The 53,236-nt window shown below is 40.4% G+C and overlaps 2 protein-coding genes across 2 annotated transcripts; both read right to left on the reverse strand.

Moving 5' to 3' along the window:
• Positions 1 to 347: 347 nt before the first annotated feature.
• On the reverse strand, positions 348 to 2,431 carry kcne4 (potassium voltage-gated channel, Isk-related family, member 4). Its single transcript, XM_085244663.1, has 2 exons — positions 2,371 to 2,431; positions 348 to 1,807 (listed from the first exon to the last, which is right to left on the reverse strand). Exons 1-2 carry the CDS (start codon positions 2,391 to 2,393, stop codon positions 1,243 to 1,245), a joined length of 588 nt encoding a protein of 195 aa, XP_085100789.1. The 5' UTR covers positions 2,394 to 2,431; the 3' UTR covers positions 348 to 1,242.
• Positions 2,432 to 5,326: 2,895 nt separating this feature from the next.
• Positions 5,327 to 46,967, reverse strand: acsl3a (acyl-CoA synthetase long chain family member 3a). Its single transcript, XM_085245016.1, has 15 exons — positions 46,765 to 46,967; positions 37,911 to 38,427; positions 35,000 to 35,177; positions 26,735 to 26,844; positions 26,089 to 26,227; positions 22,226 to 22,376; positions 20,837 to 20,960; positions 19,165 to 19,236; positions 13,853 to 13,992; positions 13,574 to 13,746; positions 11,413 to 11,487; positions 10,775 to 10,966; positions 10,213 to 10,327; positions 7,953 to 8,110; positions 5,327 to 7,861 (listed from the first exon to the last, which is right to left on the reverse strand). Exons 2-15 carry the CDS (start codon positions 38,283 to 38,285, stop codon positions 7,704 to 7,706), a joined length of 2,160 nt encoding a protein of 719 aa, XP_085101142.1. The 5' UTR covers positions 38,286 to 38,427; positions 46,765 to 46,967; the 3' UTR covers positions 5,327 to 7,703.
• Positions 46,968 to 53,236: the final 6,269 nt, after the last annotated feature.

Genomic DNA, 53,236 nt, shown 5'->3' on the forward strand with positions numbered 1-53,236 from the left:
AAACAAATGGATTAAGGCTTGTTAGTTAGCTGACGGTAAAGGTTTGGGCATGGTCTGTGTTTAAACTAAGAAGCAGAATTGTGTTTACTGTGATAACCCCTGCTGTGTTTTTTTCAGAACTGTGGAGGTTTAACTAAGGATATGTGCAAAGGAGATGAGCTTCAGAGGCAACAATACACTTATTATCAGCCCTATTTTGCATTATTCTAATATTAATCAAGGCTTTCTAAAAATAGTGAGTATTTCTCCTCATTTCATCTCCATCATCCTTATTTGTTAGGAGCAACAACTACAACACTGCCCTCCATTGGTGAATCATTACAGTGCAAGAAAAAAAGACCTGAAGCTTGTGTTGGGTTCAAAAGCATTTATTCTTTCTGTACCACTACAAAGATTCAATTTTAAATTAAGCCTTACAGTGTGACAAATGCAAACCATATGTACAGTGCAGTGGTGTCATCAAGTAAACCTAACTCAAAGATTGTGTACAAAGCTACAATTACATCAGAGCTTTCACTATTTTTCAAGTGGGTTCCAGGTATACTTAAAAAACAAAACACCCCCCCCCCCCCCCCCCAAACTTAGGGTTGGGTGGGCCAGAAAGAAGCCAGGTTCAGTTTCAGACAAAATATTTTCCCCACAAGAAAAGTCATCTGTCTTCCACTCATCCCCCTGCAGCAGGGTGAGTCATCAGCCCAAACCAGTGCAGTGGAGCTCAGTGTGGCGTCAGAAGAGAGGGTGGGGAGCTCCAGCAGGGAGGCGTCACCACAAAGTGAAGAAAAAAAAATCATGAATATACAGTAAAATCATAGAATATATGAGCAAATACTCTGATTTACTTGTATTGAGGATATCTGAGTTTGACATGAACAGAATTCACCACTTGGAAGTTCTTCCAACATATAACATGTAAAATGACATCTGAATCTCAGCTTGTAGTTTTAAATAAAAGCAGATATACATTTAAATATGTGGCCTAATGTGGTGTCTGTGTGTGGGTTCATGCTGCCGCTGGGCACTCACTCATAGCCGTGACACCCTCTAAGTGGTCTGAGAGCAAAATCTAAAACATTTCACACTCAGACTTCTTTGACAGTTCCCAGTCCCTTACTCATATCATGAATAATGGTGGCTTGGGTAGTTGATGTTGGGCTGTTTAAGGCTCCTCTGATAGTAAGACGTCAGAGGACATCCTGATCTTCTCTCATGGTGATGTTTCTTCTCTTTTGGAATGGGGGAGGTTCAGCCTGAATCATCCCCGCTGTTCTCGGTTCCTGGCTTCGCGCTCTCCTCCGGTCCCTCCGCCGGTCCCTCCGCCGTGCCGCTGTCGGACTCCTCTTCTATGGTGAGGCGCGTGTCCGCGGAGGAGCACAGGGAACTGATGCTGCTCTGCTCCGTGCACAGCACGCACGCCAGCGCGCTTTCATAATGAAGATTCCCAAAGTGGCCGCCGTGGTTGTTGTAGAAAGGCAGGGACACCTGCATCGAGCGCAGTCCCGAGGCCGCAGCGGGGCAGCTCAGGCTGTGCTTCTTTGGCAGTGCACCCCACTCCCGCTGTTCCTCCTCGTGCACCAGGCGCGTGAATATGTTCACCCTTCTTTTCTCCCTCCTCTTGGAGCGGAAGTAGCCTAGCATTATAGCACAGAGGAAGACTCCGTAGAAAGACATGACTATCAGTATGTAGAGGTACGCGTTCCCGTCGCTTTTGTCTTCTCCGGTGCTCTGCGCGTGCAGGACGAGGCGTTTTGGTGAAGCTGTGGAGTTTTCCGAGTGCTCCATTTTTAAGTGCAACTTTTGTATAGGGGACCTAAAAAAAAAAAAGATTTCCATCCATAAATATAAGACTTTCTGTACACTTGACGCACGCCATACGCGCGTGTTTTACGCACAAGACAAAGTTTCTAAAGAGTGCCCCCCCCCCCCCCCCCCCATAAATAGTTTTTAAAATTTTACAATTAAAATATCTTTCACGAGTTTATCTCCATCTTTAACATATGTAACTGTTAAAAAAAATTCTATCCTTTTCTCTCTTTTATTTTTTTTAACTCCAGTGTCCTGGGGCAAGAGGCGAGGTACCGATACAGGTCGCCAGTCTGAACCGGGGCCAACACTGAGAGACTGATAATCAATCACAGCTATAGGCGATTTAGAAAACGCTAATTGCTACCCTCTTCTATTCATGCACTGATTGCTTAAAAATATAGTTTTAAGGGTTTTTTGTTTGTTTGCTTTCAACATTTTGCTCATTTACTATATTTTAATTAAGGTTTTTGTGCATTTCCCTAAAGTTGAGCAAAAGTTACCAGCAGTCAAAAACAGATTTAGTCTCAAACTAAACATTAAGAAAAGTGTCAGGATTTGTAAACTCACCAAACTGAAGAGCGGTGTCTCATGTGGACCTTTTTACCACTTGTGTCTTCTTGCAGCTCTTCTGGAGTTTGGCAGAACTACTAAAAGTTAGAAGTTATTTATACCCTTTCCCTGGAGCGTCATCGTGAGTCACATGACGGGGACTGATTGTAAGATGAGCCCTCTGTATATGGAACCCTTGAGGGAGAATCTTGTGTTTAAAAAAAATGAAGTAAAGTACATCTCTGAATATTCTTCACACCTCTGGAGGATTCTTATGAAACTACCACATGCTCATGAGTACTTTAGATCTTATGAAGAATTACATCACATCTCCAGAGTCCAGGAGAAAGTGGCCCCTGGGAGGGCGTAATGGAAAAATACTTATAGACTGCAACTGTTTAGAAGCAGCTGATGAAAAGTGAATTAATCCTGGAGTCACTGCTCACACTCTCTGCTGTCAAAGTCTATTAGAGTCTATATCTTATCGGACCACTCTATTTTTCCATCAATCTTCTGGACCATTCCGAGGCAAAAACTGTTTTCCATTTCCTTGCAAATGAGCCTGAGGTCTATGGATAAAATTTTAAAGATGTGTTTGAATAATGTAGGGACTTCATTTCCAACACATCTGTGCTGACAAATATTCTGAGAACTCTAGTCTGACAGTGGTCTTTTGAATCTCCAGCAGAAGTATCAGTGTAACAATAAAATAATCAAAAAATCCATCCCAAATAAAAGTTTATCAGTGCTGTTAGCATGACAGTCTTACAATCAGAAGTATTTTAGTGTCCTAGCTGTTAAAGGAGCCACTAACTGATTTCAATCTAGTGGTTCACCTCATGGAACTCATGGAAGTTCTGCTGCAGACTTTGTTCTGTTCTTCTGTTGTTGTTCTAGCATAATTTCCACCTGTTGGACCTGGTTTAAAATGAGATAATCAGAGAGGCTGAGAAGGAAAACCATTTTAGCCGATGATAGAGGGTTGAAATGTAAATGCACTTCAGAAGACCAACACATTTTCTGTCTGTTGTTTTAGATATCAAATGTTCTCTTCAAAATCCAGGAGTAACCTTAAACATATATGTAAATAAATAAATAAAAAGTTAATACTCAAGTGCAGTAACAGTTTTTATGTAGCAGAAGAAGACTATAAGTATAAAATATCAGTGTATTAGCAAAGCACTATTTTTACACCTTCAGCAGTTATTGCAGTATGCAGCAATAGAGCTGTTAGTTTGGAGTTTTGTATCTGATCATTTTGATAGTGTAACTCTAATACTGACTGGCTCTTTGGTCTCTTCTTTGGTCTCCACCAGCCACTTAAAGGAAATAGCTCTACTTTATGTATCATGTATGAAAGAGAGCCAAGAGCATTAGGTTATTATGAGTTGTTATAAGGCAGAGAAGCGCTGCAGATTCATGTGAGATTCCCAAGATATTTAAAAGCTGGGGTTGAAAATTAAAGGTTTTGATAAAATGCCAAAAATTGCAGTTTTTCAAGTGGTCACTTGAGGCCAGCTCTAAAAGCACGTTAATCTGCACAGAACGTGATGTTCAAATGGGCAACTTTATACGAGAAATAACCATGATTATGGCATGGAGCAAAGACTAGTTTTGAGTTCTACAGATATTTTAGCCATTTCATAACAACTGCTGGTAAAACACAGAACAATGGTACAGTTGAAAAACACCTTAGTTCTTCAACACAGCCTGAACTAACTTCAGCTTTCTGTAATTTATTTGAGTAATCAGCAGGAATAGTGTCAAGGCTTCTTGACAGACATCTTGATCCCAAGAGGATCCCACACTGGTTCAGTGATGCTGAGGTCCGGGCTCTGAGGAGGGCTGTACCGGCTGATAGTGTTCCACTCTGGGCTTTGGTATGCTTTTATTGCATTGGCAGTTTGGGATCATTCCCATGCTGAAGCCGTTGCCAGTCACTGAGTCACTCTTCCACTGACATCATTTCTAAAAAGATTTCAGCGCAGATTTATCACACTAAAGAGGCAGGTGCTCTCAGGCCCATTGTTAGATACTTGATGGATTTTTTCTATTGATAACATAACTTTCAGATACTTTTAACATCTTTTTTTAGACCTGTCACTTCATTTGTCCTCACTTTAACGGTTTTCTCAAACTTTTTCAGGACACACTGCACACCATGTAGCAATGTGTCAGATTTTTTTTTAGCTAACAGCTCTGGAAATTACCTTATTGGTGCAAGGTACAAGGACTGAACTGAAAATGATTGAAAAGCAGCCAATGTCCAACGAAAAAAGTTGAAAGGCCCTCAGAAAGCTGGAGAACTTTTGCTCAAGACCTTTTTTTTTTTTTTTAATAAATTCTAAGCACATCTGGCAAAACATGAAGAAATGGAGGGAGACTCTTTCGCATAGTAGAGTTCATTCTGCTTAACTCCCTTTCTGTAAAATTCTATTAAAATTACTATGTTCAAAGTAACAAAAATAAATAGGGCTCAGATAAAAGGCCTGACCCTCCAGAAAGCAAAGCTAACATAGATGTTAAAGATCATGAAGGTCCCCTTGCAGTTTTATCTTCCATGTGATGTGACTGACCTGCTGACTGTTTGTGTCATTTAATTTCAAGGGCGCCTTCATTTGTTTTAAAAACGTGGCATCCAAAGGAGATTTCACCAGACACAGCCAAGGATCAGTTTGCAAACACTCCAAAGTGACTCCTCAAAAATCCAATGACTGCTGAGCATTAATGGTTGAATTGAATTTAGTTCCAATTAATCATTAGCATTATTGAATCAGTGGAGGCTGATTTCACTCTGTAGCTGACGTTCAGGCAAAAATAAATGTCATCATTTCTCTGTTGTCTGGTGACACAGGCATCACCCCCACACCCAGTAAGGCCAATGTGCTCATTACAAAAGAATGATAGTGCTTAATACTTTCAATTTAATTAGTCAGACTTGGTGACCATAGCGGAAATAAAACGCACTTACAAGGAGACTAAAATAAATCTTTATTTACTTCATTGGAGAAGGCAAATTATGAATAAATAATTTTCATCACTAGGCTGGGCGATGTGTTACAGTGTTCAAACAGGCAAGCCAGTGAATCACAAATATTCATGTAGGTGGGCGTACAGCACATGTGCCCTTTTCACCAAATGCAATCATGGAAGACTTTGTTATATAATAATAAAAGAAGGAATAATAAAAATGACATATTCTTACACTTGCAACCTCGGTATAGAAAGACAACAACAGACAACAAAGCCCTACATAAAAGGTTTGGTCTAGTTCTCTAACGTGATTTTGGAATAAAGGTGGGAAGACACATGATGCCTCAACTAGTTCCCGTTCTAGCACACACTTTAAATTGCACCTGACAGGTTGATTATTTGGCAGGCTACTCAAGGTCCAGTGGCCCTGAGCTGCAAAATACACACAAAAACAAACACTTCACTTTAGGGAAAAGGTAGGCACAGTCTTTTAAGATTTTGAATGCTGGGTCCAAAGTCTCTCGCTAAATGTTGGTACTGTTCTTGTGTAAAATATAAACTGAGGGAATGAAAGAGGAGCCCTGAGGAGCCTAAGGGAATACTTTAACAAAGATATTCAAATGATGTACACGATATAGGCAAAGTAGAGGACCACATACACACCATGAAGCTCACAGTTTTTGTTCTGATGTTAATGCCACAGAAGGCTTAGGTTCCTGTCCTGCCTAAGTGCTTCCACTCTGTAGTAATACCACTTACAGCTGATTCTGGAATATCTCGGCTGAACTCTTCAGAATGGCCCATTTTCCCACAGATGCTTGTAAAAGCAGACTGCGTGGCTAGGTGCTTGATTTTATCCAACTGTGCCAATGGGACAGAAAACATGTGAATTAAAACATGTAGAGGTGTTGCCCAAAATTATACAAGGCAACTATTCTAAGAGTAGAATAGAAAATAACCTAAAACAGCCCTACACTATCACTTCTGTTTCCATAAAGGGAAATATTGTGTTTGCACAACAGAGCCATCGCATCATCAGATTAGCTCACGTGTATCTGGCGCATTCATCCAGTTGTGTCATTCACCAAGGCAGGTTCTCACTGCAGCAAAGGAGTGCAGCGAGTTACAAACCTGGTTTTTGATCATATAACTTCAGTTTAAACACAGCCGACACATTTGCTTCAGTGATGGAAATGTGTGAATAAGGAGGAACATCCGATCAGCCAAGATTGACAAAAAAGGCAAAAGGCTGTGAGGGTTGTGTACGCGAAGCTACACACTTGGCCATTCAAAAGACAACACGTATGACACAACTTTAAAGAGAATGACTGCAAGGTAGACAAAGTCAGACTTCCATAAATGTGCTTGTTCTCCAGCCCACACACACACACACACACACACTGATAAAGTTTTATTTAGATCCTCTCTGTAATCAACTGCCTTACTGGAGCAGATGCAATCTATTTTCATATTGCATTATGATTTATCAATACTACAATGATTACACAGTCATTTCATCTGTAATACAAGGAGTACCCACTGAAAAGTGTACTGTATCACTGTAGTGAATGTCTAAACATGCACTTTTGTTTCTTTTTCTTCAGTGTTTTAAAAGACCTATTAGTCACAATTTGGTAATTTTCTGAAACTAAAATCATTGTCGAAACATAAAAATCATCAGATCACATAACAGGATTTATCTTTGATTACCAACCTGTTTCATTGCACTCAAATGACTTTGTGCTTTTAGTTTCATAGTGTGCTGATGGGAGAGACGCCCCACGAGCGTGGGAGTCACAGTCTGACTGTGGGAGGGAGGCAAAATAAACCACTGACAGAACACTAAACAAGTTAAAGACAAGAAAAGAAAATTAACCATCTCCTGACCTGCAGGAAATTAGAAATTTGAAGTTAAAGTTTTAGAAGAAGATCAAAATGAACTGATTTTGACACATAATTCGAGACAGGTGAGTAAAAGGCACCGAGGCTACAAGCGACCTGAGCTTCTGCTGTGGCAACTCAGACAAGAGTTCAACAGACAACACCAGCTTACACATGCTCTGTTTCATAACTCACATCTGGAACAATAAAGTCCTCTGGAATAGGGTCACACACCTGGATGGAAAAAAAGGGCACAAGGGATGTTTTCTTACAAAGACCTTCTCAGCCCGTCTTTTGCAACAAATTCAAGTAAAATCTGCTTCCTCTGTAAAACTGGTTTATCTGTGTTTCTGTGAGGTCCTTGAAACCACAAGATTTAGCACAGATTTATGTTGCTGTGGCTCTTTCACTGCAGACTAAAGGATGGGAGTTGGGGGTGTGGGAGTGTTTCAGAGTTAAGTATTGTTCTGGTCTCAGGTCTGTGCTGGTCCTGGCTGTCATTTTCCACCATACATTCTCTCTATGTCATCCTGGTAATGTGTTTTCAGCTCCTTGCGTTTGAGCTTGAACGCATCAGTCACTAATCCTGTCTCAGGTGTCCACGGTTCTGGGCTCAGCCGGATCTTGCGGGGGATCTCAAAGCGTTCTAGCTGGGCTACAAAGGAAGAAGAAACATGAACTTGGTAAAACCTAGCTTGTGTCTGCAGCTCTGAGATGAAGCTTAACCCCTTCTCTGACTTTCTCACCTGCCAGTGCGGCCTCAGTAATGACCCTGAGGACGAGCTCCTCCACGGCTTTGCTGTTGCACAGCTCCTCCCATGACCCTCGGATACCGTACTGGTCAACCAGAGCCAACAGGTGCTTCTGATTGGGCACCACAAAGCCAATCACGTACGTCTCGTCACTGCAGAGCAGGAAGACGAGTCAAAGAGAAAGAAAAACAGAACAATTATTAGCTTAAACTGGTCTTCAGGATGTGGACGCTGGGCCGAATAAGGTAATGGAGCACCAGAGTGAGCAATCTTTGCAATCTTTTCGTCAGTGAGTGGCATATTTAGCCTTGTAAGGAGATGGAAAAACTACATGCTTGAGAGAGTGTGAACAGATTGCATGCTTCAAATCGCTTGACAAACAGCTGCACTGTGACCCAGAACTGAATAAATATTTCAGGCTGCAGAAACAGATCCAGGTTCTGAATCAGAAAAACAAAATGTTTTCGTGAATCTGTGGAAACACACAGAGCAGGAGGGCCTGCCACTTTTAGGGTACAAAATGAAGGTTTTTATTCCTACCGAATAATGAAAAACAGATTTGTTGTTATCTGAGCTTAATTCACTCTGCCTGTTTGTTATCTCGTGCAGGGCAGATACATGGAGCTTAATCAGAAAAATATTGCACCGCAGATCACCAGACAACCAAAACTTTAATAAATGGTCCATTCATCTTCTTCTGCTTGTCATTTGCTAGTTATTCGTCCATCACATAGCTAACACAGATATTCATGCTCACCCTTATACCTTACAACCAATTTAGAGCCTTTAGGCCACAGATGTGGGCCTGTGGGTGTCCTGTGGACTGCAGCTTCAGCAGAATGGATTTTTTTTTTTGGTACATCTGCTGTTAATGAATAAGACTGAGACATGGTAACAACTTTGGCTATTTTTTGTGTTCCCTCAAGCCATTCCTGAGCAAATTGCATCCTGCTGGGTGGGACTGCTGTCATTGGGGAGTGCCTTTGGCATGAAGGGTTTGCTTTGACAGCCTCAGTTTGTTAAGGTGGGTCGATATGTCAAAGTAACATTCATACAGATGAGGACACAATTATTACCCACCAATTAAATTTAAAGTTTTTGTCAGAATTTAGTGTTGTTGTTGTTTTTTAAACAGAGCAAAACATTTTTAATGTAACATTTCTTAGCATACCAGTTTTCTTTATAACATGTCAATTATTTCTGTTTGCACACAATAACAGACTCATTTAAGAAAAAACAAAAATGACCAATTATTATTAAATTAGTATCAATAAAGTTGTTATTATTATTATTATTAGTGCCCTGAACCCTTTTTTGAACCACAGAACAAACTAGTGCTGTGCAATGATGTGCTTAAACTTTTAATGCTAAAAGAAAAAACTTCTGCAGAAAGACAGACTGAAATATGCTAAGGAAACCTGCATACTAGAAGCACGTCCTTTGGTCAGATGAAGTGAAAGTAAAGCTCTTTGGCCACAGAGATGCTGCTTATATTTAGAGAAAGAAGGGAGAGGCGTACGAATCTGGAGGGGCTTGAGAGATTCTCCAAAGAAGAATGGGCTGGGATTGTTCAGGACACGAGTTTGACTTACTGAAAACTACAACAAAAGACTGCAGGCTATTATATAGCATAAAGAACACATAATTAACTATTAGCATCAATAATTTTGACCTTGGTAGTTTTTGTAAAATAATTTTGCTTGTAAGCACACAAAATAAAACCAGGATGTTTGGAAAGGCTGCGTAAGAAATTCCTTGTTCTTCTAACTGGAACTTGGGAAATACTCTTTTAAAAAAAGAAACTTTCATAGAGGAACTAATAATTCTGTCCTCATCTGTATCTGTGCCAGAGGGTCCTGAGAGTGGTTGTTCTTGATGATGTGAGTCGGGCTGTGAGCTGGAAAGCTGCGGCTGACTGAGGGTGTTTATAGCAGCAACTGGAGTTAATGAAAAGATGCTGTTGTTGTTAGTGTGTAGCTGGGAGTTGCAAAGCTTCAGCCAAGCAGTGTGTAAACAGCAACCGTGCGAGTTAATAAAAAGTTAATGCTGAAAAGCATGAAAATGTCATTAGGTCTGCCGTGGTATGTTCACAATTATAGATTATGGAAAGAAGCTAATGCGAGAGGTCTATTTTATAATTAAAAGTCAAACCAATACGACGATCTAAAAGAACAGGATCCACAGAGATAATAAAGGTTTCAGTGGATCTGTAAACTACTCTTATGAATATTTCACTGCCCCACTCCTCACACACCTGTTGGCATAGGCACAGATGTTATCGATCAGAGGGCAGTTCTTCAGCATGGCCTCCACCTTTCCCAGGGAAACGTACTCTCCTGCCTGCAGCTTCACCAAGTCTTTCTTACGATCTGGAAACACAGCAAAGGGAGCAGCCTGTAAAAAGTGTGTATGTCCATGCATATATGTGGATATATCTTAAAAAGAAAGGAGGAAGTGAGATAGAAGGATGCATTTTCTACTCAGCTGTGTGCATCTGAACAAAATGAACATCTTGCATCTGAACATCTTGATAAAAGAGGAAAGTAGGGGGCTGGGGCTGGCTCACTGAAGTAAACAGAAACGTGAAATCATACTAGGATGCGAAGTAAAATGTGATTTGTTAAAAGCTTTTCTGACACACTAAAAAATGGCAAGTGGAGATGAAAGGTTGTCTGGAACAAGACCAAGCATGAGAGTCACAACATGGGCAACAGCATGAGAATGTGAGCTTCAGACTTAGTGACGATAAAAACCAGGATAAGACCTTCTCGTTCTACACACTCCACCCACACACACACCTCCTCATGCCTCCTCACCAATGATCTTGAGACAGCCGTCTTCCTGAAACTCTCCAATGTCGCCTGTACTGAACCAACGCTGGCCGTTCTCGTCTACAAAGAAGTCCTCTTGGTTTTTCGCATCCTTCTTGTAGTATCCCATCGTTACGTTGGGCCCACCAATGAGAATCTCTCCCCTGGGATAAGGCTTGTCAGTGCTACGGTACCCACCTAAAAGCATCAGCAGATTAGAAATGAAAAAACATTTATTGGACTGAATCTGCTACATCATAACACTGCTGAGAAACAAAAAACCCCCAAAAATCAGATGGTATGTTTACTTAAAATTCTATTTTTACTCTGCAAGGAATAAACTCAACTCGATAAGTATCAAAACTTCAACAGAGTGCAATGAAAGTGAGTTATGATTCCTTACGTAAAAAGTGGAGAGACCAGTGCTGTCCTTACAAGGTTACAGAGCAATGCTCAAAGTCCCACCAGGCAGGGAAATGTGAAAGAAAGTGTTGGATCAAGTGCGTATGTGTGTAAAAGATGACCCATAAAGAAACAAAACATGCAGACTGATGTTTTTTTGAATATGAATGCAAATGACTGTGTTTATACCATCATAAAATGTGTGTGTATATGTGCGTAGTGCCTCTCCCAGTCTCACTCACCCTCCACCCAGTCTTTAAGCTTGATCTCACAGCACACCAGTGGTCCTCCCACTCTCCCAGTGCTGTAATCCCACACTAGAACAGACAACACACATAGACACACGCACATATCAGGGAGCACACTAGCATCAAGGCACAACATTTATTGCCATAGCAACACGACCTGACTTGCTCCCTCGCCATGGAAACCCCATCCCTAAGGAGTGTTCGCAACTCAGTGTTTTCCTGACTCAGATGACCACAGTGGATTTGATGGGTCTGTTGGTCTGGTCTGCCTGGGAAAGGCTGATAGGGTTTCTTACATTTCGCAAATGCTTTGGCAGTGGAACAGATAGATTAATTCATATCTGATTATTGGGACAGACATTGGCACCGTAGTTATGTGAAACATTCTTGGTCTTCATGTTTATGAGGGAATGGAGACTATCACTCTTTCTTCTGTTTTCTTTTACAAAACTCATAAAATTTCATATTCATTTCTTTTTCTCTTTCCTTTTTTTTTTTTAAAAACTTGATAGGGTCTCAGTGTAGCGTGACTTATTGCTAATGTTGATTTTTCCACACCACTCTGCTGAAAACAGATAATATACTCCCTTTTTTTGTTTACTGCAACCCACGCACTGTATATCTACTAATTATTTTCCTCTTATCCATTTTCCCATCCTGGCTATAAGGCCTCTGTCCCTCTTTGTGTTCTCCCCCTGTTTTTATCTCTGCTTTCAGGCTGTCGAAGTTGACGGGAATTTCATGGGGAAAAACCACAAAATAGGAGGGTGCCAGGATTTGATTGGAAAAATATGGGAAAATTGAGAAAAAACTGGTAGTAAGTATATTTTTATGTTACGTGCCTGGGCTCTATAGATGTAAATTAGCAGCTTTACTAAAGCCCAGCATGTTTACATCTTATATATTCACATTGATATCCAGTAATATGGAATGTCCCTGTTAAATAAACAAATAAACACAACAAGCTAGCAATTTTGCCTGAAAAAATGTGATTTGTGAAATTCTAAGGATGCCTAAAATATTGGCAATATCCCATTTTTATTCTTACATATCATGATAAAATCAGCAATAAAGTGTAATACTGTACATAAACAGTGTCTGTCCCTCTGTTTGTCTGTCTTCCACTGCACACAGACTAAGCATAACATAACAGTGGTTTGGAGTGTCGCTTCCAGCTGTTTATGAAGCGGGGGTCCTGTCTGTGACTTTATTAAATGCCCTGCAGATTTACAGGGTAACCTGCAGTAGCGCTGCCCATTTCGGTATCCATAAAGCACAATAGTAAAATGTGACCTTAAAATTATTTCTCCCTCTATGTTCACTAAAGGAGGTCTGTAGCTTTAGCTTTGCTGAGATTTTTAGGTACACCTAGCAGTAGCTACTACAGTCTACTACCATTGTAGTGAGGCATTTCCCTTGTTTAGTCTAGCCTCGTTTATAAAAATAGGGTCAGCAGAATAATAGGCACAACTGTGAGTGTGTCACAATGATACCAATACACTTGGTGATCATACAGCTGAATCAAAGCATGTGTAAAACAGTTAAAAAAAACAGGACTGTACTGGACTGAATTAGTTAAACTGGTTGAAGCTAATAAACTCACAAGTGAGTGTATTTTTTTCATTTGCACAAGACAGATGGGAACTGTGATCTGACTGATTGTTGCCAAATAGGATACAGGAATTTTACACTGAATGTGTTCAGCTCACATTAAAAATACTGATGACCGGCAGTGCTAACACTCAGACTCTGAGTAGCTACACCTGTGGTATGAATATTAAAGTCCTTGGTTATTTTCAGAAAACTTGACCTCTGACCTTGACATGGGTTGAGGTCACAGAGATTTGAACTCATCTGAGATTTTTAACAGATGCACCTTTGGTATAAGCTAGAAAAATTACATCCGCTCACTCTCGATTGATCAATTTTCATATTCATCAACTTGGGTGTCCATCCCATCCGCTCACTAGGTGGGGTGATGACAATACATCATCAGCCTTTTAGGGCTGAGGGGTAAAAATTAATGACATAAAATGTTTTCGTTTTTCTAATTTGTGAGTGGTTTGAAATTTTACACATTTCAAACTAAAATAATTTCACACATTACAAATCTGACAGTAGGCATGCCTACTGTAAGATTTCCATTCATGCTCACACTCGCTAATGGTTCCAGCTCCACAGGTCTCCGTCAGGCCGTATCCTTGACCCACTGGGCAGCAGAAACACACATTCATGAAACGCTGCGTGGCTGCTGAGAGTGGCGCTCCACCTGAAAGCAACACCCGTGTCCGTCCTCCTAGCAGAGAGCGGACTTTCCTGAACACCAGTCTGGATGAACAAAGGAGGAAATACATGAAGAAATTATGACTTTTAAATATTCCTTGAGAGTCCAAGCTGCAAATGCAACAGTAATTGGTGATATAAGTCTCCATACCTGTCACACAGTGGTGTGCTGTATCCTTTGGCGAGCTGCTCCAGTTTGTAGTTGTATGCCAGAATGAAGAGTGTTCGCTGAACACAGTTCATCTCCTCGACCTTTGTCATCACGTTCTTATAGATACGGTCCATGATCTCCTGAAGTCAGGAGGCGGGACAGGGTGAAAAGAAAAAGAGCATTATTATGTAAAAGGTAACAATAAGAGCAACAGTTAAGACTGATACAGATACAGAGAAAAGACTAAAATGATGGTTAAGAAATGTAAATTTTATAGTTAATCTATAAGTGAACTTACAGCTGTGGTGATTATTAAAGGTGATTATACTGGAGTCAGAGCAATGAAGAGTAGTATGTATCTGAACTCTGGCACGAAGCAGAACTTGAGCAATGCTGGATTTTAGAGACCAGTGCAAGTTTATATGGTGCAAAAAGATCGCAATATAAATATCTAAGCCAATATTTTTTTTTCTTAGAAACATTTGGTAAATAAATCAATGAGAGTTTATTAAAGTTTTTTTGAAAGCACGGAAAAGAATCCAGCCATTGTAAGTTGGAGCACACTCTGCTGGACAGACTATGCGATGACACCGGTTCTAATGTTACCCTAAGCATGTTTTTTCAGCATCAATGTGCAGAAATGTTTGACATCTAAACCAACATATACACTGATAGCAATATCCCTGTCACAGGACGACAATAGGAGTTAACCTTCATGTTGGGTGGGCTTAGACATATGGTCCCTGCTTTGGAGGTTTTTAAAAAAGACTAAACACTAATGTGTTCAAAACCCCCAAATCTCATATTTAAGAAACTTTATAAAACAAAAGAAAAGATCAACACAAGCACACATGCACGTGTGCTCTTCAATTCTGGTTTCATAACTATAAGGCTCCCCAATGGATATCTAATGTGTTTCTAATTTCTATGTGACCTACAAAACTAAAAAAACAAACAAAACAAAAGCAAACCAGAAGAAGGAATCTCTCTTTGGAATAAACAAAACCATGTGGTAAACCCACTACTAACTGTGGCCCTAAACATTAGATTGTTTTTTTTATATTTATTTTTTGACATTTAGCCTTTGTTGGATAGGAAGGTAGGGGGACGACACACAGGATTGGAGCAGACTCAAACCCAGGCCCCTGCAGTGGCAGCAGCTCAACCAGGTGAGCTAAAGCAGCTCCTTCTGAGCTCCTTTGTTTAAAGTATAACAATATGCCAGATAAGCGACAAAGCAAAACATTTAGGACTTCCTTGGAACAGCTTTCACTGATACATTACAGGAGAATAATCACCAGAATGAGCATCTGTATTCATCTCTATTCTGATTAACACTAAGTTTCAGCTGAAGTACTTTCTGAGCACCAAACAACAGACAGACTTAGAAATGAGCTGGTGAACATTAAGCAGCAGAGGATGCAGATATTTTTCCACAGGAGTCCAAGAACAGACTAAAAAAAAGGAAGTATCACATTTCAATCTGCCTGGTGGCCAGAAACTTGGAGGTCCTAGTGAATGCACATGTTTCTCTGTTAATACTGGGTAACTAAGCCACTGTCAGTCATATCAGCTCAAACTATCTTCTTTCCAATGCCCAAAATGCCTTAGCCCAACATTCACAACAAATATCTTCTTTGCTAAAAATGGGCTGAAGTGGTACTAGGAACATGACGGTACAAGGAAGAGCAATGTCAATCATGGGAAGTGGTATCAATTTGTATTACCAAAGGGACTGTGGTGCAGAGAACAGAAACCCACAGATCAAGAGCACTTCATCATCTACATCAGTGTCGACAAAAGGCTGGACATGGTGAAATGGGGAAAGGGCACAAACAAACCCCCCTCCCACCAAAAAAACAATAAAAACCAGCTGGTCCTGTTGGGTTTGTGCATGTGTGTGTACGTGTGTGCATGAAGCAGTGAGAGAGGAAGTCGACACAGGATCCATGCAGCCGCCTGCTGTCATATCACAGCAAACAATTTGTATGTGTGTGCGTGTCGTGGGGATAACCACATGGGGCTTTCTCACGTTCTGTTTACAGCTGTGAATGGTTCCAGAAACTGGGGCCCTCTGGCCTTTACACTACGACCACTGGGAGATGGGGGTGGGGGGGGGGGGGGGGGGTGTCTCCATGTGAGTGAGAGGGAGAGAAGAGTGCATCCTGTATTGAATACAACTAGCTTGTTAGATGACATTCATTTTCAGGCGTCTTCAGTATTGGCAATGGTCACAGTCAAACAACAAGATATGGGAAAACAAAATCCTGAATGGAGGAAAAGTACCGAGACTATCACTTTATCAATTTGTCTGCAGTCTGTTGACTTTTGAACAACAGGTAGGTTAGCAAATGTAACTTTTCATCCTAATAATACAGTTAAAACAATTTACATGTAAATACAGTGTGAACTTGGGCATCAAACTGGTAAAGTTTTTAAAAAAAGGATAAGAACTTTGAGGCCACAATGTACACAGATTTGCTCATTATGGAATGTCATATTAATTTGGAGCTTTTAATGCTTTCTTTTTTTTCTGTTCTTTTTCCAGACATCTTTAATGAGGCAAAGAAAAGAAAAAAGGAATTGGCTGCATAAGTTTGAATTTCTCTTGGTTTTTCTCAAATTCTCTACACGGAATCAAAAGATTGCATAGATTGCTGTCCATGTATGATTGTAACAGGCAGTTTCTCTTTGCCAGCATAAAATTAATTTATTTCACAACACTCTTTCACTCACGCATTTCCGTCTGGGATTAATAAAGTTCTGATTCTGATTAGATGCCTTCTGGAGAGACGTTTTATGGTGAGACAAGATAAAGACTTGGCTATGTGGCCACAATGATAAGAGATATGTGGAGGGGTAAAGGGTTTTCAGTGAGAAGCTCAACTTCTGAAAAACAACCCCACACCATAATCGCCCTTCCACCAAACTTGTACACTTTACCGTTCTCCTGGCAACCACCAAAACCAGACTCGTTCATTGGATTGAGAGACCGAGAGGCGTAATTCGTCACTCCAGACAACAGTGGTGGCGTGCTTTACACCACTGCATCCAACGCTTTGCATTGTAATTGGTGATATAAGACTTGCAGGCAGCAGCTCAGACATTAAAACCCATTCCATGAAGCTCTCTACACACCGTTCTTGAGGTAATTAGGAAACCACATGAAGTTTGAAGGTTTGTTGCTAACATCGCTCTGTGATTTTACTTGGCCTACCACTTCATGGCTGAGTGATTCTTGATACCAGTTGCTTCCACTTTGTTATTAACCCACTGCACAAAGTGATGTTGGAGTGACATCTTTTATAAGTCATTTTTGGACCTCCAATTTTGGCCCACTGAAGGGGCTGTTTTGTAACACCAGGCATTCACAATGAAACAGGATACTTGATACTTAATGCAAATGCTCTTTTAAACTTATAAAACACACTGTTTCATAAGTTTAAGAGCAAAAGGAATTTAAACATTTTCTAAATACTCTAACCATTACTATTTTACATAGATTTCAACATATTTAATATTTCAACACATTTCAATAAATGACAGTTTTAACCTGGTTACAAACAAATGAGTTGATTAACTAAAATACTATCTATATTGGGACCGACAGACCCAATATAGACATGATCACACATCCACCAATCAGTGTTTAGCGGGAACACCTACAGCTGACTGTCGAACATTTAGTAGCAAGAAAATGTCACAACTGGACTTGTTACACAGGTGGTATCCTATCACTGTACCACGCTGGACTTGACTGAGCTCCTGAGAGCGAGCTGTTCTTTCACAAATGTTTGTAGAAGCAGTCTGCATGTAGAAGTGCTTGATTTTATTTACCTGTGACTAGAATATCTGAATTCAATGATTTGGATGTGTGAGTGAAGACATTTGGCAACATGTTGTACAAGTTTCCATCCTAGAAAAAGAGCAATGAAGAAATAATTAAAAGCCCCCAAATTACCACGACCTTTATGCCCATGTTGAGTGGATGTAAACCTCTGACCACAACTGTATGTGTCCACTTCTATTGACTACTTGAAGAAATAACATTTATCATACTATGGCTGTAGATATAGCTGTTATAGCTTTCTGAATTGAAGCATGGATTGGACTTTAAAGTATTCCAAAAATACTACAGCCTCCAAAACACAATTTCAGTATATGAATTTTGTAGAATGTCCCGGGAAGAGACACGTATCCTTTTGGAGTTGTGTCAGGATGAGCATCAAGCATAAAACTCTTCCAAATCAAGCATGTGGCGCTACCCGCTGTGACAACTTGTGAATAAGGACGTGGTTGTAGAATGGGGGAAAATTAAGATACTGCAAGCTGGAAAATGCAAACTAAAAGACACTTTAACAGTAAAATATAATATAATTAAGACTTCTTTTGGACCTGTAGACACCCTGTTTCTCCAACACGACTGAACAGAGTGCTAAATTTTGTTGAGTATTTGTATGAATATCTCTCTGCAGCAAAGCACAATAAAACTACAACCAGAAGAACCTTCAAAAGCGTGAACACTTGGATTCGTTTGAAGTCATGTTTCAGGCCACAGTCTGAATTTTAGTCCATCATATACCATCATTTTTTCCCCCTTTTAATAATAATCACTTCATACACATCATACATCTACCAAGTAGCTACTAAATGTGGTTTTTGGTTTAGAGCAAATGGGGGTGGGGGGTAGGTTTTTGGACTCTTTCACTTAAAACAGCCATCTGCAGCATTTCTACCAAACCAAAAGTTGAGTGTTGTAAAAGGAAAGTGAAAAGACTGAAACAAACAACTTGTAGCTACAAATGACCTAATTTCACATTAAAGTTTTTTTGCATTAACTGTGTAAAATGTTAAAAATGTCCACGTGATTAGAGCAGCTTAAATTCTGACATATTCTGACTACCTTGGGGTGTTCTTTAATAAACAAACTGTAAAAAAAATTTAAGCAAAGCCCATCTCGGAGTCCTTACTGCTGAAATGGATTAATTAGTCAAATTTACTTCAAAGACAAGCTGCACTAGGTAACCACAAATATTCAACTTAGACCCCTGGGAATCAAACATTGTCTGGTGATTAAATGCAGCATTGACCATTGGTAGGATGTATTTACGTCAGACCAAGATCCAGCAGATCCAAGACTGCTGGACTCTATCACTGCTATTCCATGAGTAAACCTTGTGCACAGGCCTCAAACGCAAGCCAGCAGCATTGTTTGACATACAGACTCAAGTCGAGTGAGTCAGTGAGTGATACTGTTATTGTTAATGGTAATGGTTCTCTAACACTATGCTGGACAGTGCATTAAGCCATACCGGGACCGCTGCCATCAGAGTGGGCTGGAGCATACTGGTGTCTCCTTTGCTTCCTTTCTTGATCTTTGTTGACTTAGGGTGGGAGAAAGAAACATCAATTGATAATTTAAATTATTACATTTGTAATTAGCTGTTACCTCATTTTTGGGGTTTGTTTTGCACATATTCGGACTGAAATGATGTCTAAAAATCTACTAGATCCAGCTATATACTGTCATGAAAAAGTAAAAGTATCCCCTCTGTCCACTTTAAGGTTGTTTTTGTATCAGTACATAACAGAAAAATAATCTGATGCTTAGCGGGATCTAAAATTATTTAAATACAACCTCAGATGAATATGTTATATTGGTTCATTATTTATTTAACAAAAAGTATGCCCCTGCTGTTTCCACAGGAATTCAGAGGGTAAATAGCAAGCATGTCCTGCAAATCAAACACATGCTTAGAACTGATCATCTGCAAGTGTGAGCACCTCTATAAAACCAGAAGTTTTGGTAGTTTGCTGGTCTCGAGTATCCACATGAGTGTTGACAGATGCAGTGGAGGAAAGACATCAGAAATGATCTTAGAAGAGTAATTGTTGGTGCTCATCAGTCTGAGAAGGGTTATCAGGTCATCTCCAAACTATTTGAAGTCCATCATTCTGCAGCGAGAAAGATTATTCACAAGTGGAAAACATTCAAGACAGCTGTCCATCTTCCCAGGAGTGGACGTCCCAGCAAATTCACCCCAAGGTCAGACAGAGCAATCCTCAGAGAAACTGCAAAAAACCCAAGAGCTAAATCTCAGACTCTACAGGCCTTTAACCCTTAAACTTCAGGTCAGTATAATTAGAAAGAGAAGTATTTTTTATTTGGAAGGGTTGTCAGGAGAAAGCCTCGCAACTAAACTTCCGCAACAATGTCCTTTGGACAGATGAGACCAAAGTGGAGATGTCTGGCCATACACAGCACAATCACCTTATATTAACTTTATACCAACTGTATAAGGCTTCATGATTTGGGCTTGTTTTTAAGCCACATGACCTGGGCACTCCTTGGATACCAAAGTATTCTACAGCCCTGTGTGAGGCCATCTGTTCTACAATTAAAGCATGGCTGAAATTGGATCATGCAAAAGGATAATGATCCTAATTTCAGCAGCAAATCTACAAAAAATGGCTGAAAAGAGAAAGAAATCAAGGTGCTGCATTGGTCCAGTCAAAGTCCAGACCTCAGCCTGACTGAAATGCTATGGCTAAGAGACCGGCGCATAAAGGTATCACAAACCTCAATGAACTGAAGCACGACTGTAAAGAAGAGTGGGCCGAAATTCCTCCACAATGATGTGAGAGACTGATAAAGTCATACAGGATGTTACTGTTTCTAAACGAGGTTCTACAAGCTGCTGAATCATGATGTATCCTTAGTTTTTCACACAATGCTTCTACATGTTGGCTTAGTTTTTTTTTGTTGAATGAATAATGAGACAGTGTAATATGTCGTGTGTTCTTATTCATCTGATGTGGTGTTTAAATAGTTTCAGAACATGGTAAAGATGTCCTGATATATAAAATCATAGAACAAACAAAGGGTGTACTTTCTTTTTCACCACAATATATTGAATATAAGATACATGAAAGTCAACCCTAAAACCAGAATGCACTTCAGATGATACAGATGAGAGGTTTTACCTGGTCAGCAAGAGTCTGAGGCGATGAATAGCCAATCCTACAGCCATGAGACACACATACGAGCTCTGCACTGAGCTCCAGTACATGGGCAAGAGGCAGGTAGCCGATGTAGGTGTCTTCTTCACTAAAAACACACGCAGACTTCAAAACCCCCGATTTGATGTGGGCTATTAAATGTTTGAGACTACCGCGGACATGAAGGTCTTAGGGTCATCCCATCTCCAGTCAGACAATTTCTAGAAGGCTTCCTGCTTCACCTTTCCCAATTTGCGTAAAAACTTTACCTTTATATATAAAACACTTTTTAAGATATATATGCATATATTTTTTATTTTTTGTATTGTTCAAACATTGCCACAGATTTCAATGTGCAAGGCAAACTGCATGAAAGTGGGTCAATGGTGTTTGGAAAAAATAATTATTTGAAAAGGTATTTGCTAAAAAAAACTGAAATTAACAGCAATCATTACAGTCTGTATATTCAATTCGAATTTGGTTGGTTGATTTGAGACAGAATGACCCTTTAGTGAAATTAATCAGTCGTTTATTTCATCAAGCTGAATCAGTACTAAGACAAACTATTGCAAGTTATACATTAGTCATATTTTCAAGATATATACTGTTTATGAGCTACATTTCCTTTGAGTTCACCTACTGAAAACATATTCATCTCAACTCAAGTAACAACCAAATTTTGGGGAAATTTCCATTTTAGTGAACATGTTGTACATTCAAGCCATGAATGAGGGGGAGATTTACATAGCCGTGTTACTTAATCCACAAAGGAAATCCAACATTTTCATAAGATCGACTGAGACTGTCACAACTAAACCCCTTTAACCTCCATCCATCTCACCCTGACTCCTTTTCTCCCACATTGTTCCTCTACTCATACTAAACTCCCTCCCTTTTCTGTTTCCTCTCACTCCCATCTTAATCCCCGGAGACGGGTCAGTTTCTCTTTTAATATAAGCAATTGAGCTGCATGATGATACCAGCTGAACAAGCATATTTCCCATAATGTTAGTTAAAATATTCCTTTGAAACATGCAGAAGAGAGAAATTTGAACATTGACCTCAGCTTAGTTTTGATTACAGTGTTTTGATTACAGTTTTGATTATATTTCTTCTGCTTCCAGTAATCCAGTGCATCACACTCTTCTGTTAATGAACAAACCTAAATGGCATGTTCTAATCTGTATGTTTGCTGGCTGGTGATTCTGCTTGGACGTGTAGCAGAGGAGATAAGCTGCTTTGGAAAGTGAATTTCCCTGCAAAACTGCCTCCATATTTTACAAACAGATGAGTCAAAAATCATTACATTTAAAACCCAAAACTATTAGACCATATCCCGGGGTGTGGTATAATAAGCACGTTTGAGGTCTTTACCACAGGTTGGGAATCCTCTCGGCCATTCCTGTAATCCCAGCGATGATGTTGCTGTGGGAGATCATAACGCCCTTTGGAATGCCTGTGGATCCGCTGGTGTACATGATGACTGCAATGTCCGAGGGCAGCGGGGTCTTGCGCTCACGTGTTGCTGGAATGTCAACAGAGAAAGGTGGTGGCAGAACTGGATTAATGGTTTATAGCACAAAAATGAACCAATTTTTAAACAATCCCCAGAAACACGGTTCATTTGTTGTGTGTGTGCTGGCTAAAAAAAAGTCTTTTTGTATGTAGGAAAAACCCCATGACTTAAGGGTCAAACACACAGAAATGTTAAATGGTTATCTCAGAAATTAAATAACCTAATTTCAACTAATCAGGTAACACATCTGGCACAATGCAGAGTTTAAATAAGTGCGTTCGCCAAAAACACCATTTGCACGTGTTGATCTTTTCTCTTTCTCATGTCGTTTGCTGCTGTCTGTCCTTTCTTATCTATTCTCTTCTCCCTCCTTACACTCTTCCTTATGCTCGGTTGTTCCTCTTTAATCATGGTTGCCCCTTTTTTTTTTAAACTATTTGAGCTGTGCCCATTTGATGACAAGTATGTTAACAGTATGGTGTGTGCAGACTTTAAAAACTGTGTGTAGGTCCAAATCTTCTTTCAGGCCAACATATTTGCGTGAGAATGATTCTCTAGCTGTCACGTGGCGTGCACAAGGCTGAGGGTGAATGTAGGCATAAATTTTAGATTTTCGAGTATCGGTCCTCAAAAAAACGTCGCTGAGTAACAGATGTTACACATCAGCTAGTCAAGTATTTATGATCATCTTGATGATTTGACACCAGATGCGATTAGCACTGGCTAAGACAAACACTGTACGGTTATATATTATAGTGACCTGTCAATCACAGTGCTGACCTGCCCAAAGAAACCAGGCTTCTTCTTTTTTTTTAATCATTTTTTGAATACAGAAACATCATTCTGTATTCAATATGATTTAAAACTAGTGATTGAATCTGTGAAATGATTAGGAAATGATTTGATGAGGACATAAAGGAATTAAGAAGTAGGATAATTTTCCATAAACTATAGAACTTCCTGGTTTCCAACTTTTACCAAGAACTGTACAACTGCATGTGTTTTACTGGCTACTGCAAAGAGTTGGTATATTCCTTGACATTGCACTGTAGCAAAAGTTGTGCATGACTTTTTTTATGCATTCAGCACAGTCAGGCTGAATGCAGCCTAACACAGCTTCCCTTTCCACCCATGATTTCAGTTGCAGTCTGTTTTCATCACTGCCTCCCAGCAGGTAAGGTTAACAATCAAAACATGTGATCAAGTACAAGAAAAGCTGCTGTGAATGTTTCTTTACATCAAAGAACACAGCAGATAAAGGCAGTGAAAAGGACATTCGCATGTCTAGACAGCAGAGCACAATATGATGAATCTCTTGCCTTCTGATCCCTCTCTTGGACTCCTACGGTCTGAATAAATAAGTAAAGAGCAAGTCAGTTTCCAGCGGGAACAGAACCAGTTGGGAAACAAGAGATTGGTTTTTGTTTTTCGCTTTCTGCCGAGAACAAAAACAGATCTAAGAGGCTCAAGCTCAGCAGGCACTGACAAACCAAAGGATGAAGTAAAGTGCATCATAGTCACAAGGGCAGACATCGCTTCTCTCCCTCCAGAGATGTGGATATGAGGCGTGTGCACTCCGAAAGCTGATGTCATGTGAAGTTAATAGCGCCATGTGTAAACATGACCCTCGCCTATATCCCAGCGCTCTATCCTCCCTTCCTACTTCCTTCTCCCTTTATCTGCACATGACTCTACCAGCTAGACATGTTTTGGGTCAGTCAGTTCAAGGGGCCTCAATAAAAAGTGAAGATGGGTGATGGCCTCTTCCTTATCTGTGTGCTAACTGAGCATGCACGGTATCAACCTTAATCTGACACAGATGTTAGCACTTCCTTCTTCACATGACCTAATGGGCCAGATACCAATCTGCCCCCACTCCATGCCCCCAAGAAACAAGCCCTGACTATTTCATTTACTTGAGAGGAAGAGATGGCTACGTCAAAAAGCCTGGCAGATTAAAACACGTGCTGTGAACGGTAGTGTTTTAGGACCTCTTAGTTGGAAAGGTGCTTCTCTTCAAGGCACTCTGCTGTTTGTTTGTTTTTTTGTCTTTTATAAGTTATAACAGCACTGCCTGATAATAGATTTGTTTAACTTGCTTTTATTCACTTTAAGCTTGTAACAAGTGTGTTGTAGGTTGCTTCTGCTGCCCCCAAGTGGCCAACTGTCATTTTATTAGTTGATGATGTTGATGAATACACTTTTAAAAGAAAAATAATTCAATGTGTATATATAACTGAATAAACGAAATAGACATTCGGTTTTGAAAATCTGTATCCATGGGAAAACAGAAGCACTGCAAGCTGCTGTCTGTGTCCCAAGTGGCACAGGGAGGAATGTAAAGTTTGGTTTCCACCAGAAATGCTGCCAGATCCATTAACAGAGCGCTGCTTAGTCACAGAAACCACACTAGCAAAGTTAGGACAGCTGTGTGGTGTAGGTGTAGCTCTCTTTTGACTTGAGCTTGACTGTAACCTCAGAGGAAAACAAAAATGAAGCGGCAGTTCTGCAGTTCTTCTAGTCAGGCTGCATCCAAAAGAGAGTCAGTCCCTGTATGCCCGCGTGTTAAAAAACTAACTGTAATAAAAAGTATGTTTAGAGCCTGATACTGAAGTGTAAGGATAGTTTCCTCTTCAAAACAGCCACATGAGTGGTGGATGCTTGGACTGTCAGGTGTGGACAGTGGCAGCTACACCTGACTGATCTCCGCTAGGCCTCATGAACACTGATTGAAGTCACTGAACTGGACCCTTCAGCTGTGTTTGTGCTGCTGGAGCCTTTTGGAGCTTTTACAGTGGAATTATCTGACAAATAATATGGTGTGTTGTGTGCTGCTGACCATTCAGCTTAACAGTGAGATCAGGGCAGTGGCTAAATCAAGCTTTTTCCAATTGAGGCAGCTGGCCAAAACAAAGCCGACTGTTTCCAGGCTGATTCTGAAACCATTGTAGCCTCACTCCACTGTCTGCCCTAACATTTTAGGATTCATTTTAAATGTCTTTTCTTCCCTTTTAAAGGCCTCATTGGTCTTGCCCTTCCGCAACTCTCTGAGCTCCTGCATTCTTTTGCACCCACCCGTTTTCATCTGATGAACTGCTCTTGAGTGTGCTTAAAACTGTTGTGGCTCCCAGAATGTGGAATGATCTGCCTTTGCACATTAGGCCGGCCTCTGTCTGATTTTTAAAGCTCTTCTTTCAATCTCTTCTTCTCTTCAGTGACACCTTATGAAACTTTATGACTTGTATTTTATTTGATTTAGTGTATGACTGTTGTTCTTCTCATATTTTGCGTCTTTTATTTATTTCAGTTAAAAAATATTCACACCGTACTTCTAAAGGCTTTTAAGAGGGTTTTTTTGTCAAACTATAGTTAAGGCCACAATTTCAGATCAAAATGCCTCCTTAGAGCTCCAAAATCCTTCACTGGAAAATGGCATTTTGCCATAGTGAAGTAACGTGGAAAATATTAAACACTACATAGATCTGTTTACACTGTTAATGTCCTGCAAGAAAGTGCTTTATCTCAAGTGGCGTGTGGTGACTAATTGTCACTGTGACTCACCATGATACACAAAACTGTAGAGAAAACCTTTTTCTTAATGGGCAAGCAGCTAAATACTTTTTTAATGTTTTAAAACGGAGCAATCCTAATTCTGTGAGTCATGAACTCTTGAAAGCAAACTTCACATAAATCAATGAACAGACACACAGACAAAACCTACCATTCTCGTGCCTGGCTCCCAGCTTCTGAACCGCAGCCATGTTGTGGATGCTGATGCCACGTGGATAGCCGGGCCACGCAGTCGGTGCATTGTCCACTACAATGATGTGTTGCAGCCTTGGAACGTCTGTTAGGATGGCCTGACACACAGACACACACACGCATGCACACACGCACACACACACAACAAACATGCCATCTTGATATATGTTGTTTCTATATTGACAAAAGATAAAGAGTCGGTTTTTCTGTGAACAAGTGAACAAAGGAACATTCTGTTTATGCCGCCTCAATAAAAATGGAAAGATGAAATGCAGGAGCACTGCTTGTCTTGGCACTGAACCTGGCCAAAACATGCCAAAGTATTCGGCACGTGTCTTCTAACATTTACAACTCTGTTATGGGACGCTGCAACTTCTCTGTTCTGTCAGCGCTGAACATTGTGTTCTTTGGCTCGTTGGCTCTTTGGCTCCGACGTTTCCTCAGAAGATCAGATATATGAGATATTTGTCCACACAATGATGTTTGTCACTGTAATGTTCGCTGCTTTATACGGCTTTGTCTAGTAGTTTCTTATACTTTGTGATGAAAAATAAATTTCCTGTGAAAAAAGATTTGCAGAGAGAATTTACTCTGTGTATTCTAACCTTGAGTCTGGTCTCCAGAAGCTCCCTGCTGGTGATGATGTGGGTCACCTGAGTCTCATTCAGCCCGTGGGCAATGGCGGGACCTCCCAATGTGGAGTAAATGGTGACCACTGCAACCCACAGGGACACAGAAAAAGCGCATTAGAGTATAATAGACTAAAACATTAATGGCCCCACAGGCAAATTTGCTTTCCACATCGTAGTCCAGCAAAATATATACATGCATACACAGGACCCACATCCAAATGTACTCATCTGCCACTATGAAGCGTGAGGCAAAGGTGGACTTAATGTGATGTGCAAGAGGCAGGATGGGCTGTTTATCTAAACTGCGTTAATTCAAGACAAGCCTGTCTGTGTGTGAACACAGTGACCGCGCAGACATGTGAAGATGGACCATGTACGTGCTGACTGTCTACAATCCTCAGTGTCCCTGATTTAGGCCCCTCTCACTCAGATGAGCTCTTCAGGCACCTCCAGAGGCTGCTGCTAAAGCTTCCGAGCCAAACGGCTCTCGTTGCATGATAAGTACTCTTTGGGGGATATAAACAAGTACTGATGTTAGAGAGGGTTTACTGTTTTGACTAAGTGCATATGTCTAATGAAGCACTGTGTGGTTGCATGAATGCATGCACTCAGCAAACCAGGGTTAGCGTTTCAAGCCGTCCTTTAAAACCAGATATTGACTCTTGCCTCATGGCTCATATGTTATGGATATGATCTACTTTGGTTACACAACATTGTGCCTCTTTGGGAAGACTTGATCTGAAGACTGGTCAAACTCTGAACACCCAAATGATGCACCTATATGTGCTTGTTTAACATCTTTATAAAACTGCATTTTGGAACCAGAGGTGTTTGTATGGGGTCGACTATGTTGACTCTGTACAGACGTTCTTCACGTTCTTTGTGCTATCTGCATGTGCATGAAGGGTCATGTCATTTTTAAACAGGAAACGGCCCGATTTAGTGCCACAAATTTAGAAGCTTTTGATTTTCTAAAATATCACTGGATGTTTCAGCATTATGATTTGCCTTGAAGGGAATAAAAAGGATCAAAGGGACTCAAAACATGACAAAAATATCCCCAGATCATAAGCACAACTGAGTATGTAGTTTAAATTCCCAAACGCAGATCATAAAGTTTTTAAGTGAATTATGTTTATGTGCTTTTACAAAACTTCTCAGCAGAAGAAAGTTAAAATAAAGGTTTTCTCTTCTCTACTTGGGGCAAAAAAACATGGTTTCCCTAGAGAAGTATAATCAAAAGGGGTTAAAAATCACAACATTAAAAAACACTTATTTAAATTTGGACAATTTCCCTTCAATCTTCTTATGCATGTTTGATTGGCTGTGTGTGTTATATGTTCACACCATACCAAATGTTCACCATATGTATGGTCTCTTTCTTCCTTTGCATTTTTTCCACTCTGTCAATTTTTAGAGCAAATTTAAGACCATAAACATTTACCTGTACCCAACGAGGAATACTGTGCATTTTTAGAAAACAGGACCACAGGCCCATTAAAAGATATTTTAATCCTCCACAACTAAAATACAGACAATAAAACCTCACTTCACTATCCATATGATTCCTACAATTGTTTTTCTTTTACTTAGCTAAATATATAAACCGCTGCATGCATAAGCAGATGTTCCAAATTCATTGGTATCCTATGCTTTCATTATTAGTCACTTCAATTATATCACTTCAATTTCCCCTTCTCTTTCCCCTCACCCCCATCTCGTGACAGCAGATGGCTGCCTCTCCCTGAGCTTGGACCTCTTAGAGGTTTCTTGCTATCACCTAGTGCTTGCTCATGACTATTGGCAAGTTCTTTAATGTTATAGTCTTTTCCTTATGTTATTAAGGTGAAATCTGTTGTGATTTAATTCTAAATAAATTTAATTGCTTGACTCAAAGTTATTGTGGGACTTGCTCGCATTGTGTCACTAATGGTTATTTCACCTGTTGACACCACATGTTGCAGAATTTGTTCTCTGTTTGCTTCTAGTCTCTTCCTGCACGGACCCCCCCCCCCCCCTTCCCCCCTTCAAGTTGTTAAATAAAAACAATAACAGTACTGATTTTGCTTCATGTCCAGCTTGCGATTATTATTCAGCCTGGTGTCTCACTGAGGTACTTAACGGGTACTAACATAACTGTGATTGACTTAATCGTTTGCCTCGAATTTTCTTCATTCTTATGATTTAAAAAAAGCTTTTGCTGCATGTCCTTGTTGTGAATGATTCCCTGAAACTTAATACATTTTATAAAAACTGCAATTATTTCTTCTTCACATTAGACAGGATGCACATTTACACAGAAAAACTGAAAAAAACATAATATAATTAGCGCTCAGCTGAAGAATGTGTTTGTTTTAAAAGATGAGAGCAGGAGACAAAAAAAACAGAGGAAGGAAAGAAGGAGAAAAAAGTAACAAGAGGAAACAACAGTAGATACACTGACAGCAACAGAAGCAGGCTAGCACAGAATAACATAGTCTGCAACCCTGCGTCCCGGCTCTGACACAGACACAGGGGTTTATGGGACAGGGATTTGTGACATCAAAATCTTGCGTCATGGAGCTCCAACACTTCCTGCGCTGCTGCTGTGTGCGGGTGACCGTGTGTGTGAGAGGGAGAGCCATGACACCTCCAGCCGTGAGATCTAAACATTCAATGTGGCCCAAGCTTAACACATACACACACTGTCACACACTAGATGTTAGTACAGGAAGCTTAGCAAACATCCAGATTCCACTAAGTAGCAACAAAGTGGAGTCTGGACTCGTTTTTTTTTAGTTTGATACAACAAATGACATCTTGAAAGAGAAGCCTATCCTTGACTCTGCGAGGGGGAGCTCTGCTGTGCAGCTGATGCTTGTGATACACCTTTTATGTAACTTATATACGGTAGAGTAGACAGCTCACAAAAGTTGGCCTTCTGAGCCAATGTACAGTGAATATGAAGTACAATGAAAACATACACACACACTAAGTATGTGAGTTCACTGGGGGCCTTTGGCTGACTCCTTGATGCCTCTGTCAACATCAGATGCTCACGTAGACTCTCTCACCCCTCTTCTGACGCCATTGGCCCTCACTTGTCTTCTTCTCCTTCCTCCCCTCTGTTTCTTCCTCTGCTGCTCTTTCCAACCTTTAAGGCCTCTGTGTGCTGTCCACTGCCCCTGGCTTTTCCACTCTCCCACTGTTTGTGTTTGCATCAGAGGAAGATGAAATATAAAGATGCTTTCTTGGCTTGGATGGCTGTGTCTTTTATGAGAATGACAGTTTAATGGAGCTTAAATTAAAGTGGATAGCCCGAACAAAAGGGTCCTTTATGGGTAATCAAAAAGATTTAACGAACTGCCGTTGAAGCTTGTGATGAATAAAAGGTGCTGCAGTCTTTGCTATGGAACATATTAAAGAGTAAATCATGCTGAAGCCCACAGCTGCTTTGCTCTCTCTGATTATTAACGTTTTTATTCAGAGCGAGAGAAGATCTTTGCTTTGCTTTTCTTTCTTCCAAGTAATCCTCGGTGGCTTTTATTGTCGTGATTCTTGACGTCCCCAGAAACACACATTAAGAAGATAAATCAGCTTTGCCTAACACTGAATGATTCATTCAGTGGAAGAAATGAAAAACTACACCGAACGAACCACTTTCCATTACACAAGACACGTTTTTGCTAAGTGTATGAGTGCCGTACAAGTACAAACACCATTAGTGTATAATTATTTTTTTCAAAAATGTACTCTTGTCAGCGTTTGAGCATCTTTTCCTAACAAGAACTCGGGAAAAACGGATGGGGAAAAGAGAAAGCACCAAAGGAGGAGAAATGGGACACTTATATAACGCCGAAGCAGAAGGGACAAATTGACCTTCTTCTGTCTCAGCTGGGCCCTCCATGTTACAAGTTGTCCACTAACATGAAACCACTAACATGCAAACACACACAAACACATTTTCAAACACACACACACATGCACACACACAAAAATGGCTATAAATCTGCCACATCCAGACTTATTTAGAGCTACTCAGAGGGAAAGACCAAAAGGAAGAGAATACAGAGAATACAAACCATATAGCCAAAACTGAAAGCACATGATAATGTACAAATTATCTGTATGTCCGTGAAAAAAGCAGATCCATTTGTCAGCCTGTTTTACTGTAGGCACTCTTACTTTTCAAAAGATACTCTTCATTAGGACTTTTTACTGTAACACCTGTGAATACATCAAACACCTTTTACTTGGGGAATGACAAAGTTACACGGCAGGTACCTGTGGCTTACAAGTGTAGAGTGGGTCAGATACTAAATGAAAGGTTTAAGGGTTCGATTCCTGGCTCATCCAGTCTATGGGCCAAAATTTGATAATGATAATGATGATAACAAAGCATCTAAAGGCATAAAATAAAAGTGCTGCATGTGTGAATGAAGCTTGTAGTAGAAAAGCAATATAACTACAAGTCAATTTATAAGTATAGTTGGAATTGTTGTGGGAACAAGGTTGGTATATTATCTAAATTAAAACATTTTAGTTCCCTAATAAAATTATCCAGGATGTGTTACAATTTGTGTCTGAGTGCCTCTGGTGCATGTTTATTGATGCTGGGATGTCTATTATGAGCCAATCAGTCCCTCATGTGAATGTGGTCCAGCAGTTTCCCACGTCACGAGTCTGTTTATTGCTTTCATACCATTCTATTGAGCCTACTTTATTTATTGCTTCTTTCTTTTGTTCCTGGATTTAAAAAAAAAAAACAGTAGGAGTAATGGAAAAAAATCCATACAGCAGAGCACTGCTATATTTTGTTTGGCAATATTGTATCCATACAGGGACACCGAATATCAATATTTAAAAAAAAAAAAAAAAGTTCAACTACTCTAAAAAAAATACTACGATTGAGAGAGCTCATCCCCTTCACCACACTCCTGAGATAACATTATCTAAGAAAACTTGAAACATCAACACTGGAAACACTGGAAACAAATCTTCCCCCTAAGAGCTCAGTCACACAAGTAAAATAGGACAGCAACCGCCTTTCATCTCCAAAAAAACAAACTGGTGGCTGCTTTTTTTCCCACATTCTGTGACTAATTATGGCTTGTGATGGTTAAATGGTTGCCCAGAGTTGAGGCTGTTGCACACTCATGGCCGCTTATGATCACAATGTGATTGCACCCGAGCACAACTCAAGTGCTGGTTGTTATGTTTCTGTAGAATACAAATGTTTCAGAGTGCAAATGTAAATATTAAATGCAAATTTCTGTCTATGTAGAGAGCAACGGGTATGTGATTTTTGATCCTTTATTGCAGTTAATTGTTGTATTATCAGAAATAAATAGGATATACAGTGGGGCAAAAAAGTATTTAGTCAGCCACCGATTGTGCAAGTTCCCCCACCTAAAATGATGACAGAGGTCAGTGATTTGCACCAGAGGTACACTTCAACTGTGAGAGACAGAATGTGAAAAAAAAATCCATGAATCCACATGGTAGGATTTGTAAAGAATTTATTCGTAAATCAGGGTGGAAAATAAGTATTTGGTCAATAACAAAAATACAACTCAATACTTTGTAACATAACCTTTGTTGGCAATAACAGAGGTCAAACGTTTACTATAGGTCTTTACCAGGTTTGCACACACAGTAGCTGGTATTTTGGCCCATTCATCCATGCAGATCTTCTCGAGAGCAGTGATGTTTTGGGGATGTCGCCGAGCAACACGGACTTTCAACTCCCGCCACAGATTTTCTATGAGGTTGAGGTCTGGAGACTGGCTAGGCCACTCCAGGACTTTCAAATGCTTCTTATGGAGCCACTCCTTTGTTGCCCGGGCGGTGTGTTTTGGATCATTGTCATGTTGGAAGACCCAGCCTCGTTTCATCTTCAAAGTTCTCACTGATGGAAGGAGGTTTTGGCTCAAAATCTCACGATACATGGCCCCATTCATTCTGTCCTTAACACAGATCAGTCGTCCTGTCCCCTTGGCAGAAAAACAGCCCCATAGCATGATGTTTCCACCCCCATGCTTCACAGTAGGTATGGTGTTCTTGGGATGCAACTCAGTATTCGTCTTCCTCCAAACACGACGAGTTGAGTTTATACCAAAAAGTTCTACTTTGGTTTCATCTGACCACATGACATTCTCCCAATCCTCTGCTGTATCATCCATGTGCTCTCTGGCAAACTTCAGACGGGCCTGGACATGCACTGGCTTCAGCAGCGGAACACGTCTGGCACTGCGGGATTTGATTCCCTGCCGTTGTAGTGTGTTACTGATGGTGACCTTTGTTACTTTGGTCCCAGCTCTCTGCAGGTCATTCACCAGGTCCCCCCGTGTGGTTCTGGGATCTTTGCTCACCGTTCTCATGATCATTTTGACCCCACGGGATGAGATCTTGCGTGGAGCCCCAGATCGAGGGAGATTATCAGTGGTCTTGTATGTCTTCCATTTTCTGATGATTGCTCCCACAGTTGATTTTTTCACACCAAGCTGCTTGCCTATTGTAGATTCACTCTTCCCAGTCTGGTGCAGGTCTACAATACTTTTCCTGGTGTCCTTCGAAAGCTCTTTGGTCTTGGCCATGGCGGAGTTTGGAGTCTGACTGTTTGAGGCTGTGGACAGGTGTCTTTTATACAGATGATGAGTTCAAACAGGTGCCATTCATACAGGTAACGAGTGGGGGACAGAAAAGCTTCTTACAGAAGACGTTACAGGTCTGTGGGAGCCAGAGATTTTCCTTGTTTGAGGTGACCAAATACTTATTTTCCACCCTAATTCACGAATAAATTCTTTACAAATCCTACCATGTGGATTCATGGATTTTTTTTCACATTCTGTCTCTCACAGTTGAAGTGTACCTCTGGTGCAAATTACTGACCTCTGTCATCATTTTAAGTGGGGGAACTTGCACAATCGGTAGCTGACTAAATACTTTTTTGCCCCACTGTAATTGTCATAAATTGACCCCATACAATTGCAGACAGATATGTGAGTAATATCAGACCGTTATCAGATGGGTTCCATTTTATGGGAACATGTATTGCAGTTTTAGTGACAGTGTTGGTATGCTTGAATATCTTATTTTTCAGCAAAAAAACAACTGAAGTGAGAAAACATGATTAATCACAATATATATTACTGAAATACCCAGCATATCGAGAGTTAAGTATTGTGATAATATTGTATCATTCGGTGTCTGGTGATTCTCACCTATAACCTCTTCCCTGTGTTTTTATGTACCTGACTGGGTTTGTAATTTTAAGCTGATGCCTCCTGTGTCCCACATCTGGGCTCGCCTACTTCTGAAGTAACACTGAACTGAGGAGGCCTTAACTTCAGCTCTGGACATACTGCTATAAGGGTGGATTGTAGGCTGAATGTCAGTTAGCATTTGTCACAAGTAACACCAAGAAAAACTAACAGTACCTGACAGCAGCTCGGGCTGCACTGGCAACAGGACCCAAAATAACACACACAGACACACACTCCTCTCCATTACACATCTGTATACAGTGGTCCCTCGCTACATCGTGGTTCACTTTTCGCAGCCTCGCTGTTTTGCTGATTTTTTTTTGTGCAATTTTGCATGTTTTTTTTGTTTTTGTTTTTTTACAGCGCATTGTGTTCTGCGTCCTGATCGACTGTAGACCATTTTCATTCAGTCTCGTGCCGTGTCTCCTGTACAGTACAGAATGCATCCAGCTTGTCAAATTTAAATCTTCGCTAGCAGAAGAAAACAAAAACAACAGTGTTGACATCAAAGGATTATAAGGCGCATTAAGCGAAACCAAACAGTCGGATAAGTCAAACTTTACTCAACTCATTCTTCTTGCTTCCTCTACTTCCGTACCATTGATTCATTAATGTTGTATTCTCTCGCAGCTGCTCTATTCCCAGGGTCTGGGCCTGAAAACAGAGTGTGATCTTTGGTTTCATTCTATAATACTGGATATATTTTTCTTTGAGAGAACTTTGAGAGTGTTTAAACAAGAGAGAAACGTCTATAATAATTGTAAAAAATAAAGTTCGCTACTTCGTGGATTTCACCTATTGCGGGTTATTTTTTAGAACGTAACACCCGTGATAAAGGAGGGACCACTGTAGTGTAAAGGAGGGCAAATGGAAAGTCCATATGAAACAAAAAGATGCATAGTAGTATAGAGAGATCGATGTTTCTGTCCTTGTGTTAGCATTATGTATGCAATGTTCGCTGCATGTTTAAGTCCTCAGAGAAACCTGGACTTACATGGGAAGTTGTATGTGAAACAAGCCTGGGCAGCTATTATCCACTCTGCTCGTGTCTCACAGAAGATAGCGATGTTGGTTTTAGGCCGCTGCCCCAACGCCGCCAGACCGCTGCCCAGATGGGAGGCTGCCGTGAGGGTGTCCTTGTAGGAGAGCCAGCGGTACTCGCCCAGAATTACCTGCAGGGGTGTTGGAAAGAGGGGAGGCCGGAGAAAGACGCATAAATATCTTGCTGTCAAGTAAGAGAAAACTGTTTCCAGTCTCAATGAAGACAAAGTATAAGTGTTAATGGGTTTTATTCATTCATTTTGTCAAATATACAGGGTTTTATTAAAGGAACAGAGCAAGGAAAAAGATGAATGGTAAGAAACTGAAAGATGGAATGATGCAAATCTATTATCTCCTTAAAAAAGCCACTGAACTGTTGCAAAGCCCTGCTCCTGTGTCCCATCCCACAGTCACATGCTTGGCCTGTTCCTTATTAAGAAGTCACAGGAAAGGGAGCAACTGTCCACTGTTGCCAAACAGAAGTACTTCCTCTTGCTGTCATTCTCATGCTGCTGCATGTCACGGTCATCAGCTGCACGAGAGAAAGATAAGCATAGGCTTCTGGATATTCTCTTCACCACTCATTATGTTCAGAGAGCTGCCTGCACATGTATTAGTGAGCTTATACCGGCTCCTAATGGTTAAGAAATGTCAGTGCACATAAACACGCAGAAGGACACAGAGCCACAGTGACTACACGGTGCTGTTTTCCACTGGTTGGGAACAATAGCTAGCTAAACAGCCTAATTATGCACTATTGCAGCAATAAGTGTTTCAACAGTGGAGATTCAATGGATTACAGGGATCAGGCCACTGGGTTTAATGAGGTAATTCACAAGTAACATAAACACCTAACTGTGCAGGCACACTGAAGAAGAAAACATAGCCAAAAATCTTGAAAGCAGAAGTCTTCTTCCTTTCTTTCTGCTCCAATTTACACTAATTCTGGATTAATAACAAATACTTTTTTTTACTGTTTTGATTTTGCTACTTCGTATTCATACTCTACCCTCTGTCCTAACATTTGCAAGGTTGAAGGAAATAAGTGCAGCACGGTGGCACGGTCGTTAGCACCGTTGCCGCACAGCAAGAAGGCCCTGAGTTCAATTCCACCATCAGGCCGGGGTCTTTCTGTGTGGACTTTGCATGTTCTCCCCGTGTTTGCGTGGGTTCCCTCCGGGTACTCCGGCTTCCTCCCACCGTCCAAAGACATGCAGCTTGTGGGGATAGGTTAATTGGATAATCCAAATTGCCACTAGGTGTGAATGAATGTGAGTGCGAATGGTTGTCTGTCCCTGTGACAGACTGGCGACCTGTCCAGGGCGTACCCTGCCTCTCGCCCTATGACAGCTGGGATAGGCTCCAGCGCCCCCCGCGACCCTGAAAAGGATAAGCGGAAGCGAATGGATGGATGGAAGGAAATAAGTGGTCTACAAGACAAGCTGTCAGCTGAAAGAGTAGCAGCATCTGGAAGTGGATTTTGAACATTTTAAACATTAACAAGAGGTTTGTCTAGACAGCAGGCCAAGAGAAGTCACAGAGGAACATTTTGAAGACATTTGGAATTTTACAAACTTTATTTTTTAGAATATGAAAAATGTCTAGCCTCCTTTTTTCTTCATTAGTTTCTGAAAGCTGTAAGCTTGACAGCTTGCCTATTGATTGACATCTCAGAATCCTTCTGCTCTTTGCCCAGTCCCTATCAGAGGCTTCCTTACACTGACTGACACCCTGTCCAACATGGCTATGCAATCTCTTGCTTATTATCCAATGGATATGATGTTTTCATATCACACCATAGAAATCCACACATTGAGTAATAACTCTCTAAAACTATTGTCTTACAAATACACGACTGAGCCACAGTGTTGCACAGCATTGCACTTGAATAACAGGATCCTTCAATAATAAACAGTAATCTGCAGATGAAAATAGTTCACAGCAAAAGCTCTTTTTAGTCTAGAGTGAGTAACTTTTATTAAAAGCTACACTGCGTAGCTGGTTTTCAGGTATTCATCCTAAATACATAAAAGATGTTTTTTTTTAATGTGAGGTTGGGGGCTGAGAGCTGGGCCTGTTAGATTTAAAGAAAAGGTGCCATGTATTTCAATGCTATGCTTTAACAGGCACGTTGCTAACATAACTCACACTAGATAAAGAAATGAGGCAAAGCTTGTTTAAACAAGCTTTAAATGAGGTTTGCACGCTGGGTGTTAATGCAGTTCACAGATCCATACCACAGTCATTATGAAAATATGAATTATAACTGAACCACTGTCGATGCAATTTTCCTACATGGAGCTACACACAAGGGTGTTTATGGGTTGCAATTTAGTATCTTCTATGTTATCCCACATGGGAAAGAAATTAATAAAAATGGTAAATATTCATCCGTTGGATATATATAAAACTTGTGTTTTATATATACGGTACCTTTCATAAGATATTTCCTGACAAATCCTGAAATTGTACCCATTTTACTTATTTCAAAATCAATATTTTTATTCTTGAACTCTAGAGCAGCTTTGTATGATTCAACGAATGCAATCCTTCCTTTTTCCACCATTCTCCCGGCTCTAGATGCAACTTCCAACCCCACAACTTGCAACTGCATAGTGAGTCTTTCAGTTTCCGTGCCACTTCTAATATCACTCTCTGTGCACCTTCTTATGCTATTTCTATTACCCCATTTGTAAGCAGACATACTTCTTAAATTTAAATGCTGTTTGCAGCTGCATACTTAAGGGACAGATAAAAGTGTGTAGTCCTTTAAGTACCTGTAATAGAATGTTGGATAGCCCCTTTTTAGCTACACTGCTACTACAACACAACATTTACTTCCTCACTTCCATATCATTTTTTACCTTCTTGAACACCTTCCCGTTGCTTTGTCGCTCATCTTCCTCGCTAATCACCTCTCTTGTCCCAAGGCAGTCTCTGTGGGGAAACCTCATGGCTGCGTACTCGAACATCTTATCCAGTGTGTCCACTCCCGGATGTAGAGATGTGACCAGCTTCTTCATGGAGCTCACTGCTCGGTATGGTCCCTCTGGTTGTCCCAGGACCGAACGAGCTTTGGCTCTCTTGGCTCTCTCCTCCTCTGAGCCGTAGAAATTCCCGTCAGGTCTGGACACCCAGCTAAGGAGGTAGGAAGGCAGAAAGGTGATGACGGTGTAGATCCACACCATGAGGTGGAAGAGGAGCAGCAGCATGGGGTTCAGGTCCTCTTTCAGCTTCATCTTGGCAAAGCTGTGACAAGCAGAGAGAAGAGAGCGGGGAAGAAGTGCCTGCTCGTGCTGGTTCAGTTGCTCCCTTGTTTCTTCTGTTGCCTTCTCAATTCTCCCTTTCTGCTAATGCAATGCCCACAGCTCTGCAATACTCCTAAAAAATATCCACAACATGGCATTAGAGGAAATTTTTAAACTAGTTTCAAAATTATGCTTGTGTCTACAACACTCCTGTGGTTTTCCAAGAGATTCATTCTGAAACTGAAACAAAGCACTGTCTCACATGTTCTCGCTGATAGTAAAGCAGAAGCTTGTTATTATGTTATTGGCAAGAGATGGTGTTACACACCGACTCTCTTACTCAAATGTTCCTTCCCCACCCTGCAACTCCTGTGTCCGGTGCACTCACGCCAAAGAAGAGAGCACATCAGTCAATGTCAGTCACTGTTAGTGTCGAAGACAGCAAAACAACACAGACAGATGAAGGGGTGAGGAAGGAGACCAGAGAGGAAATATAAGGAGAAACAAATCAAAAAGGATGGGGACACGTAGGAAGAAGTGAAAAAAGTAAAAAGGTCAGCTATAACAGACATAAACTACACTAACTGTGAGGTTTCTGAAAGTCTACATGTGGGCTGTGTGACAGGATTCAAGCAACTCGACAGAAGGAGATAGCCAAGTCAGGAGCAGATAAGAACAGGGAACAAGCTATAGCTCAAGAATCCACCCGTTAAACTCCATGATGTAAAATTTAGAGAGAATGTGATGAGGTTTGCGTAGAGGGACTACCTCACATCTACTTCACTGGGTAAAAGGTGGCTGTATTGTGTGTGCGTATCTTTGAAATTTCACCTCATCCCTAGCTTCTTCAGACACACACACAGAACAGGTATGCACTTGGTGACGGAGACTGTAACCTACAGAAGATGAGTTTGGGAGCTATCCAGAGTCCTGAACAGAGATTAGCGTTAAGGTTATCTTACAGACTTCCTGGTAAGTGTAGTTCCCTATAACCCATGAAGGCAATTAGGCAACATTATCATGTCAATATAAAAGCGCCTTACCAATAGGTACCAGTTAGTGTAAAGTGCCAATATCTAATTTTCAAGATAGATACAGAACCTGGTCAATGAACTAAAAAATAATAGGCTCAGCATGAATGTTTATTTCACACCATGAAGGAAAAAGCAAAACATTAAGTGAATTTTGAGTTGAGATTATTTTGCAATTTAAAAAGCCTACGTTGACTGAAATCTTACACTATCCCATCAATGGGATTTTTTAAATTATCTGAAAGCATGTAGTTGTAGAAGAAATGAGGACGTGTTTTCATTCATCTGAGTTTAAGACCAGATTTTTTTTTCATGTCCTGATACACAAAACCTCAGAATTTAAAGAGAGCTTACTTTAATGTTTACCATGACTCTATATACAGAAAACTAAATGTAAATTTGCCATCCAAGAGGCACAGCATTAGGACTGCACTGACTGATTTTAGTACAGAATGTTGAGGATGAGTCACGTTAAACAGTTTCTTTTGTCAAGAGAAACAATGATTTCAAATTTGGGGTGAGAAAACAGGACTGGTAAATAAAACTAGTTCCCAGTATAACCAAACATTTAAAATGTCTTCACCTCTATTAACTCATTCACTGCCATTGACGTCTATAGACGTCAATTACGTTTTTCAATGGGAGGGGCTAGAATACAACCTCGGGCAGCTTGTCAGTGAATATCAGACTGCTTGAAATGTATTTTTCACAAAAAGCTCGTTTTCTCCCTTTTTTTGGTCAAAACAGGCATTTTTGGTGGAACCCACCTCTCTTCTACAGCTGATTACTAAAGAATGGAAAATGGTAGAAACAAGCTTTTTTTTTGGATGAAAGAAGAGAGTCTGTTCTTCATATTGGTAGGTTCAGCGTTTATATGATCATAACACACAGTTTTCTGTGGCTCTTCAAAAATGAGTAAAAATGCTCAAAAACCCTGGCAGTGAATGAGTTAATAATTACAGTGATTCAAGTAAATTAAATGTCATGCCAAGCTGTAGAAGAATGTCTCATTGACTCTGAGACACCACAGACACCAGATCACGATTACTGTGGATTACTAGGATACCCACACCCAACAGCCGAATAATATGACGATCTGGCTGTTAGGTGTGGTGACTGAGCTGGAAAAATGCTTATCTTAAAACTGTCATCACTACTGGCAACCACTTAACCACTTGTTGATACAATATGAGCATGATGTTATATTTACCAAGGCATTAAACTAGTGATGGAGACTATAAACCTATCAGTAAAGTACAACAGTTTAAGTGAGCTATTTTCATAGACTGCAACCATAAGACTATGCGATCAGAGAATCAGCCCCCTCTTTGGTTTTAGGCTAGTTAACTCTTTTTGATAAGCTGTTTTCGCTACTCAGCTCTGTGCTATATTATGTATTATTTGTTATTCTCTTAGTTTCTGGGTTAATAAGGTTCTTAAGGTGTTATTTATGGGCACTACTATGACAAATAACCATAATGTATATTGATGTTTCTATTCAGGCCATCGGCCGTCTTTGCAGCTGTGCAGCTAAAATAACACCGTCTGTCAAAACAGCTTGTGTGTGTATGTGCGCACATTCACACTCTACAACAGTCCGTTTTAGCAGCAGTAATTTATTATTCATAGGAGGAAGAGGCTCATCTTGCCGCTTCACATTGTTCCCCCACCTCTCAAACAAAATTGCCCGCTGAAAAACACACACACTGTGCCCACCTTCCTCCTGTACACACTCATCCCACGAGTGTCCCTTTGAGACTCATAAATAAATCAAAGATTTTACCAGCACTGCTCTCCCAGACCACCATCTGTTCCCTGTGGGACATGGACTCCTTTCTCTGCAGCTCTGTGGTTCTTCCTGGTGTCTCGTTACCCAGCAAGGACGCCCTGCTTCATCACAGGATGCTAAAGCTTACCAAAACTGTACCCTGGTGGAACACAAGTTTTACCCCATCACTCTTCAGTGTTCGTTTGTTGGCCCCACTGTCCCATTTGTCATTTTTCTTTTGCTCAAAGTGGAGCTCAAGGAAATAAAGACAATGGATGAGCGGCACTGTGCTAAACAATCTATTAAACAAGAGGAAAAAGATTCAGGAAGGCATGGTGCTGGCAGACTACAACTTCTTCCACTGCTGCTCAGTGTCAACGAGGAACAGATGGCTTAGATCTCCTGTAAAATATCAAATAATTTCCACTATCTTCTGCTAGTTGTTAACTCATTCACTGCCAGCCATTTTCAAATCAGGTAACTCCCCACTGCCAGGGTTTTTGAGCATTTTTACTCATTTTTGAAGAGCCACAGAAAACTGTGTGTTATGATCATATAAACGCTGAACCTACCAAAATGAAGAACAGACTCTCTTCTTTCATCCAAAAAAAAAAGCTTGTTTCTACCATTTTCCATTCTTTAGTAATCAGCTGTAGAAGAGAGGTGGGTTCCACCAAAAATGCCTGTTTTGACCAAAAAAAGGGAGAAAACGAGCTTTTTGTGAAAAATACATTTCAAGCAGAAAAGTGCCTTTGACACTAATATTTCTTGCTTTGTGACACCTCTAACATATAAAATAGTTTTTCACTTCTATAAAACAGAAATAACACTGAGAAAGGTTATGTTTTATCAAAACAATTTATTTACAAATATATGAAAAAATAAAATTCACTGACAAGCTGCCCGAGGTTGTATTCTGGCCCCTCCCATTGAAAAACGTAATTGACGTCTATAGACGTCAATGGCAGTCAACGTAAGTTTTTCAATTGACGTCTATAGACGTCAATGGCAGTGAATGAGTTAAAAATGACTCCTGACTTCCATTAAGCAATAAAGTTAAAATCTGTTTTTCTTCTGAACTCAGTGACTCTGTCCTTCACTTTGACACATTTCATACCATGGCATAGGTTAAAGGCCCAGTGATTTGTGTTTTAATTTAGTTTAGTTCTAATGATACAGTGCTTTTATTGTAGTGGATTTTTTAAAAATTGAGAACATTTAACAGAGAGATTTAAAAAAAAATTGAGAAAGTTTAGCAGGATAGACCCAGACATACTGAATTTTACTCCAGAAAACACAATGTCCCCCCGTCATGTCTTTAGAGATCCCTTACTGCTAAACAAACATTGACATCTTTTAAACTTCATAGCTCTAGTTAGTATCAGAGTTCAGCTGCTTTGGCTTTGGTCAGGACTTTGAGGTCAGTTGGCATCTTTCCGTCACTAAAATAGGAGCAATAAATATTTGTTGGGAAGCTTTTCTTGTTGGCTTATCTCTTCCCTTCTGACAGAAACTCCATTCCGGGTTTCTCTGAGGCGTGGGCTTTTATCATCAGAGTTCATCCTTTAACCTATAACAAAATTAAAATATTCTCAAGCATGATCAACGGTTAATTACGGTACCGGCCGGAGTACCGGGAGCAGTTTGGAAGAACAAAAAGACGCGGAGACTGTTCTAAATTGTCATTCCAAACTAACTCAAAGTTTATTCTTTGTGCAGCAGTTTTTTATAGGCAGACAACAAGTTTCAGTTCAGACCCTGCCCACTGGGTGGGGTGGTGTCCTGACAGTTGGAATCCTTTGTTCAGCAAGGGCAATAAAAATGCACTCACAAGACCTAGAAATTTTACACAGAAGTCTTCTACATCCTGAGTTCTGACACAAAAACCAGATGGTCTTCACATAAACATCTTCTGCAAGGGAGTGATAGGTAAAAGAGTGATTTGTTGGTGTTTTCCCTCCAACCTTAGTATCTAGTTTCACGGCAAAAGGAGATGAGGTTGAAACAAAGGGCATTGCAAACAATACTCAGCAAATACTACCATGGTATCAAAATATCACAACACCTTCTCTCTCTCTCACACACAGTGTCAGTAGAGGAAAGAAATTGTGAGAGTGTGACCATGAAAGTTTGCATACTATGCCCTAGAAAGCATGTTTCATAGCTGTTGTTTGTTCTCACATTTCTGCTTTTTTTTCTACTGTCTGAAACACGTATGTGTGAAAATTATAAAAAAAATAAAAAAATTAATCGTGAAAGGGTAATACTATTTTACAGCACTGTCCTTCCTGGTTTTTTTTGTTGTTGTTTTTTTTTGGGGGGGGGGGGGGTTGATGGGGGGAGGGGTTAAAAAAGTCTCTGTTTGTTTATACAGATTTTCCTTGCTTCTTTGTGGACATCTGCGTAGCGCTCATAAGATTCCCCTGTGCCTGATCATTTTCACCTCTGTTTAAACAGTATTGCTTCTCTCCTTATCAGTTCTCCATTTGCTCTTTACTTGTTCCTCTTTTGCTCTCTGTTTTTTAGAATCCTGCTGTGGTTTTGAAGCCCTTTGGACTTTGTCTATCTCAGCTATTAAAGGTTCATCTTTTGCGATTTAACGTCCCTCTGCATCCTGCATTTGCAGACCCTCACGAACCTTTACAGAGGAGTAATACTCCCATTTTGAATTCTAAAAAACACACAATGTCCAGCATTGTTGCATCTTGAACAATATTTAAAACTTAACAGTGGTTGTGTGTGTTACCAGGTACCATTAGTTAGTTTGCGCAAGGGCAGAGAAGGGACCTGATAACTTCACTACCTTTCCAAAAAAACCAGTGAGTTCCACTTGACGCCTTCAGAATCAGTTAATTTTTTATACGATAGCTTTAGCGTATTAAATGAAGCCATTAAAAACATTAGACGATACAAATTTTATTTTGACACAGAAGGATGAGGATGAGCCTTGTATCAAAATGTAGCTAAGAAATTGACCTTTGAAATGCTGAAACTTGTTTAGGTCCAGCCACTTGCCCACCTGCATGTTTCGCACTGCCCAAATTTGTCGAGGCAACTGTTGCTGTGATTTGGCGGTACATAAATAAAATGTAATTCAATTTTTCAGCCCTCAAAATTGAACGTAAGATATCTTCATGGACACATACAGGCTAAAAAATGTTGGAAAAAATAAGGCAGTTTAAAAAGTACCAAGTTGCACCCCAAACCTATGTGCTTATAGGCTTCATAACTCATATTATGAAGGTCAGATTTCACTTGGCTACATTAAATATACTCAAGTTAGCATAAATAAAAGATTGATGGTCCTGGTTCTACATCACTAACTGCCCTAAATAGCCATTTGCTGACCATAAGACAGCATCCTGACCTACTGATGGTTTAGAAGAGGCTTTTCACAACCACATGCAGCCTGATTTACACACCAGCTGCACTATGTCTTTGCAAAGAAAAAGAAGGATCAAGAGTCTAAACTGCAAAACTGCAACCAATAACAAGGCTGGCTCTAATCGCCTGCATTCAAGAATGGGTATACATAACATGTAGACTAATGGTTACTGAATAGTTAGCTTTATGCAACAGCAAGAGATTTGCAGGCAGTCTCCACTCACTGAGTTAATCACTGGATTAATTGAGTAATATAGTGGTACGGTCTACGTAGTGGTGGGGTGAGCCGGCATGTGTGTGCGCCTGTGTGTGCGCCTGTGTGTGTGAGGGAATCTTTGCTTCCTCAGGAGATGGCGTGAATGGGGTCTTTTGTGTGCACACGTCACAGTGCTTACACCCACTCAGCTAAGCAGGCGGTCTCGAAACCTTGCAGAAACTTTAACAAGGACATTGTGGCGAAACAATGCACCGAACGGAAACAATCGGGGTCAGGGTTAGCAAATATAATCCTTGAGCCGTTTGCTGTGTGGGTCAATCGACTCTGAAATGGGGCACCTCAAGGCTAGAGGGTCACACTCTGTGTGTGTGTGTTCCTGTCTAGCTATCTTTGTGAGGACCGAAATCTGCATTCTACTATACTTGTGAGAACCAACAGTCACTTGTGAGGACACACACACCGGTGCTCACAAGTTTGAAGGCCTTTTTGAGGCTCAAAATGTGGTTTTAGTGTCAGGGTTACAATTAGGTTATGGTTAGGTTTAGGGTAAGGGTTAGGGTTAGGCATTCATTTTTAATGGTAAAGGGGCTAGGGAAACCATCATGTCAATGAAGGTCCACACTAAGCTAGCTGAACGGGGTTGTGTGTGTGTGTGTGTGTGTGTGTGTGTGTGTGTGTGTGTGTGTGTGTGTGTGTAAAAAGAAATAGGATATGAGGTTCGTTCGTATGTTTGTGTTTGGTTTGAGGGCCCAGATTTAAAATAATGACACAATCAAAACCAATGAAGTGTGATTTCAACAAGAGTGAAAGCACAAAACACAATTGCTTGGATTATGCGGATCAGACTGCAGCTTTACTCTGCTTCTGTGGTGACACAAACTACTGGCATGCATGCCAATCAACAACTTATTTCTTTCTCCGATATGAGCTTAGAGGGTGTTCACAGTTAAGCAGAAAAATCACAGTAAATTTAAATAAAAATCCTTGTTTCCCCTCCATACCCAGCTTCAGATGTGTTTTATAACAGCACAGTGAAGTAGACTAGTGTCTTGGCTTGCAGGAAGGAGTGCGTGTGTGTGTGTGTGTGTGTGTGTGTGTGTGGGTTTGCTGATCACATCGGACCATCCTCTGCAAGACAACAGCGTCTCTGTCTCTAGGTACAGGAGCACTCTAAAGGACCTGCATCATTTGATAACTGCCACCACAGGCAAGTTCCCGTCAGCTGTGTAAATAGAAACTAAAAGCAGCCAGCAGGTTAGGATTGTACGTGTTAGAGCAAGGATTGCGGTGAGGTTGACACACTTTCCGCTCTGGGCCTTTGAGTACAACAAATGTTCTTTTAAAATGTGCTCCACTTGTCTGCTTTTCGTAATTGGGTAAATGTGAATACCAAAGGAGAGATGGAAAAGGGACATTTATAAAAGTTTCCACATCAAAAAAAATTAAGACTGTAATAAGCTGACCTATATTAGCTCATGAAGAAATGTTACAAAATTATTTTAAGGGGCATAAATCATTCCTTGTTGAGGCTTAAGAGTGAGGCCAAAGACATGTAACATGTTGTGAAATTTCAATGACTTTATCAGTTCAGTGGGCTCAGCAGTGAGCCACAGATGTTCCAGCTGCAACATTCAACACAAACCAGTTACCGTCAGTTACACTTCCGGTTTCAAATTCTAAAGTAAAACACTTTACAACATGGGAGGTAATGCCCACATTTCATTTAAGAAGAAAAATAAAATAAAAAACAATAAAAACAATAATTATGGGCATTATTTATCTTTACCTGCAACGAAACAAGTCAGAAAGCTAATAGCAAAACTGCTATTTAAAATACTTAGTACATAAAATCCCCCCAGTCACTGGCTCTTTTATTTGGCAGGCCTCTAAGTTAGCTCCCAAATATTTAGAACATGTGACATTCAACATCATTTAATAAACCTCTTAGACCTGTTTTTGTTTTTAGACGCATAAAGTTTCTTACTTTCAGAGTAGATCTTCATTTTTTAGTGTAGCTTGACGGTGCCACAGCATCCTGTGTGCTCGTCACAAAACGACGAGGAAACTTACCGGTAAATGTTTCTGTTAGTTTATCGCTGGCACGTCTTCAGCGTGTCTGTGCTCAGGCTCTGTCTGTGACGGCTCCGTTCATATGTTCATCCATCGGCTCTCACTCTGCCTGCTGATGCTGTGCGCTGCCCGGTCCGGAAGTGACACGCGCGCTGTGTTGTTGTACGAGGACGACTTGGATGGCGGGTTGGGAGGGAGAGGGTGGGCATTCTTTGAGTTATGATTGGACTCGCGGAGGTGGCGCGTGCTAGGGGCCGGCCGACATGGAAGGAAGGCTCGACATGACCGCATGGGTTACTGACGGTCACAAAAGAGCAAGACGTCACGAGCACGACACCCGCACACAAACCAGTGCGCGAAGCCCGAATTCACCTTTATAGACAAATTTAAGATGGGATGCTTGTCGCCATGACAACGCGCGGTGTCGAGCTCCTCGGTGGTGGGAGATTCCTGCCTGGGTGTTTGTTTAATGTATATAATCATTAGCTCATGCAAAATAGTGTTCGTATAAACGTAGTTATTTTTATGTGTAAAACCACACAGACAGCGGTTTAAAATCAACCTCTGGGTAACACTTAAGACCTTACTGTTTCTTCACACTCATCCCTTTACTGTAACCTTACTGTTTAACAGTACACACTGTTAAACAGTAAGGTTTTAACCTGGCATCATCAGAACAATTTGAAGTTTTTTAATGTTTCAGTTAAAGTGTGCTTTAAATCTCTGCATCTTCTTTTTTATCACAACAATGAAAGTCTTATTGAGCCTATTAATGACAAACCTCCCTCTGTGTGAGCGCACTGTAACATCATGGCATCAACAACAACACTGGACTTAAAACCTGTTTTCATTCTATCCTGTACTGTCGTCAATAGATAAGTTAGAAAAAGATAGACTATTCCAGAAAATAATATATTTTTTAAAGCTTTTACTATTATTAAAGGGTCTAAACTTGCCTGTGATATGACACACAATGCTAATCTGACATTTCATTGTACTGTATACTACGATATTTCATATAATGAGTTGTGAAGTTCAAGTGTTTTTAACAACCTGTTTTTTATTTTTGTAGAATTCATCAACATCTGTGGAGGGATGTATTTGAATATCTCCAGTGACACTTTTGCTAACCTGGAAGCTAAGAGAGGGCTTAATCCTGACCAAGCGACAGATCTCAGTGCTTTGCATAGATGTTACATCCTCCGTGCAACAATTCCACTAAGAGAGCAACGATCATTCTCTACGATCAGACAAAAACCTGTCTCTTTCTGCTGCTGTGGTTGAAGCATAGCAAGATAACAGGGAACAGATAAAACAATAAATACTTTAACTTCAGGTATGAATCCGAAAACTGAAAATCAACTCTATTACCTATTTGCTTTTTGTCCAGGTGTATGGCAGTGCGATTGTTATGTCTGTACTGAATAATGCGATTTTAATCACATAAAGTAAAATTGACTGACTTTATGTGATTAGGACACTGAAAAAAGAGACTGAAACAACATTGTACATGTTTCTCATCATATCTACTTTGCAACAAGTTATTCTTTACTTACTTTGAACAATGTTCGTCCCAAAATCGAATCAGGTTTGATGACTAAAGAGTCGACGCTTAAACGCTTTAGAGTGGACATTTCTATATGGAGAACTGTAATCTTTCATTCTGAATCATTCTTAGACTTGAAAATAGGTCATCCAACTTAGATTGCTTTTGAAAGTATCATTGGAATGTGTACTCTGTTGATTTGATTAGAAACAGACTGAATATGTTTGCAAGCAGCAAATATATGATCATGTGTTTGCTTCAGTTCTCTCCGGGTACTCCACAGCTTCCTCCCAGGTCCAAAGACATGCAATTATTGAGGTTAGGTTCATTGGTCCTGGACCTGTCCAGGGTATACCCTGCCTGCTCCCTGTGGTAGCTGGGATAGACTCCAGAATCCCACCCCCACCCCACCCTGTGTGATGGGAGTGCATCACTACTAGTCAAATGTTTCTTCACACTCATCCCTTTACGGTGGTGTTTTCAGTCAGCCCTAAAAGGGTTCTCTGTCCTTTTTGACATTTCAATTCATTATTTTGAGCTAGTTCACATACTGCTACTCTTTTTCAATACATTTTTCTTCCCTGAAATTATTTAATCTGACTTTCGCCTTGGGCTCCAACAAACAGTTTTCTCCTCAGTATTACAAATAGTAGTGCATTTTGTTTTCTATGAGAGAACTTGACTCTTATTTGCTATCTGTCCTGTCAGTGGTGCTTTTTTAAATGTTTCATATATGTTAAGACAGAAAATGAAGAAAAATACTATTTACTATGAAAATAGCATTCATTTTTAATTACATTATCTTCTTTAAAGTATAATATTACTTTCCCTCCTTAAGACAACTCATAATATTTATGACAAATGTGAAAGAAAATATGAACAACAGACATCAAATTAATATAGCGCAAGTAAGTTATATTTATAATTCAGGCTAAAAATGAATGAAATTGATCTCTGTTAAAATGCCAGATATTTGTGATTTTACTTTTAAAAGTTTTCCCATCTTTAATGTGACCAATTGAATTGGATTTTTCAATTCAATTCTATTCATGTGGAACCGAATCACAACAGCAGCCACCTGAGGGTGCTATATATCAAAAGTTTAAGTGCAGGATAAAACCTCCAGGAGAACCAGGCTCAGGGAGATGCAGCCATCTGCCATTGTAGAATAAACCTGCATAAACTGCATAAGTTTATGAACTTATGCAGTTAAGTTCATAAACGTTCATATAAGTTCATATAAGTTGCATAATCACTTTACATCACCAGAAGAGCACCATACCCTTGGTGAAGTATGGTGGAGGCAATATCATGGAACTAGGTCTTCAGTCAAGGTGAAATGAATAATGAACAGTTCCAAATACCAGTCAACTTTGGACGAAAACCCAGAACATGTTTTTTTTTATTTTTTTTATTTTCTAGTCTTACCATTTTCAGAAGTGGTTTGGCTTCTTTTTCCTCAAAATCCTCCAAGTCCCAAAGCCTTCAAAAGAAAAAATAGAGGTTTTCTCTTGGCATTTACACTTCATCACAAACAGAGTTTCAGGTGTGAGGTGGATGATCTGTAGGTGTCACAGTAACTTACTGCTCTTTGAGTGTCTGTTTGCTCTTCTCCACCAAAAAATCCCCCAGATCTTCAGCAGTGATGTGTGATAGGATTTTGTTTTCCTTTTAAAGTCTAAGGAACTCCATCATCATTGCAATCTAAAAATAAAAGGAGACATTTAAACCACCACCACTCTCAGGTCCTCAGAAATGATCTCATATCAGTCACTCATGTCAGTTTTGGTTTAGATGGGTGTGGGTCTCACATAAGCCCTGTAGCTCGGAAGATGCCAGCAGATCTTCAAAGCTGTCTTGTAAATGAGTTACTGGAAGCTTTTCAACACAGTGCAATCTGGTGACATCTGGTGGCCAAAAATATGAAGAGCAGCTTAAATCTACAAAATAAAATGAACCTCTTCATTACGACTGCCCACTCTACAGTGGGGTTCACAAATTTGTCTGAAATTGGGCCACAATAGATGAAAAATACACACACACACACACACACACACACACACACGCACACATATATATTTCTCTCTCTGTGTGTGTGGGTGTATGCAAGGAACAAAAATAAAGGAGATAAGGGGGATCATGAAAATCATTAAAAGTGAGGTTTTATTAACAAGACATCTAACTCAAGGGGCTAAGACAGATCAAGCTCTTCTAAAAAAATTGTGCAATTTAATTGCCTGGGGCTTATTTATTATCTTCAGAGATTTACACAACAGGGAGAGTTCATTTAAGAGCAGACCATGAATCTTATCTTGCGGTAATGAACCGTTTTTTAACACAAGCTTCAAAATGCTTCAGAGAGCTTCATTTTGTCCTCATTAAATTTAGTGTTTATTTGCTGGTTTGTTGACGGTAGGGCTGGGTATCGTCTCTGATTTCAATAACTGATTTGATTCCGATTCACAAGGTCCCGAAATTTTTCCTGAGAAAGTCAGAAATATAATAATTCTAAACTGTTTATTGTAAAGTGGGCGATAAACAAACAAGAGAGACTTGCGACAGAAAAGCCGATCAGCTGAACACTGATCACTTTCATGATTGAAGTAGCAATTGGGGGAGAGAATAGGGGAAGAAGAAGAAGAGGCAGCTGCGCAGACACAGAATAACTCCAGCTTTGCGTTTTTTATTTTCATTCTAGCTGAAGTACAGGACTAATCGCGTTCCTTTTAACCTCAATACGGATACCTCAATACCATTTTCTTCTGTTTATCTGTGATAAGATTGCTTTCAGAGCCGGGGTCCGTTCTTCGTACCCCGCTAAGTAGGTTAGCTGGATTTGATTGTTGACGATTTCGCATGATCTTGGATCGTTCGGTTCTCCGAAGCTCATCCGGGACTTGCTGCCATAGCAACAGATCCGTAAGCGTAAACCTGCTCGGGAGCAGGTTTACTTCATGTAAACAGGATTAGATCGCGGCCACTCAGGTATGTCCGCTTCATTTATACGAAAGCAACAGCGATATTTTACCACTGTTTTACCATAAATAAATATTATCAATGTAACTAAAGTTAATGCAGTACTTGATCCTTTTATTGATTTCATACAGATACATACAGGTCATTTCCTAAAAAAATGGAAATGTACTATTAATCATTCTATTTCATGTATTTGATTATTTCAGATGTAATTCATATTTTAGAGTAGTAATTGTAAATTACTTCGTGTAATCTTGATGAGAGACCACGGCTATAAAAGCGAAGGTGGATTTGGGAAGCCTGTCGCAGCCATGTCCTGTCCGTATAAGCGAGCCACCCATTGCGGAAGGTGCAAGATTGATAAGGAGAGTTCTCAGAATTCAGCGTATATTGCGGGATAGACAGGATCCTTTAGCTCAGCGCGACAGTGTGCTCATAGAGAGATATCGATATTCCCGTGAGGGTATTATTTACTTAACCAACTTGTTGACGAGGGGGTGCAGGACCACCACCTGTCTTTTTTTGCTCTGCCCTTTTCTTGGTTGCTGTTATAAACAAACAAACAGATTATTTCAGGGTCTCTTTGCAAGAGACTAAAAGCAATATAAGTGATAAATCTTACCATTCTGTAGAATATTCTTATATTTCACTTTTACTTGTTCCCATGTTCTAGTGGGCCCTGTCGTGGCTCTAATGTGAAAGAGGATATAATGTAATATAATATAATAAATCTACCCTATTGCCTACTGGTGTTGGCCAGAGGGGCCGATGGCGCGATATGGCAGCCTCGCTTCTGTCAGTCTGCCGCAGGGCAGCTGTGGCTACAACCGTAGCTGCCTCCACCAGTGTGTGAATGTGAGAGTGAATGAATAGTGGTATTGTAAAGCGCTTTGGGTGCCTTGAAAAGCGCTATATAAATCCAATCCATTATTATTATTATTATTATTATTATTATTATTATTATTATTATTATTATTATTATTATTATTATTATTATTAAATTACTTACGAGTTTAATTTGTCAGCAACTTTCTGCCAGCCCTCTCGCCTTGCTTTTGCAGCCTTTGCAGTGTTCCCTTGCGTTTTAATTAAACTCTGAAACTCCTGAAATCCCTCAATCAAGAGTTCTTGCTCTGCTGCCGAAGAATACCGAGCGCGCTCCTTCGACATTTTCGCCGACCAATCAAAGGGTTGCCGATCAATGTTTCTACTATCGATGCGTAGCCCCTGTTAAGCCACCCAGTGATCTCACATTACTTCATCCAGCTATACTAATCGTCAACAACAGGTGTGTTCGGAGAACCGGAATAGCGAGCTCAAAGTTAGCGCGATGATTTGATCTTGGATGTAGTAAGCGAGGTACGAAGAACGGACCCCGTAGCACAAGGAAGGGGGAGGGTGCAGCCAACCTCCTCGGCTTTAATTGGTCCAGGCCAGAGTCGACCATGACCAATTGGCCAATCCACTACCTTTCATTGTTTATACCGCTACAAAAAACAAACAAACAAAACAACAACAACAACCACAACAAAGCAAACATCTGCCCATCTGCCAACGGAAAATCACCATCGGCCCACACATCTGTTTGACCGTCCCCAGTTAATTCACAACGCCAGATAATCCAGAACACTGGCGCCACAGAACACCTGTCGCACCTCCATCAGCGGGCACTCCCGCATCAGGTGTACCAGCAGCCCACACTTCTAGCGGTACTCCTGCCCCAGTTTCTCGGGTACAGTACCGGTCACTTCCAAGTCCTGGGGAGGCAGAATGGAGGGAAACGGGTTAGTCGACTGCAACGGCGGTGTCCGCTCCACCAGAGCGGTGCCAGGGGGCTTCCTTCTTGAGTCCCCTTTAAAGTAATGATAGCCTACTTGAAAATAGGTTAGGTGCTGCATTGCTTAAGCCCAAGCCTGTTCGGTCAGCACACGCAGTCTGTGTAATATTTAA

The sequence above is a fragment of the Mchenga conophoros genome, linkage group LG14 (genome assembly GCF_057382185.1).
Source record: "Mchenga conophoros isolate Kocher_MC1m ecotype Shallow Benthic linkage group LG14, M_conophoros_male_GT1.1, whole genome shotgun sequence".
NCBI classification, from domain to species: domain Eukaryota; kingdom Metazoa; phylum Chordata; class Actinopteri; order Cichliformes; family Cichlidae; genus Mchenga; species Mchenga conophoros.

What these genes read in the sequence shown, in the direction of transcription:
- acsl3a (XM_085245016.1), bottom strand. Translation starts at nt 38,285, where the DNA reads ATGAAGCTGAAAGAGGACCTGAACCCCATGCTGCTGCTCCTCTTCCAC. An exon ending in TTCTGGAGACCAGACTCAAG is followed by an intron (nt 26,228 to 26,734) that starts GTTAGAATACAC and finishes TCTGTGTGTCAG; the next exon opens with GCCATCCTAACAGACGTTCC. An exon ending in AGCACACCACTGTGTGACAG is followed by an intron (nt 13,747 to 13,852) that starts GTATGGAGACTT and finishes TTGTTCATCCAG; the next exon opens with ACTGGTGTTCAGGAAAGTCC.
- kcne4 (XM_085244663.1), bottom strand. Translation starts at nt 2,393, where the DNA reads ATGAGACACCGCTCTTCAGTTTG. An exon ending in AGACACCGCTCTTCAGTTTG is followed by an intron (nt 1,808 to 2,370) that starts GTGAGTTTACAA and finishes TTTTTTTTTTAG; the next exon opens with GTCCCCTATACAAAAGTTGC.